We start from the raw sequence: 72089 nt of genomic DNA, 5'->3' as shown, positions 1-72089 counted from the left end.
AAACATTTTTGTAGGGAAAATTGGCATTTTTCTGAACAAAAACCCCTGTAATTTTTTCTAGTTCACTAGAGAATAATAAATAATAATATGCTAACTGCTAGAGTGCCAGATATAACATGGAACTTGTTTTGCAGGTAATACTAAAATCATACCTGGAAAGAGTTAATCTGTTTAAAATAATACTTATACTTTTTTTAGTGTTTCAGTAGCAAATGCTTTTAATTACCCAGGGAAAGGAGCCATAATAAGACAATCACTACTGGAAGCTTTCAAACAAGTACCTCACTCAAAGACGGATGCTATTCCAGTCAAACGTTCCAAGTTCGACTAATGTGATACCATTTCGCCTCCTTCTTGAAGTGAGACCATTTTGTAGACTGATTCTTCAGTAGTTCATTGTAGCACTTCAGATTTAAACCTGATCTAATGAACAGCCATAGATGCTATGGACTCTAAACATAAAGAATTGACATGTTAGCATATTAATGTACTCAGATGTCACATAAATCATTAGAAGACAAGTTTACTGAATGGCTCAGATATCTGGCAATACACATGCAAAGCCACTTTAGCTCTTAAATATAAAGCAACTTCCTTTTGGCAAAGTCCTGATGAGAACAACATTGATTGTAGTTATTTATAGCTCAAATGCTATTGCTGAAAATTTCTCAAATTGTAGATTCTGTATTATTAACTATAGTAAGGCTCTAAAAATCAGTCAGCAGAGGCCACTTCAATCTCCGCATGATAATAAAGGATTATTATGTGCAGTAACCTATTTATGAAAAGGAAACAGTGTGCTTCTTTCAGACCCCATCAATTGCTTTAATAAGGAATTGAAAAGCCTGGCCTACTTTATATGCAGATCACCATCCCAGTTGCATAAGGATTTACAATAGACAAAACAAAACTGGTTTTGTTGTAAATAAAGGCTGTTTGTTTAAATTGCACAATAATGTTTGCATCTAAAAATTATTTAGAAGCTAATAAGGCTTAATAAAGTTTGACTGTATGCTTGTTAATAAAAATGGTTTCAATATTCTCCAGGAAGGAAATGTAAATTGAAGGTGATAACGTAAAGCGTGAAGCAAAATGGGCCTGAGTTAATGGGAAAGGAGAAGACTCACTGCATTTGTTCACTGATGGTATTAAGAAAACCAATGCTGAGAATGGAATTCAGTTAACTTAGAACACCATATAAATTGAAGATACTGCACTTAATTTTTTTTTTCTAGTAGGTGAGAATTATTGCAATATTACTTTTACTTTAGAGGCTGAAAACTTGACATAGTTCAGACTACTGAATGTTAGTGTGATGCACGTACTGATTTCTGCTATCTTGATTTGAGGACTCCAGAGACCCAGGTTCAAATTTTACTTTTGGTATTGGTTCATTTGCCTGTATGTTAATAAATTTAATGAGGTGTGGGATGACCCCTGCTGGTGCCCCTGCTTATGAAAAAAATATGTATCTGGCAGAAAAAAGACATCTTAATTTCAGCCCCACAAAAATTACAAATATAAACTCAGTCATAAAATGTAGAAAAGTTCCTAATTCAGTGCATCAAATGAGTAATGTTATCTTAAGTATGAAAATAATCTTAAACCACTGAACATTACTGTGTTAGAGCTGCAATGCAATGTATTAAGAAGCGCATTAATCGTTCAGTTCACTATGACATTGTGTTAAACATCTTTTATTAATGAGCTATTACTCCCAGCTGAGGCATTTGATAACCTCTAGTCCATTGCTAAATCCTCTCAGTTGATTTCAGTGAATCACTCTAAACAAACCTAGAGGGAAAAAAAAAACAATAATTTACATTTAAGTCTGTAAGGTCCTAGAACTAGACTCATTTAAAGAAGGGCAGCTTTCCTATAAATCAAACTTTCTGATTTAATGCAGCTGACATATAGATCTATTTTACATTTTTTTTAATTTCAAAAATACAACACATTAAAATAGGTTCAATTTATCAAAGCTAAGAGCAACAATTAAGTAATAATGTACTTAAAGTGCAAAGGCACTTTAACACAAAAAAGTGACGCCCAGTGGCTATACTTGGTAATTGAAACAGCAGTACCGTATATTATTATTTACAAAAGAAAGTCATAGTCCAGGAAAAAAAAAAGATCTTTGGAGATCTTCTACATAATACATTAAATTTTCACTTTGAAATGAAAAAAAAACAAACAAAAAAACAAACCAAAAAAAACAAAGACCCCTTCCTCATTTCTTTCCAAAGCAAAAAGAATTATGCAAGATCTATTACAGAAACATACATTTGCAGTGACAGTTCCTACAGAAGGGTCAAAGGAGAGAGACATAGAAATAACTTAAAGGGAATGTTGCAAAAGCAACACCATATCCCTGCTATGCTGTAAGGGTTCCATTTCTGTCTTACTCCCTCTCCAATTTAAAAAGTGGAAATGTTGGGAATGCCACAGATGACACCAGCACTGAGTTCAGGCTCAGTGAAATGTGATGCTGAGTTCATTTAAAAATTTTCCTTTGTCTCCCACCTCCCCCCTCACAGCTGACTGATTGCAGTTTGTTTTTCCAGAACTTCGAGGTAGTCTGGTTCTGTTTGTAGCTTTCCTTGGAGTAAAGGATGCTCGGGTTTAGACTGTTCTGCAAAATATTTCCTGGGAGTTCCATACAAAACAGTTTTATTTATCCTGTCCTGGTTTTGGCGTCTTGATTCATAGGAAGGGGCAAACTGCCTTTTCGGTAAGGTGCAAAAGTTATAATGAACTAATCCCCCGGTGGGGAGTTCCTTGACCCTTTCTGCAATGTTTTGATACAGAAGCTCTGGTTCCCTTGGTGAGGACTGCTTTTCCAGCAATTCAGATGCACTGATTGTAAATGCAAGACTGGTGGGGTCTTCCTTTTTGTGGTCAAGATTGCTATAGCTGAACTCATGGAGATTCCTGTAATAGGCAACTGGATCCCCTTCCTTTTGCATGTAGATTGGGTTTTGGCACATCTGTCCAACAGGAGGGGGAATGTAGTTATAAACATGTCCTTCAGTTTTATCATGGGTCTCAGTGTTGTAAGACCCATACTGGAGCTGAAATGAGCTTATATCTAAGTTGTTTGCACTGCTGGGCATGCTTTGCACCCCTTTCCGGCGCTTAAGGACAAAGACAAACAGTCCTGCCCCAAAACAGACTGACAAAATGAACACAACCAGCAAGCCTAGAATTAAGACAGACAGTGGAACTTCGGTGTGTATTTCTGGGTAGGAACTGGGTGAGATACCAAGGAGATGAGGTGTATCTGTGTTCTGGTTCATGGAGAGGAGAGAAGAATCTGACAAATTGGGGTTCTCTGGGCAGATGGCTTCTTTGCTCAGGAATTTCAGATGCTCTCCAGAGTGCTTGGTAGGAGACTCACATATGACTTCATTGATAACTACAGGAGGATTTGACTGTTGGTTGTTCTGGTCAGTGACTTGCTCTATCCAGTTCCTCAGCCCCAAGATGTCACATGTGCAGTCCCAAGGGTTCTCCTGGAGGTCTATCTGAATCAGAGCTGAGAGCTGGTCCAAGACTCCTCTCACGGGCAGGTGTGAGAAATGGTTGTTTCTAAGGTTGAGTCTGGTGAGGGAAGTGCCACCAAAGACATTGTCAGGCAAGGATCTGAGCAGGTTATTATTGAGAAATAACAGATGAAGATTACTCAGAGCATCAAAGGTGCGTGGCAGGATCTCCTTAATGACGTTGTACTCTAGGTAGAGATATTGCAGGCTGTGCAGCCCGTCGAACATAGATGGGTACAGAATCTCAAGGTAGTTGCCATTAAGATAAAGTCTACGTAAACTTGTGAGGTTTGTAAAGGCACCTTCTTGTATCACTGCAATTCTGTTATTTCCTAGGTGTAACAAATCCAGAGAGCTGTATTCTACGAGATCGCTTTTATAAACGACTTGCAGATAGTTACTCGTAAGGTAAAGTTTCTTTGGACTGGTTGGCCTAGGGTGGAGATCAGAAATGTTGCTTATCTTTTTCTCCTGGCAGTTCACATTTAAGCCGTTGTCTGAGCTCTGTGAAGTACAGATGCAACCAGCTGGGCAGGTGATGGGCACAGGAGACTTTGTCTGGTAAACCATGATAGGTCCGAATATCTGTCTGTCTTTCGACACAGTGACACGGGGTGTGGGGCGGTTTCTCATTTTGGGTGGACGGCTGGCTTTTGGGGCTCTGGTGGGATTGATGGCAGAGTTGGCTGTGGGGGACAGCCTCGAAATGTGTGGGTCTGAGAGGACAGGATGTTTGTCCCTCTGGTTTGAATCACTGGAGCTTTTCCTAGGGCAGAGGTCTTGCCTTGTGAGCTGGGTCACATCTTTTCCATGAAGCCTGAAAGGAGTTTCACAGACTATCTCACCCACAAACACAGTGATGGTGTCTAGCCAGGCCTTGAGTGGCAGCAAGTCACAGGTGCAGTTCCAAGGGTTTTCCTCTAGCTGGATTTCCATGATGCCTCCAATGTGCTCCAGTACACCAGCAAAAGGCATCATCTTCAGCCGGTTCCCCCGCAGATCCAGGTGAGTGAGGAGTACGAAGCGGAAGACATTGCTGGGCAGGGACAGCAAGAGGTTGTCATTGAGAATCAGCACCTTGAGCTTGTTCAGCTTACTGAAGGCCCCCGCCTCAATGGCACTGATGTAATTGTAATCAGCCTGCAGGTACTCCAGACTTTCCAAGCCAAGGAATGTGTCCTCCTTCAGCACTTCCAGCTTGTTGTTATTGAGGTGCAGCCTTTTGAGGGTGCGGAGGCCACTGAAGGCCCCTGTGCGGATCTCCTGCATGTCGTTGTTGCCCAAGTGGAGGGTCACAGCGTTGGAGTAGTTAACGAACTCATTGGGGAACAGGCGTGTCAGCGCGTTCCCGTTGAGAAACAGCTGGTAGATCTTGGATGGTGGTGGCAGGAGGAGGCTGACAGTTGTAAATCCTTTGTTTTCACAATTAATGTTCAGCACGTTCTCCTTCTCCTCACAAGGGCAGCGGCTCTTGCTGCAGATGTCTTTGGCAGGTTTGCGACTCTCTGTCTGCGAGATCCCAGCCACTGTTAACAAACTGAGCAACCAAACACCCTTCAGCATCTTTATGCGCCGTCGATCCCTGCTTCGGTACCTACAGTCAAACCTTTTAAGACAGGTAAGGAGAGAAAGAAGAAATCCCCAGTGAAAACAGCCGGGGGCAGAGGCTGCAGGGGGAGGGCACAGCTGGGAAGTTGGGAGGATGAGGAGCGGGCAAGGCACAGGCTTGGCAAACTCCTGTGAAATCCCCCCTTCTCCACCTCTCCTTCTCTCGGGGAGCGCCCGCGGAGCCGCTGTGGGGGAAGCCCCGTCGGGAAGCGCTCCGAAATCCGGGGTCCCTAGAGCTGTCCACCCCGCCCGACCCCTCCGCCAGCCGCAGCCGCCGCCCCTACGTCGACGGCAGAATGGAGAGCGGCTCCGTCCCCTCCAGCCCGGCCCGGGGCAGTCCCGCTCCCGCTGCCCGGTCCCGTTCACCGCCGCGTTTCAAACCCATCAGTGATTTATCCCTCTCCCGGCAGCGGGGCGCTCCCGAACCGCTCTCCCCGAGCTTCCCCCCGCGCTCCTCCGCTCGTACCTGCTCTCGGGGCACCCGAGGGGGCAGCAGGGGCAGGGGCCGCCGTCGAGTGCCGCCGCGCCCCTGGAGACAGGCGCCCGGCGGCGAGAGGCATCGCCCACCGCGCGGCTCGGTTGGAGCGCAGCGAGGAGCCGCCGTCCCGTCCCGTCCCGTCCCGGCGTGAAGTTGGGCCGGGCGGGAACCGAAGAGCGGCGGCGGCGGCGCCGCTGCTGCGAAGCGCGGGCGGTTGTGCGCGGGGCGCGGCTGTGCGCGCCGCTTTTGCCGGCTGCCCCGCGCGGAGCCGCGCTGACGTCACACGGGGGCGGGAGGGGGGACCCGCGTTTTTCCCAGCCCGCCCCGTTTCCCCCGGTTCCCCCTCCCCGGTGTCTCCCGCAGCCGGCTCCGCTCCCGGCCCGGCCGCGCATCGTGGGAGCGCCCTGACAGCACCTGCGGCCGCGGCCAGGACAGCGCGGGGACTCGGAGCCGGGAGCGGAACAAGGTAAAGGGTGGATTTACCTGGGTCCGGAGGATTTTGGGGCCCGAGTCCCCAGTCCGTGCCCTCAAAATAGGCAGTAAGTCACGCAGCTTCCTCGGCACGAGCCCGCCGGCAAGCGCGCACGTACCGCGCGCGCACACCGCGCACCCGCACACTCGCACCACATGCAGCGCACACACGCACCATCTGGCTCTAGGAGCAGCGGTGCTGCGAAACCCGGATCTGGCGTTAGCATCTGCACCCCGCTCCAGCGGCAGCAGCTCCCTTCCCCGGGCTGCCGCGCCGGGCTCGTCCAGCGCACTGGTGGTTGCTGCACCTTCGGGGAAGTTGAACACCTTCCACCAGGCTGGGCAGGCGGGGGAGGGCGATCAGCCCTGTGCCCGGATCCCACACCCTCTAGGATGCTCATCCGAGCCCTGAGCCGCTACGACCACATCTAACGCGATCATCCGCACCGCCTAGACTTAGTCCCACTGCCAGCCTGCAATATTATGATAGAGCGTTTGGCTGCCTTTAAAAAGAACAAGCTGTTGGATGTGGGTTACTGTTAAGCACCATGCACTGGGCACAGATCTGTTTGGGGGGAAGGGATGGCTGCTCTTGATCTCTGTCTATCTGGAAGGTAAAACTTTGAGTTCAAACTGGGAAAAACAAAGACACTCCACAGTGAATTTTTAAAGTGCTAATATATACACACTTCACTTAGCCTATAAGCACAGAGGTTTGCTGCCAAGAGAGTGCTGGACTTGACAAAAGTGGTAGTGTTATCTTGTATTAGTCTCTAGCCATTAAGTATCAGAGCCCACATTTTAGGAGGAGCAGTCTAAGAGCATTGTCTATTTGTATGAGGCTCATGAGACAGGAAAAGGTGACATCCTGCAGCGGCCAGCACAGTTGCCTTCACAGTGCTGTTGAGCAGGAATAGTGCTGGAGTTTGCACTTGGGATTGAAGCAGCTGCAACTTCCCTATCTAAAATTTGGAGAGGTTGTGGAAAAAGCAGGAGCATCCCACACTGGAGCACGCTTTTGGTGTGGTGCTGCATGAATTTCAACAAGATGTGGCTTCTGAAATGCACTCAGAGCTGCTCAATTTCTAACTCTCTTTATCCAGCTAAATTCAGGAGCAAAAATTGCTAAGATCAGGAAAGATATGTGTAGCAGATCTGAGGTTTCACAACACTAATACACCACCAGCCAGGTTATTATTCTGTGAGATTTTTCACTTGTTTTCTGCTTTAAGCATCAGATGATGGTGTCTGGGGAGTGAAATTGGACTAGTTACAGAACATAGCAAATCTGTTTTTCAGACCTTTCTAACACAGTGTAGGGGCATGAGCCTAAAATGAGAAGATGCAAGTAGACCCAGATTAATGTTTTTTGGTTTTCTGAAGGGAGCATATTCATACACACACCTGCCCACACTGACACAGAGACACACACCTTTCTGTAACCTACCTTCAACTGGCTCACCTGAGTAGCCCTGCACGAGGTAGCCAGCACTCACAGGTCTCGCTCCAACACACAGTAGAAGCTAAAGGCAGAAGTAAATCCAGTGCATTTCTCATCATACAGCGTACGTTTGCTTCATGTCTGTGAGTTTCAGTGACATGCAGCTTTCTGGTGAGCAAGGATCATGTCCTGGAAGTGGCTCATGGGGCAACAGATACTGTCCCACTTGCCGGTGTTTACTAGTACGCAGGAGATGTGTTTGTGGTAACTGCTAATGCTGCCTTGGAAGGGAGAGTGTACGCATGGCATGCCTCAGCAGTAATTACCAGATTCATGTGGGATGGAAGGAACAGCATGTTAGGGGATTGCAACAGTAATAAGACACAGAGATGATACTGATTCTATTACACTGCAAATGCACGCATATAATAACTGCTGTTGGAGGAGGATGAGCAAGGATTTAAAAAAAAAATAGCTACAGCTTTTTATTTGGGAACAAAGTCATGATTTCTCAGCATGCCTGAAGTGCTTTATAATCCCTTCAATTAAAAACACAGAGTATAAAAGAACAGCTTTTTTCCCCCTGCTTGTTTTACTGCCTTTTTATTTTGCATGTTGAATACAGGAACATTTTCAGGCTATGACTATCTGGGAGTCTCCAGAAATGGAAGGCCAGGAGGCAGGTTGATGCAGCAGCCTATGAGGGTTTGGGAAAACTCAGTGTTAAGCCTGATGTGTAGGCATTGTGAAGGTTTAAATTTTTCCCTAATCACTTTGCAGTGTTCCCTCATCTTCCTTTTTGGAGCAAAGTTATGAAGTATAGATTCATAAACTTACAGATTCATAGACTATAAGGCTTAATAGAACCGTTGTGGCTTTGGGATCTTGCATAACCCAGGCAGTCAGCTAAATTGAATGAATTCCTGTTTAAACTGGTTCAAACTTCCTATGAAAAAAAAAAAAAACAAACCAACCCAAAACTGAAAACCTGGTAACATATCCAGGCCTATTTTAGCAGTTGCCTATGATGAAAATCTTCCATACTGTTTGCCAATAGCTTTCATCTCCCACAGGTTGAAAAAATGGTGCTTTCTCTACAACTCTGCATCTGGCTGCCTTCAGTTTGAAATTTTTGTCCTTGTATTATTCTTGTCATATATCCCTGCAATATTTTATGGCTTAAGAACCCTTAATTATTCCATACCTGTTTCCCATGGGGCACTCCCAGACTGCTGCAGTGCAAGTATGAACTAAATGCTTGTCTGATACCAACTTCAATAATCTGTGTTAGTCCTTTGCTGGTGCATACACCAGAGCAGCTCTTGGCTTCTGCATGGTCCTAAAGCCACCACTTTGTCTATCTGCTGGCAGGGGGGGCGGTGGGGGAAAAACGCCAGACCATGGCATGAAGCATAAGCACATCACATTTGGCACAGATCATTGCCCTTCCTGCCTGATGCACATCATGCTGTTGTCCTTCTGAGTGAGGAGCAGAGTAAGTCTAGAAATGTGGAGATGATTTTCTTTCTCCTTATTGTATCTGCAGGTGGGTGCTAAACACCACTTGCACATCTTATCACTTAGTCTGTTTCTGTTTCTCTGTATATAAATGAAGGAATAAACATATCCACCAAGTCTCACGGAATAAAGAATAAAAAAGCAGCAAGAAACTAAGCAAAAATCTCTGTGAGTTGGATGGAGAGCAGGATTTAAGTTTTACTGATAATTAGACACTACAAGGTAGCCTGGGTGCTGATGACGGGTAAGGAGGGATTTGTTCATGTAGTACAAATAGATGCCAGAATTTATTTTTGGGAACAAAACATATGTGGTGAAACAATGGGAATTCGTAAATTTAGGTGTTTGGTGATTTCATGTGTTCCTCATTTGTGATTCTGAGCTGCATAATATAAGATGCTTACACCATGTCAGCTTTCAAGGTTCTGAGAAAGTCATCACTACTATTCAACAAGTACCCTATATTCTTGCTTTCCCAGGGGATATTTCTCTGTGTGACTGTGTGTATGTATGTGTGCCTTTTTGTAGCTGGAGACGTTCTCACTTTGTGAAGATGTACATTTTTGAACGTTTCCGGTACTATGAGTGGGATATTTTTGTGCCTCACTTAAAAGTAATTATTAAGGAAATAAACAGTTTCCAGATTTAGCAGCGCGCAGTATGAAAAATAATTGTTACTTGTAATCCAAGGTTTTATCTCATCCAGCAGAACTGGAAAGTATGCTGAAAAGGAGAGGGTGAAAGAGAAGGCTCTGGCTTTCGCTTGCTTTCTTTGGGCAAGGGACAGGCAAGGGGTTAGTGAAGGAGCGTGAGCATAAAAGACAGGGAGGAAGGAATGGGCAGACTGCATCCTCCATGGCCACAACATCCATCCCTGCTCACCTGTGTCTCCCAGCAACAGCAAAAGGGTGCAGCACATGCACAGGAGAGGCAGAGGAGAGAAATGCTGGTGATGAAGGCTCTGTGGAAGGAGAGCCAATGGATGTGCCAATCTGTGGACAGAGGGGCACTCCTGAGTGACAGTGGCTTCTGAGGGTATGCTGTCTACTGGGTTGGTTTTTGCTGGCAGTCAGTAATTGCCATTGCTGTTACCTGTAATGAGTTTTATTGGTTTCCAGATGCAATTTGTAACCCCATTTTCCTCAACAATTCAAAGATAGGGAGAGCCATGGTCTACTTCATAATATTGCTTACTGGCACTTCATGACTACCTGCTGTATAAAGAGAAGAATTTAATGGACTACACCTTAAAATCAACATGCTTCGTAATTCTTCCCCTCAGTTGCTGCTTCCTGCAAGGACTCAGACTCTGGCCAAGGATACACATTTTTGAGGCCCATTACCTAATTACAACATAATTTTTTGTGAAGAGGCTTTGCCATGATTTGTTTCAGTATATCTGGGGCAATCCATTCTGTAACAGCACAGCATGATTTTACACTGGTGGTGCAAAATACAGTCATATAACTATCAGTTTCTAATGTTTTGTATCATTAATGTGGAATCCTAACTTTCTTAAAAATAGCAAGTGATTTTGAGAGTTATAATAGCAGTAATACTGGTTTCAGCAGGAAATGTGATAGAGAAACTGTCTGTCATAAAGTATCCTAGATAGCCTGTGCACTGAGGTTACTGACAGACTCACCACTATGTAACTAGGATTGCGCTTTATTTTAGCTTTGGCCCTTTTTTTCTTTCTTGCACAGAAAACCAAATCTCCCCTCCCTTTGTACATACACATCTTTTAGCACATGACCAAGCAAAGTACTGTAAGACAGTTGATATTTATGGATGTATTCATCCTGTTCAGCAAAGTAATGTGTCTGATCCAAAACCCTTTGGTGTCAGTGGAAGGACTTGATTTCAGTGGGATTTGGATCAGATCTTTGAACAAATGTTTTAACTTGTAAGCATGCACTTAGCTCTTATTGAGTGGGTTAAATATTTTCAGAAGTGCTTTGTTTCATCATGTCGATAGGTCTTTTTCTTTGATTGATAGAAACAGTGAGATGAATCTTCCTGATGGTAGATACTTTGTGATGACATTGCTGGACATCAGGAACAAAAACAAAAAAAAAAAAAAAAGGAGTTTTTTTCTGTCTTTAAAACAGCAATGGATTTATTGTTCCTTTCATTTCAGATGAGGAATGTCTACAGTAATATTTACTATTACCATTTATAAGTGCAGTTTTTCAGATTTCTTCAGAGTCATAATCTACGTGTTACATACTGTGAATGCTTTTAACTGGAAATGTCCCATCATGCAAGCACAAGTGCACACAAGTGTTTTTAGTAATTCAGAGAGTCTTGTTGAAATTATCTTGTCTTGCTTTACTGAATGGACATGCCTTAGTAATGGGGCTCATATTTGCATAATGCAGTTGCTGTATGGGTAGGATGAATGTTCACTGTTGAAAGTCTGGAGGGTTGATATGAGAGGTTTCTTCCCTCTGCCTATTAGTAGCAAAAGAAACATAATGAAATCTTCCCGTATCATTATTTTTATGGCAGTAAAGTTGAAAAAATTCAAATCCCACTGTGCTAATGACATATCTAGCAATATGTGAGGAACAGGAGGAATGGGTGAAATTCAGTCCTGGGCAGAGGGCCAGCCCAGGGTGATTCATCATGAAAGCCACCAATTAAGACCTCAAAATAGGGCTTAAGTGGGACTCCAGTACCCTATCCTTGAGTTGGCTTTCTGCAGTGGTGGGGGGGAAAATTCCTCAAAATGAATTATTCATTATAAATAATACATTCTATTAGTTTAGCCTCTTTTACCTGATTCCTTGAATTTATTTAATTGAAATTACTCACCAAATAATTTCTATGAATAATCATGGCCTGAGGATTATTTTTGAGCAGCTCACGGTGAGCATTTCATATTCCATATTCAGGATGAAAGCCATGTCATTGAGTTGTCATTATGCACAGAGGTCACATATTTCTGGTTTTGCTCCAGAAAAAAATGGGGTGAATGGAAAAAAACCTAGTACTTTTTCACAGTCCATGTCCCCCCCCCCCCCCAAATTCTTTCCATTAAGTTATTCCTAAGAGATATTTGTGAACAGTTGCTGACTGTGGAAAGATTTTGGCAGTCATTGGCTTTTGTGTTTTTCACCTGTTTTCACCTAACAGAAATGTAATTGTGCTGTTATGTGTCTGCACAGTATGTGAATATGTCTGGCTTTCAGACAAGGTCCCCTATCTTCACAAATATTTTGAACCAGATTTGATGAAACGTATTAAGTGGTAGAGATTTTTAGTTTCCCGCTTCTACAGCAGAAGTAAGTACTGGAAATTGCTTTCCTAGAGGAAAAGTTGCAGCCTAGCTTCACTGCATTGGGTCTGGATGAGATGGAGGTAATTTTCCCTGTAGCAGCCCTCATAGTGCGGTGATTTGTGTTGGTAGTTAGAAAGGTGTTGTTGACACACCAGAGGTTTGGCTGCTGCTGAGCAGTGCTCCACAGCATAAAGGCTGTCTCTCCAACATTCATCCATCACCAGTAGTCTGGGGGTAGGCTAGATCTTGGTAGGGGACACAGCCAGGACAGCTGATTCAAACTGACCAAAGGGATATTCTATACCATATGACATCTGCTCAGCAATAAAAGCTAAAAGAAAGGAGAAAGGGGGGCATTCATTATTATGACATTTGTCTTCAGGACCAGCTGATGTGTACCGAAGCCCTACTTCCCCGGAAATAGCTGGACATTGCCTGCTGATGGGAAGTAGAGAATAAATCTTTTGCTGTAGTTTGCTTCTATGTGTGGCCTTTGCTTTTGCTTTAATAAACTGCCTTTATCTTGACCCATGAGGTTTTTTTAATTCTTCCCCACCTGCCCTGTGCTGCTGAGGAGAGGAGTGATAGAGCAGCTTGCTGGGCACCTGGCATCCAGACAAGGTTAACCCACCACACTCATCCATTGTTATCTATCAGAAAAATCCACATCAGAATTTGGCTCAAAACTGGAAATTTTGATTTTTGGCTTCTCACCCCACTGCCTTTGTCAGGAGGTGGGAGTGGGACATGTTCTTAAGCATTTGCCTTGTTGTTTTGTAGGCTTCTACAGTATCGAATGAGAATGGATTGGAATAGCCCTACAGTTTGAAAACATTTTCCCTTCAGGTCAGTCACTCACCATTATTTGCAGGGCTGTTTCAAAGTCTTGTTGCAGCATAGACTCAATGTGAGTATTTCACCATGTAAAGTTATAGAGATGCAAAAGAGGTTGTGGGACTGATGGTGAGTTTTGGTGTCAGAGGTGAAGCTAGTTTATGGCAAGTTACTCAAGAAGTTACTCAAAAAGCCATCTTCAGTCAATAGGAAAGAAGAAATTACTCTGAAAAAAACAAGCAGTTTATCTCTGAAAAGGGGGTATAATAAGTGAGAATAAAATAAAAACAAATGAAGAACAGTGATGTAGCTTTTAGGAAGAAAGTTTCTTTCCTGGTTTTCCAAGGATAGGAAAGTTAAGCCTCTGAGAACTAAGGACTTACTTTGTTTGGTGGGGTTTTTTGACTAAAGAAAACTATTCCCTGCTGTCTCTGAGCAGTAATCATTTACCTGAAAAATACCCTGTAATATTTCTCTTCATGGAGGCCAGTCGGTTACAAATAATGACTTTGAAGTGTGATGTATAACTGAAAGTGGCATGAAAAGAAATTCATGAGACAATTAGAACTTATGAGAATGGTGGTTGCATTAATATGTTGGGGAGAATCGCTTAGAATAAAGAATTCTGAACTCCGGGGAAACATTAAAATTTATTTGACATCTGAAGTAGCTCCCTGAGTTGTTATTGCACAAAATGCGATACCAGCATACATAAAATCCTGACCTAGACTTCAGCTGTTGACAAATTTCCCTTTGACTTCATGGGGCCAGGAGTTCAGCTGACTTTTACTCTGGGGAGTTACATAGAAACACACAAAAACCTCAAGGACATTTTATGCTGAGATTTAGGTGCTTAGGTAGAAAATAGGCATACTCAGAATCTCCTCCCCTGTTGACAGTGATCAAATTTTGATGGTGCTTAAAATTGCTCAGTATCTCAATTTTAACGTTATAGTTTGCCTGGGATTGAAGTTATTTTCCTGGCCATCCTCAGAGCCATTTCTGTCTTGATAGACTCATTTCAAAGCAAAGCAGGGATGCAACAAACATCACTCATTAAGTGAAAGGACAACAGAAAGAGAAGTTGCAATACTGGTTGATATTGTGGTTCGGGATGCTGAAGATATTTAGTTATCTCTCTTCTAGCCTAAATGCCAGGGGATACCAGGGGACACCTGAATGTAGCGAATAGTCAGTGAATAATTACGTGTACTAACTGCCACACGTGGGGGAACCTTTATCCTTATGGGGTGTGTTAAATCCATTAGATTCCATGTAGAGCGGAACAGCTTTGGCAAGAGGGAGTAAACATTTGGCCTTGATCTAAAGTGTATGTATTCTGTAACACGGCGTTTCTTTCCATGACAAAGCATATAATTGATGAATAACTTTGTATGGCTTTGTTTGTTTGTTTGTTTGTTTGTTTTACTGTGAGTCTTTTTCCTGTCAAGCAATAAAATCCTTTGCACAGCAGGAGATTTTAATGTCCACTTCATGACTGAGCACCAAGTGAAGCTGGTAGAAGTGGGTGGCTCAGCCAGCTTTGGTAATCAACTGTGGCTTGGAATCTTGAAAACTGTGGGCAAACCCAGTTACTTCTGTACGTATTTTGTCAGAGTATTGCAACTACTACACAGGTTAGCATTTGAGCTTTCTGACTAAAAATCTTGTTGGTTTTACAGATAGAAGTATTTGGCTTTATTATTTCTAACTGGTGATACTGATGCAATTATATAGGGATATGGTCATATAGGTATTTGGCTATGAACTGGTCAGTGGTCCTGATCATCTTATTGCAATACTTTCTTTTTTAGAGCTGTTGTGGATTTCTGAAGCCCGTCTTTCCTTATAACAGCTGCTTGTTTACTTTTGATAATATTTTTCTTACTAATACAAATATCTCTTCTTTTGACAGAATACTTTAACATCAACAGCTAACAGGTATAATTTTGTAAATCACAACTTACACTGTATCTGTAGCAGGATTTTGCTCAAAAGCAGATGCATTGCACTTACAAATTTCTCCTCCCAGAAAATTTTTTTCCCGTTTTGTCATTAACTTTTGTATTCAGTAATATTAGTGTTGTGGTACCGCAAGAACATCTGATAACTTGAGTCATGGACCAAGTCCTTGTTGTTGTGTTATTAGCTGTTGTTTTGCTAATCTCTATTTCTGCTGTACAGTGCAAGTACACCTGTGAGAAAGTGGTCATATCATTTTTGTTCTACACATTAAAAGCTTTCATAATATGAAGTTTTAGATCTAGAATTAGAATTGTGTGGGATGCTGTATGCCCAAGAGAATGATAGAATGCCAGGTAGTTTACAATAATATACTGTGAATTTCACTATTTCTTAAACTGAATGTGAGATGATAGATACACCTATCTCTCAGAGATAGATGCAATTAGAGCTACAATTTGTATGTCAGACTTCTTGCTGGTGTCATTTAAAATAGCTGAAATGCAGAGTTGCCTCTCCCTTCTTCCATCCCCTGAAAGGAGGCTCATACTGGGAATTCTGACAAGACCCCTGTCTTCTGAGGTGGCACCATGCACAGCTTTAAATACTGGTTAAAATGTTAATGTGTTATCTGAAAGATATTTTTTCTACATGTAGGCAGCTCAGGATAGAGTCTCGGTAATAAGTTTAACAAGTTCAGGGGAAAGACACAGTATGCTTATGTGAGTATTATAATGATTGACATTTTTGCAAACAGCATATGATAAGTGGTGCAATTTTATTTTCAAAGTTTAATCAATAGAGAGCTCTTTGATATTGCCATGTACTTTGCAAATATATATTGCCTTGGGATGAGTGCAAAACAACTTCTCTATCATGGTGTGTTTGTGTTTAGGGTTTAATCAGTCTGCTTTAGTGATTGTCGTAAATTTTGATATTCCAAAAAATAAATAGAAGGTATAAAATAATTATGCTTCAGGGTGGCATCCCACTGCTGCTAGCCTGGGTCATCTGGCTTTACAAAGGGTTAAAAGGGTACAAAGTCAATCACTGTGTTGAGTACAGGAGCATGGGGTATGTACTGGTTTATTCTCATGTATTGAAACCCGTATCAGCTGTTGCATAGGAAATTGAGGTGGATCATCGAGGGCTTGAGAACTTTGTCAATGGCTTGTGTTAACTTTTGGGAGTGGATTTCCTCTCAAATAAGAGGAAATGGCATTTTCCCCCACTACTGAGAAGCTACAACATTACACTGCGGTCCCTTAAAGTAATTTTGACCCACATGGCTAGGCAGAAGTGGTGGAAGCTCTTTCTGTGTGAGAATGAACATCTACCTAGTCCAAAACCCCCAGGATGGTACCTTCAGTGAGCCCCAGCACCAGTAGTAGTGCTGTTCAGGGAGGCTGAGAGCAGAGATTCTCTGGCCCTTCACTGGGGCATTTCAAGCCAGCACAGAGGACTTTGGGGAGGTGTCTGCTGCTCTGGGCAAGCTTTGTGCTTGCTGAGCAGACTCTGATTGCCTGTGTCTCTTTTGTTCTTGAAAACAACAGCAGCAGTTGAAAACTGAACTTGGAAAGATCATTTCACAAGCATTTGAAGGCTAGCCATGTTCACAAAGAGCTGTGGTGCCAGCCCAGCTTGTCCTCTGTGTTGCAGCAGCCAGCACAGATTTGTGCTGGTCCCACAAAACCAGTCCCAGGGAAGCCTGCTTGGATCAGACAGCATTAACGATATATTGGACGTGGCAGCGAAAGGACACACACTATGAACTTGGAGATAACCTTTGGCAGGGAGCTCTCTCTGTCTCTCTCATTCTTTCTAATAAAAATATAGTAACTGGTAGGCATTTGGGATACAAGGAAGCTTGAGCATTTCAGGTGACTTGACCTGAATTTAACAGACTGCCACTAGCACTGATGCAAAACCTCCAGAGATGTCAGTAGGAGATCTGTGCCTGGCACCACTGCAAGGTATGACCTGGTTGGCATCGGGCTGGATCCTGATCTCTGCACAGAAGTTCCTCTAGAGGCATGAGGGGTTATGGCAGGCTGACATCAGCATAAGATCAAGGTTTCTGTGTGCTGTGCATACTAGATGAGTTGTTATAGACACCCATGAAAAAAAAGGTATTTGAAAATTTATCTATTTTTAACACTTTATACTTGCAGCAAGAAGATAACTGTTTCAACAGCCAGATACTGCAGCTTCAGCTGTAGTTCCGCTTATTTTCATACAGCCAAAAGATTCAAGAGAACGACCTAATGAGAGGAAAGGGGGGTTTCTCCTTTTTGCATAATTTTATTATGTGATATGTGTGTGTGTGAGAGTGCTTGGTAAATACATCCTCTGTAAATATATACATATATGTATGTACATCTGTTTGTTTAAATAATGTGTTTTCCTTTTCTGTCCCTCGCTAACATCAATTTCTGTGCTGGCTTTGTAAATATGCTGTAATGGCTGATTCTGTTGCATTCTTTGTGTCATCTTTGCTTATGCTGAATAGCAGCCGACACTTTAATTGGGATGACTGAGCTGAGTGCATTTGCCTTTGGAATTGGACACTTTTCAGTGTGAAGAGAGGGTACCACAAACTGACTCTTCTGACTTTATCCTCAATCAAAACTCCATTAAATCAGACCTGTAGCAAGGGACATTCTCCATTGCATTGAAATGCATAGGAAAGGCTAGAAACTTGCAGTTTTTAAGGTTAATTAGATCCTGAAAAGGAGAATTAACTGAAGTTGTTTTCCCTATCTTTTTTTCCTATTTTTAAGTGCCTTTTTAATTACCTTCATCTCTGTTGGCCTATTCATATACACTTTTCCCTTTATAAGAAAAATACTATGTGCTTTTGAGTTTATTAAAAACCTTTTTGATAGATTCTAATAATTCTTTTTTTAAACAAAAATGTACAGTGCTGGTACATTGTGTTAAAATTTATGCATCAGATATCCCTCTATATTAGTGTAAGCCATGCAGTTAATCTTTATTTATTTTTAACTGAATGCTAACATTACTCACTGCTTAAGCACTAAATGAGAATTTGGTTTTCTACCAGTTGGCTACCTGGTGTTTGGAAGGTAAAGGAGGGAATGGTTATGGGCATGACCACTCAAAAATTCTTTGGTGGGGATGGCGGTTTCAGCAACCAGAGCTTTTCTTCAGGCTCCTGTTACCTACCTGCTGTGGACCCTACTGCTGATTCAGACAAGTGAATGATCTTCTTTTCAACTCTGCGTGGAAGGTTGCCTTTGGCTGCATGAAATTATGCTTCTTATATCAATAGAGTTGACAATTAAGTGACCTGCCCGTGTGCCAGTAGAAAAATCACTTCTATGCCCCCCAAACAGCTTTCAAAGCCTGTTTAATACTGCCAGCAGAAGTCTCTTGTAGGAGACCATGCAAGGTTTGAGGCAATAGAAAGCCGTTGGCTGGAGTCTGTCTTATAACTTCTTTTGCATATATCTCCAAACTTCTTTCTTTCATATATATCCGCAAACTTCTTTCATCTTTGTGTGGCTGAAAATAGAGCTATTTTTTCATGCTTACCCTTCTAATGTCAGTATACTTGAAGAATGGAATGTAATGTAGGAGGGAGACATCATCTTGTTCTTGTACTCAGTTTTAGTTGAATTGATTTTGCAGAGGAGGAAAGTTGCGTGCGTAGTCCTCCTCCCCATTCCAGGTTTCTTTGTGATACATTGATTTCCAGCCCTTTCCCCCACATCCCTTTGAAAAGTACTGTGTATTTAGTTCTCTAAACCCTTAGCAATAATGCAGGTATATGAGGTAGCTTGAGTAAATTTGAGAAAGGCTCTATAATTTCAACAGTCATGTAGCTCCTCATTGTAATGAAGTTCCTTGCTCCATGTTCAGGCAGCTTTCTGTGTCTTTACTGTTGCTGTACAACGCACTTCAGTCATGAAAAAGAAATGTTCTCTATGGATTGCAGAATTTTCTTCTTGATCCTTCCTTTTTTTTTTTTTTTTTATGTTCCTGTGATCTCTTTCTTCTCATCTTAGTTCTAGGTTTGAGATCTGTTTTACTTAATGTAAAATGCCTGGCAAGAGCAGACTGAACAGAAACTGACAAGACAGACTTCTGATCAATCATGTTACAAAAAGAAGAGTAATCAGACTAGAAGAGGAGCAGAGGAAGGACTGCTGTGGGAATGCAAAAGAAAAATGGGGTGAAGTCCATTTGAAGAACCTAGTTTGAAGATCCTGTAGTTATCAGAAATAATCAAATGCTAGAACTGGAAGCCATGTCAGTATGAACAGTGCTAAAGCTAGTTGTCCTGGTGCGATGCTCAGATCAGCTGATATCTCCATGGTGTTTATGAGCTACTGCATGCAACTGGCACTTTGCTTTGTTTCTTGGAATAGATTGAGGATCTCTGCAGCATATGGCAGAAGGGTGGTCACAGCATTGTTTTCTCTTTTGTGTATATTGAGCTGTTGAAAACCAGAAGATGCCAATGCCTCTCTTGTTGCTGCCACTACCATTCTAGCTTATGTTTTGCAAGCACAGAAAGAGGCAGACCAAAAGACTATTCTGTACATGTAAGACTACAGTCCCCTGTACTGTGTTGTGATCAGCTTCGCTTTGGATCCTTAGAGTCAAATGCTAAGTAGCTACAACTTGCAAACAGTGTCAGTGCATGGTTCTGCTGCAGTGTTTCTTTCAAACAAAAGCATTTCACACCTGTTGTCATCTAAATGTTCTTCAACACGCCCTCATTTGATGCACCCTCAGGCATCCAGGAACATCAGGAAAGATACTGATTACATCTGACTTACAGTGCACTCTCAAATCTTGGCATTCTTGTTTACATAGCTTTGGGGTTCTGCCATGTCAAAGCAGGCAGGCATCAGCTGACACAGATACAGATTCACTAGAGGTGCAAAGCAGTGAGGTAGGGGTATTCACAATTAACTAGTGGCTTTTAATGGAAGCTGAGCCATGGATTCCCCCTGTGGGTTTGAAACTGCCAACAAAACAAAGTGCCAGGCTTATGTGACACTTAATGCAGTACTACAGTGCAGTGCCCAGTAACCTTTGCTGTGGCTCAGATGCCCTTGCTCTAGATACTGGAAAACAGAGAAGATCATCATTGCCCCAAGTGTAACTATCAGTCAGATGAAACAGAGATTCCTTGATGTCATCAATATCAGAGCAGCCTCCGAAGAGCACAAAGACAATCTCCTTTGAAGTATATACTTGTTTTTGCTGATGTTGGAAAACAAGTTGTTTGGTTTCCGTACAAGGGAGTGTCTGATCATGAGTCACTTTTATACAGAGAAAATCAAGATGCTCTATGAAATTGCTCAGTGTCAGAAGAAAGCCATTTTAGCAGAGCTTTCCCAGTTACAGACCTAAACCCATCCTTTTCAGGCACCTCCTGAAAGTAGTATATTACCTTGCTAACAGGCAAAATGTCATCCAAGGAGATGAGCTGCAATAGGCAGCCAAGCTACCATGGCCAGGACCATGAAATGCGTTTGTTGAGGCCAAAGCTCCTGGAAGGAAGAATAACAGAAGTGCTATATCCCGATTTTCTGAGGCTACCACTTGCTGATTGGATAGACTGGATCTGCCTTAGCCCTTATCAGAGTTAATGTCAAGATCAAAAGTTAGCTCAATGAAGATAAAATTTGCAGCATGAGAGAATTCATTATGTAATTAAGTTACTGAAGTACAGAATAAGCAAAGCATTGATACTATGTAGGTGTGGGTAAGAGTGTTGTGAGGTAAGATCCCGAGGCACTCACTGAATCTGAACAGTTTGCCATACAGTTTAAAGAAAACTAAAGGTCCTAATTTCTGTTTGAAGCTATAGGCTATTCCCAATACATTAAAATTCCTCCCTCAAATTCTCTAGAAATAGTTCCACATCCCTAGAACGTACCACAGGACTTTGATTGCTGCGTGATCTTTTCAGAGATCCTGAGGGAACTAGCATATCTCCATAAAAGCATGTAAAGGCTGTTCCTATACTGAGGCAGAACTGGCTCTGCCTGCCATCTTCTGTGATATAGAGGATTCTGGCTGCAACAAAATCAAAGAAATTCCTACCACAGAGGTGTGAATGGGGAAGCATGGTATTGGGGTATTACTATTCCCCAGTAACCTCCAACCTTGTCTTTTATCCCCAGTTAAAATGTACTGTCTCGCAGCTGTGTATCTGCATTCTGAAGGCCTCCTTCACTCGAGGAGTGAAACATGTATGTTATTACAGTATTTTCTTTCTCTTTTACAGTGGCTAGCAAAGTTTTTCCAATTCCCTTTCTATTCAGACATATGGGGATATATGGCAGGTGAAGGCTTTTGAAGTAGAGTACTATCTACCCTGGAAACATGGGGGAACTTTTACACGTGTATGCACACACACCTCCTACACCTACAGCCTTGTTTGTGCCCGTATGAAAAGAAATGCTTTCTTGTGGTCAGTGTGTCCTGTTCGCATACATCACACATTCACGGCATCAAACTGTGATCAGCAGGATAAGGCTGGAAAGGCCAGAAACCTGCTTTCTGCTGCAGAACATTGTGGTGGGATGCAAGACAACAAAAAAACTCTCTTGGAGACTGCTGAAGAGATGTATGCTGTATAGGTAGTGCTCACCATCCTCTGAGGGGCAACAGAATGCTAATGCAGTGGATAAAAGCCACCTTTTAAGGTAGATAGAGCTAAGCTAGGATCTACCAGGAGCCTTTTGTGCTGTATTTCTGCGTTCTGCTACTTCATTAGCAGTACTTGGTGTAACTTACGTAAGTGCTGTGACCCTTTATGGCCTGTGAGCATGAGGCTTCTTCCAGTTTTTTGCCTTGTCTGCTTCTTCTTGATTAAGCGACCTGTAGCAGACACCCACTACAATGTCACCCACCATGAGCTACCCTCTAATTCTGACCCATAAACTGCCAGCTGACCCATTATCTGTCCCAAGGCACAGCTCCATGCACCTCAGTTGCTCTCTCTCCTTGATGTCCTGGCCCATCCTTCATCAAGAGCTGGGTCCATCCATGGCAGCTGACACCCTGCCCCAGGCTAGTGCACCTTGTTGCTGTGATCCCAGCCCAGGACCTCTAACACCCACGCTGCGTGCCATAGCATACAGGCACTTACTGAGAACCGTTATGGACCACTGTGAACCACCAGCATTAAGGCATTAGATCCTGCCCAAGATCTCTGCCCTAGCAGCAGAGCAGGTGCAATGGAAGCCTACCAACCCCATAAAGACTTCTTTCCTTGCACAGCACTTTCCAGTCCTAACAAACCACTTGTCATCAAGGGGTAGATACCTCACCAATGGCTCAGAGGCACCTGACCCAGCACCTCAGTTACAAAATGCTATACTCAGACGGGTATTTGAGCTGAGCTGTGTTTTGGTGGTGTGTTTCCCAGGTGTACCAAGAGCACAGAATTTGGCAAAACCATGACCTGAGCTCTGTATAGCACTCATTAGCAGCGGGCTCAGCCTTTGGTGCTGTGTGGTGCATACTAACAGCTTGTTTTCCTTGTTTCAGGGCATGAGAACTGCATCCACGCACGCTGGCATCCTTGTCCTTTTCTCATGTGGCGTTTGGAGCCTGCACCACAGCACCTTTGCCAGGCACACTGGCTGTCAGTGCTTGGGGCTCTGGGGCAGCCCACAAATGACCTGAAGAGGTTTTGGTAGGTTACAGGTGATCAGATTTACAAGGGGAGGAAAAAAAGAAGAAGCTATCAGTCGTTCAGAAGACTGGTACAGGATTGGTGATAACCAAGATTTCGCTTTTCTTATTGTGCAGATACCTTTTCCATAACTTCTCTTTTGCCTTGAGGTGAGACAGGCTGCCCACTATGCTGGCAATATGATGTTGTGGAGCTGGCAGCCTTTCTTTTTCACAGTCCCACGCTAAATGCAAGGTAAGCGGGGGGGGAAATCTGAAAAAGGAGAAAGTTGTGCTATTCTGTTTTCCTTCCCCCATTTTCTGCCTGCTGTCTTCCTTGGCATGGCAAAGTACATGCAGGTAAAACCCTCTGAGTCTCAACTAGCAAAATCAAGAGAGCCGCAGGCTCAGTCAGTACCTATCAGCTCTAATTTCTCTTTTATCTTTCCCCCTAATCCAGACAAGTCTTACATGTTTTCTGCTCCATTCTTTGGGTCAAGAATACACTGGTTAATAGCCAATTATTTCATACCCTAAGGAAGTTTTGGGAAAGAAGTTCCTGGGGAGACTCAACTTGTTTTAGGAAATCAGGCTAATATTCAGTAGGTGAGACATTTCCGTTTGCTTTCCTTCTTAATACTGTCCCATCCCAGCACAAGGCTGAATTTATTGCTATAATAGGTATTGTTCAGATAGAGCATAATAGTTTCCCTGATTTTATTTTTCTTCTTCTCAAAACGTGAAAGTTTAGCCAGGGCATTGCAGCAAAATTCCAGTTAGGTAATTAAATTCTGCTTACTGAAAATACCCCTTTTAGAATCTGTCCCAGAATAGAGTCTGCTTTTCCTGTGAGCACTTTAAAAGGACTGATTCATTTTAACTTCACAGCTATCCAAATTCTGAAGCCTGCTGAAATTAGCTGTGACTGCCTAAATCACAATGTGCAGTTCCACTTGAGGTATCAAAAGGTACATTTTTGCATGCTTCATTGTTGTATGAATTCTTGTTTAGATATAATTCACATAGACACAACCTATGTAACAAATCAGTCAGATTCTGCTGACTGGCAGAAGTAAATTATTTGTACAGGAAAAGCAAACACTATTTAAAACTTTATTTTTATTAACATGTAGAGTAGGCCATGAACAAATTCAATTTGTGCATCGGGGCCATTTTGCATGTTCAAAAATACGATAGTGAAAAAAAATAAAGGCTGAAAGATAGTCTGAGGTGTGCAGTCTGGAAATGCAATCCAGAACAGATGTTCCACAGTATAAATTACTGCATTTTTTTTTTTTTAATTTACTTGTGCTACTTTAATTTATTATTTTTATTCACTTGATAGATGGCATTTAATTTCACTATGAGAGCTTCAGGATGAGTGTTTGATGCTGATGGCTCGAATTTATACCTGGGCAGAAAGCCAATGTGCCACAGCCATGTTCCACTTATGCCCTCCAAGCTACATTTAAGTGGCCTTCTGTTGCCCTTGGGGTATGTTTTACACAGGAAGCTTAAAGCCTTATGCAGGCCTGCAGCTTACTCACTAGAGCGAGTGAAAGATAGCTTTTCCTCTCTTCTGATCTCTTCAGGAAGAAAATCAAATAATTGGATTACTGGCCCTTTGATTGTGCTCAGTACAGATGGTTCAAAATCCCATTGTATTGGACCTCTGAGATGAAACGTAAATTGATAAAGAAAACAAATGTTTTAAATTGGTCTAATATGTCAATAGTATGTTATTACCTGATTAAGGAATGGCTATGACTGGTCTTCTGAATAGCTAAATATATGTAAGACACCTGCTGCTAGACTGGCACATGAACAAAACAAATAAAATAAGAAGGGTCCACCCACAGGAGCCTACTAGAGGCATAAATTACTGCAGATTATCCTCTCTTGCTTATTTTTATCTCTGAAATAGGAAATCAAAGCAAACAGATCAATCCATTGCAGGGTTAAAATTAGAATTACTGAAGAATCTATGCATCATCATATGAAATATTTGGGCTGATAGAGTAGAACCTGAATGTTTTGTTCTACTTATGTTTTCATGTGTATTGACTTGAACTTCGAGTTTCCCAGTTCCTGTTGTTTTTTGTTACTTGCACATATGTTTGTTTTATGTATTTATTTAGGACTAAATTTATTTGTTACACTGCGGTTTTAAAACATAATATCAGCTAAGCCTGGGAGAAGCATCCTAACAGATTTTAGACTACTTTATTGATGTCACTATTCTGTATATTCACACATGCATGCAATGATCCAAAATATTTTGAGGCAAATCATTCCATTGTGCAAAATAAATAGGTCTGTGTGAAAGCATAACTGGGGTAAATCCCTATTCTTTACACAGTGGAGAAAACTATGAAGAAAATAGCCAAAGGTTTGATTCTTACATTTTATGTTAGACTGGTTTCTCTACAATGTTTCTTGTTAAAATCATTATCTTACTGTCCTTTTGTATTTATGTGTCTACAGAGCAAGAAATAGGTACTAAAATGAGCCTGTCATCATGACTGTGTGTGCATTTATTTCACTCCACAATTTTGATGAATACAGTCTGTACTGGGAGCAGAGGGTTGTAACTTTAGGTGATGTTAGTGAGTAGCTCTGGTGTTCGGGGGAATTTTTTGCTGGCCAGGTATCTGAGTGGAAATTCCAGTGACTTGGGTTTAGAATAGAGCCTCAAAACTGACTAATAGAATTCACATTAAATTAGAACTAAGATATATTTTTGTAGCTTGTTGAGATTCTAGCACATATTTGTATTAATAAGATAATAAATGCATAATGGATGTGACACTTTTACCCACCTGAACATTTTCGAGTTAAAAAGATTGATAGACAACGCATTCCATTAGTTCTCCCTTTTACAACTAATAAACTTCCAGTTCATTAAGTTATTACATGTCATTCCTCATCTCACAAATAGAACCCATAATTCAGTTTTTCCCAGAGCTGCACATTTTTTAAGTCTACGGGCTAAATTAACAGAGCACATTTTGTCAATAAAGCTTCTGTTTGGTGGGGGAAGGAGGGGACAGTTAAGCAAAGCAATATGAAATGCAAGCTATTTTTTGTGTCAGAGGTCATTTGTTCGCTTCAATATTGCTTTTATTCTATTTATACATTCACTAAATGATAATTATTATGGAAAGCCCATGGTTAATCACTGCATTATGTTTAAAATGTTTTATATTTTGTTGCAGACTCTTACACTTGCAAATCTTTAGAGTTATCTTGAACAGTAAACTGTCCTTTTGCAATGAATCCTGGACAATCTATTAGTTCAGCTGTGCATTTACTGAAAGATAAAGGCTTTCTTCTGTGAGCAGTGGGAAAGCCACAGAAGCAAACAAAAATCATCCATATTCTGTAGTCCTGCACCAAAAGATGTGTCACTTCCTGAGCCAGAATTGCCCATTGCAGATGCAGGCAGTGAAACCTTCTGCATGGGAAGTTATATAAGACTAAGTTGTGCCCTATACCAAGTTCCTAACACTGCCTTTCTCACCATGACTTGAAGTGGGATTACTGTGCTCTTTGTTGGGTATAATATATGCATCTATTTGTAAAAAATACAACCTAGTGATAAGATGCTTGCCTAGAGAGTGGGATAGTGCAGTCCAGGGTCTTAGCAGCTTGCTGTGATTTAAAACCATTTCTGCTGTCCAGAAAAACAGGCAATTGTGATGGGGAGAAAAATGCAGTCTACCCTTTGCTCTCCCAGCCCCAGCAGTTAGGTGGATGCTCAGATAAGGGTCCCAATGGGTTGTAACTAACCTCCCCCATGAGACAGCAGTCTGTGAGGAGGGAGTGAGGGTGAGCGCCGGAAGAGGAAGCGGGACAAAGAGGGGCCATATTGCAGCATGTTTAGCTCTATTTTGGGGTTGAGGAGGCAGACCCTGCAAAGCTTTGCAGTGCCTTCCTTGTGGGGGAGTTGTTATAACCCTGGGGAGACTCAGAGCCTGCCTTGTTCCCTCATCTCCTGCTCTTCTGATTGAAACCTACCTGCTTTTTTGCTCTCAGTGGGAATTAGCAGCTGTGAGCAGTCATAATTTTCAACAGAGGGAGAAAAAGTCATTCCCTGCCCCAGACTGTCCCGGTGGGGTATGTGGTTCAATTTGCTGCAAGCATGCTAGCAATTAGAATCACCTACATAGAAAAATGGATGCTAAGTCAGTGTTAGTCTGAATATGGAGAGGAATGAAAATGATTAGCACTGAACAGGAATATTCAAGCCTGAACACTACTGGGAAGGATGTGAATAAAATTTCAACTGGTCTGGATCTGTCCAGAGCAGTATCACATTGTAATATGGTACTTTAATAACAGCTAGTTCCTCTTCTCATTAAATTTGTAGTTAACAAATGTACAGGTGATTGTTTTCAACTAAAGAAATAATGTTGTCATTGGAAAACACTTTTTTAAAATGGGGAGTTGTAAATGACAACAATATAATGGTGTTACAGTTTACAACAATTACAGACTGTGAATGAGAGAACAATGGAAAATGAAGTGGAGAAATGGGCCTTTTAAGAAATGGAAAAAGTAACATATGAAAGGGGAGCAAAAAGTTTTTAATAAATCCTTTTCCCAGAGATCACTCAGAACAAGTCTCCTGCAGAAAAAACAGTCTTTGGTGGAGAAACAATTAGTGTATGTTCAGTCTCTGCAACAGTCTTGCAAAGCTACAGTGGAGTATACATCTGTAGATCCAGTTGTTGCTCTCTCTTGGGCTTATATCCATTCAGACTTGAAATCCCGCTTAGAATACATCCTGACTGCACCGTATGAGAATCATGCTGCCTAGACTATGTTATTGCCTTAAGTTAACCTCTGAAACTGTGGCTGTCTAGACCATCATGGAAGTGAGTTGATAATGCTTTTGCTTTATCAATGCATTTATAGAATCAGATTTATCTAGATAGCTAGATAGTGAAATATTCTAACAAACAGAGTTTCTTAATCCACTGTCACTCTGTACTGTGATTGTAGCGTGTGTAATTTGATTAGTCATTTATAACTTTAGTACATCATATATAAAAATAACCAGTGAGCTGAAAATACTGGAAATGTTCAGAAAAACTGGCAATGCAGGCTGAGAGATGTGGGTCTTCTTTGCACAGAAATTAGTAACTGCTAACAGCTGGAGTCTAGCCTCCAAACTTCTAGCAAGGAGTGACTTAATTTACGAGCTGACACCTCCTAAAAAGCCCTTACACTGAATTTATCTAGTACTTCTGAGCTCTTGCTTGATGTGAAAGAAAAAAAGCTATTATCTTTAAGCTTGTTGCTTTTTTATCAGGGAAGATTGTAATGAAAAAGCTTAACTAATCAATGTTTTCTACTAATTAGGTGAAAGTGGTTTTTTCCTCAGCCAGTAGTTTCTGTTATGTGTCACTCCTGAACTAGTAGGTAGCATCCATGACTAGTGCTATCCTGCCTTAAGTCTTTTTTCTTTTTTTTTTTTTTTTTCCCAAAATCTAAGAGGATATTGACTGCTAAAGCATTTATATTCTGTGGGCAGCATTGAAACAGACACTTGAGAGCTCCATGTTGTTTCTGTAGTTCCAGAACTGGAATAGATATGCTCAGCCTTCCTGCTATAATAAATGCTTTTTCAGTAGCAAGACAACTTATGATTTAAACCAATACATTTGACAACGTGAGTGGTCTAGGGTGCATCCAGTAACTTGTGTTCTTGCTTATTTATTAAGAAAATCCCAAAGCTAGTTAAAAGATCAACATTTGTTCCTGGTGTACTGGCTATTTTTACATGCTGGCTGTTTTTACTTTATAGGCCTATCGTGACCTGGTAAGGCAGTTACTTACTTTTTTTCCTACTGAGTTAATAAGTTACAAGTCCTGGAGTAGTGCTCAGTACACTGTAATTCCTGGCTGTAAGACCTATGAGATATGTTTAAACTGAATGATCATCTACTTGGAGGAATGATGGCTTATTTTATAGCCCTCTTGTTCTTGTTGACAATAAACCACTGATACACACTATGAAGACAAGGGCATGTTCACCGTATTCTGAGCCTTGCATGCACTTTTTGTCTGTGCTGTGGGACTCTTCACACCTCACGAGTTCAGGACCAGCTAGTTCCTGTCATTAGTAGAGGATTTTTTTCCTCCAGTCTATATTTTGAATATTAAAACTCTGTCAATTTCTAGTTATGTTTGTGCCTCTCTTTAAAACACATATAAATATTTCATTCTCAAATAAATTTTTAAAGATGTTATTGTTCCTCCTAATAGTTCTTTCTCTATCTGCCCAGAAAATGTTTTTCTTTTTTCAGACAGACTCTGCTCTTCCTACCTCCTATTTCCTCAGTCACCTTGTAAATGTAGAGCATTACTGTGCAGAGAAAGCACAGCTTTTACACTATGTGACTTCAACAGTTGCACTTATTGTAATTTCTCTTCTCTCCTGTCCATCTTGAAAGATCCAACAATATTATTTTATCCATTATGTGACCTTCTTACTTGGCATTCTTTTGTACTTGCTCTAAGTACATTCCATGAAGAATGGAACAAGGCTGGGATGTATGGGAAAGGAAAGGCCAAGAGGCTAAGATTGTTCCACATAAATCACAAAGCAGATGTGTCTGAAAAGTTCTGGTCTGTAACACTGCATTAAAGACAACTGCATTGCATGTCTGTCTAAGTGCCAAAGAATAACACACATGCTTATGACTTCTGCATATGTTAAACTATCATTCATAAAAAGCAAGGTGGCACATAACATTCTTTATACTCATGCTGGATATTATGATCGAACAAAAAAACCACCCTCATTACCACTAAGTCCTGCCCTAGACTTTACTGGGTTTCTACTAGTGAGTAGTGTGCTTTATAATTTTGTGTAAGAAACTGTTTTCAGGGATGTAAGTATCACAGTATGCTAGAGATTGGAAGGGACCTCAAAAGATCATCTAGTCCAATCCCCCTGCCGGAGCAGGAACACCTAGATAAGGTTACACAGGAATGTGTCCAGGCGGGTTTTGAATGTCTCCAGGGAAGGAGACTCCACAACCTCCCTGGGCAGCCTGTTCCAGTGTTCCGTCACCCTCACTGAGAAGAAGTTTCTTCTCAAGTTGAAGTGGAACCTCTTGTGTTCCAGTTTGCACCCATTACCCCTTGTCCTGTCATTGTTTGCCACTGAGTAGAGCCTGGCTCCATCCTCGTGACACTCCCCCTTTATATATTTATAGACACTAATAAGGTCACCCCTCAGTCTCCTCTTCTCCAAACTATAGAGACCCAGCTCCCTCAGTCTTTCCTCATAAGGGAGATGCTCCACTCCCTTAATCATCTTAGTTGCCCTGCGCTGCACTCTCTCCAGCAGCTCCCTGTCCTTCTTGAACTGAGGGGCCCAGAACTGGACACAGTATTCCAGATGCGGTCTCACCAGGGCAGAGTAGAGGGGAGGGAGGACCTCTCTCGACCTACTAACCACCGCCCTTCTAATACACCCCAGGATGCCATTGGCCTTCTTGGCCACAAGGGCACAGTGCTGGCTCATGGTCATCCTGTTGTCCACTAGGACCCCCAGGTCCCTCTCCCCTACACTGCTCTCTAACAGGTCGTTTCCCAACCTATACTGGAACCTGGGGTTGTTCCTGCCCAGATGCAGGACTCTACACTTTCCCTTGTTATATTTCATCAAGTTATTCCCTGCCCAACTCTCCAGCCTGTCCAGGTCTCGCTGGATGGCAGCACAGCCTTCTGGCGTGTCAGCCACTCCTCCCAGCTTAGTGTCATCAGCAAACTTGCTGATAGTACACTCAATTCCCTCATCTAAATCGTTGATGAATATATTAAATAATACCGGTCCCAGTACTGACCCTTGAGGCACTCCACTAGTTACAGGCCTCCAACTAGACTCAGCCCCCAAGTACATTGTCTAGGTGCTGATTTTATTTTCCTGTTGAATTTATTCTCCAGATTCTCTGGCCTTCAGTCAATGAACTGGCTGATTAAATTATTATCCCAATAATGAGATTTGACACAATCTATGCTATTTACCTATGTGACCTGCTAAGTAGGTTAATTGGGAACCCTGAGTAATTATCAGCCACCTCATCTTGCTGACTGAGTTCCAAAATACATTAAATATAAAGATGCTGAAAAAAACATACAGGTTTTCATTTTAACTTCTGGATTGTTTCAAACGACCTTTTTAACTAGTAGCTTATTAATAAAAGGCATCAAATCTTGTGAACATTTTGGTTGTATAAAAATGTAGATGTTTCCTCTTGTGCATCATCATGGCTTCCTAGGGGAAAAGGAATTCTGTGGCATGTTAGATATAGGGGTCCCTCTATTCTGCAAATTGCTTGTATAAGTGAATTGTTGCATCCTAAGAGAGCAAGCTTAGAAGCAAGGAAAATTCAAGAAGTCAAAGTGATATTGGTTGTGACATTATAAAAATCATATTTTAATGCTTTTCTGTGAAAAGTTGGGAACTAGAAATTAACTTTATTGTTCCATGAAAGCTGTGATTCTTCTATTCCCCTTTCTCAGGAACCAGAGTCAAGAAAAATAAATATTATGGTACATGGTGACACTGACATTTACTTTTTATCTATCTAATCTTTTCTACCTTGTTCATTTCTGAAAAGCCACAATTATATTTCTTTCTGTCCTAGAAAATAGGAGATTGGAACTTAGAGAGGAAGCAGAATGGCCTCTTAGAGATGAAAAGATGGGGAAAAATATGTAAGATTTAAACTCAGTCTTTTCACAAGCTAATTGGCCCAAATTAGTGGTTCATAACTATGGACTTAGTCAGACTTCTCCCAAAGTCATTCCTATGCTCTGGCGAGAAATCCCACCAAAACTTAAGGTAGAAAGAACAGTCAAAGAATCCATTTCTTGTTACCAGCAATTAATGACTGCAACATAAAGTATCATCACAGGGACACTTTGGAGAGCCCCACTTGTGCTCTTGGGATGAGAGGGGGAGCTGCTCTGCCTTGTCCTCCACATGCTTGTGGCACAGCTGTCTGCCCTCAGCCCATCCTTCTCCACTGTGGCAGCTGCAGCCCACGAGCACTGGCACCACTAACTGAACCACGCAAAGAATTATTAAGTGTATAGTAAATTTGGCCAAGTTAAATCTGATTATCATATCACCTTTCACAAAGTATTTACACAGTCTTTCAGAAATTAAAAGCTTGCAGATTCCTGATGTCACATCCCCTCTGGCTGCCGTTGTCATTCCTCTCCCTTCAGCCCTCAGTGTGTGCAAAAATACGTTTCCATTTCTAAGCACATGCCATAATGGAAAGCAGAGCACCCACTTCTCTATGTCCAGAAAAATGGTTCTCTGAATAGATACCCATTTCAAAGCCATTTGACCTTTCAGTCAGTTGGCTTAAGGCTTTAGCATGGGGAAGTATAATTCAAGAGAAGAATCCAGCCATGATGAAATCATGTAAACCTGATCCTGAGCAAAGCTCAGATTTTGAGACAGCGACTCACATGTTAAAACCAAACACATGCTCAAGTGCTTTTCTGGATCATAGCCGTATTGAACTATAATGACCTAAATGGATTTATTCCCCAGACAAATTTACTCTTCCCTTTCCTCCTACCCACAAATACACTTGCACCTCAACCAATCACTTCTCTGTTTTGTTGAAAACTTTATGGCTTGTTTAATGTCTTCTAAGCCTGGCTTTATTTTCTCTCTTGATTTTCTCCATGCTCCATCAGAAAGGCTCTTTTACCCCTACCCAAATGATTTAAATTTCACTGTACAAAATTAATCAAAGCAAAATGGTTAAGGCTTATTAACAAAATTCTGATGTGTATTTGTGCTCATTCATCTTTGCCCCCCGTTCCAATGAAAAGAGGAAGAAGGTGCTGAGGATGCACATCAGGTGAAACTGCTGTCTACAAATGGTAAAAATAATATCTTTCAGCTCTCTGCCTATGGATTTTTTTGCTAGTATATGGTCCTGATGTGTAAAACTATAGGCATTTAGATGTCAGTAGCAGGAGAGAAAAAAATAAAAAGGTGTTACAGTAAAATATCAAAGAACTAACATCTTGGTGATAGTTATAAGGTCTTTTGTTCCTTAAAAATATCACAGTTTTATAAATGTATCATACCTGATAGAAAACTAAGGGCTTCTTGATATTTTGCAACTCATTACTCATTGCTTGTTGGTTACATAAGTGTTTTTGAATGAAGGAGCACTGTAAGGTCCTGTGAGAAGCTAAGCTGACATGACTTCTGTCTTCCCTTTTTATTACGATAGTCAATAGCTCAGTTGTAAGCAAGAGAATTGCTCTTTGTGACTGTATTAGACATTCTTTTCGGAGAGCTAGCTAAAATTTGAGAGCAGAAAAGCACTTCTGAAAAAAAAAAAACCAACCCAAAACAAACAAAAAAAAAAACAACAACCCAGCATGCCAGATGAATCAATAATAAGTGGACAAAGTTGAATCTGAGTCTTTTGAGTGTTTTTAGAACCTAAATCAAGACAGTATTGACTCTGTAAAGACTATATTTTTAAGGGTGGCTATATCAAAATCAGTACTGCCTTCTTGCTTGATTTGAAACCATCCATGCATTTGTGCAAGCAAATCCATTCTACAGTTATATTTCTTTTTTTTAGCTAAAGTCTTCCATTTGGTATGTGTGATCTGTGTATTATGACTCTATGTAAATTAACAAAAGGTGGATTGTATGTGATTATCTCTCACCAGTGTTCTCTACTAATGACATTTACGAAGCAAATGAAATATCTGTGCAAATTCTTCAGTGCATAAATTATGTACAGCTCGTATCTGTTAGTTCTCTACAAGCTGCTCACCATTACCTCAGAAATAATTAAAATAAGCATACATTGATCATCAGAATGTGAAAACATAAACTATAGGCATTAATGATCTAATGCTTTGCATTTGTGCAGTTTCCCATCCAAGATTTTCTTACTGTATCCAGTATATCCAATATTACATTATTTTAACACACCACACCTTTGTGAAAGGTAGATGTTTGTAGGGCTCTGGGTGAGGCATTAATCTTGTGATCATGCACTTGGGCTGATCCTGACTCAGTATGGCTTCATAGCTTAGGCATAGTTGTACGGTTTCTGTTCAGAACTAGTTGTGTTGGCCATTTCAGAGTATGCCTAGTGAAAGCCTTTCTCTTTGTGCACCTGCCTCTATAGACTTGTCTTAAAAAAATTCGAAACTAAACTTCTGTAACTTTAAACGTTTTGAGTGGAGCTGATGCAGTGTTGGTTTGTTGTAAAGCTGCTTGAAAACCTGAATCTAGTCTCCAAAATTAAACAATCAAGCACACCGTCCCTAAGTCCCTTTCTCTTGCAGGTTTTAGAATGAAAAAGCATTGCTGATATTTTGATTAACTGTTTTGTAGGGCAAAGCCACTGCATTCCCAGTATGCTAGAAAAAGGCATCACAGGTAACATTTCCTAGCTCCTAATGCCTCTCATTTTCTCTTGTGCTACCAGTCTTATCTATCTCATATGTACTCTGTGTGTGGTATTTAAGAGATGATATCCAGGTATGATGTTTAATCTCTTAGCAGGAAAGAAAAAACACAATGCGCTTACTCAGCAATTTCTTCTGTATAGTGCTTTGACGATCTAATTTTCCATTCCCTGACATGACCAAATTATTACTTCAGCAGTAAGTAATAGTAGTAAGTAGCCTGCAGTGCCAACATGCACACAGCTGAAGTGATAATAATAGTTTGATTTACTCATGCATACGTATGCACATCCTCCAAATTACATTCTTAAGAACAAAGGTTAGAAAACCTCTTTGGTAACGTGGGCGTGAAAGGGTGTTTTTGTACAGTCAATAAACACTGTTTAATGCTTAATACTGATTGCATCTGCTTCTACAGGAGATAATGTATATTTAAGCATATAAAATAACTATATTAAATACTAGCCCTGTGTTTCCAATAAAATAGAAATTAGTGAGTGTTTTGGCCCATTTTAATGTCTCAGAGTTAACATCAAAGTTCTGCCTGAGTCAGAAGAAATAAATTCACTCATCTGGGTAAAACATTCTCTATAGAACTGGTGAAATTCAATATTTAAATTGGCATACATTGTAAAATATGGTTCACTGCAGCATGATAAAATGTTTAACAAAAGTTATGTGGAATACATAAATGCTTGAGGTACTGGAGATTACCTCAGTAATGTGTGCTTTGTAATTACACTTTAGGGAAGTTATAAAGGTAGAAAAAAGAAGTGGCTTACAGATACATAATAATGAGGTTTAATAACAAAGCATTCATTGCAGGTAGAGTAGGTCAGAAATGTAATGCCCACATCTTTTCCTGGTGGACCGCTGAGAGTATGCCATATCACAGGATGTTTCCACCAGAGTACTGGTGCAGAAACTCACTTCATAAAGAAAAACTGCACAGCCAGTCATGCTGTTTTCTCCACATCTTGCCTCTAAAACTAAAATCTGTTTGAGGAAAACTTCAGTGGGAAGGCAGATTTGGTGTCTTCAGTCCTACAGAGGAATGGGCTGTTCAGAAAGAGCTCTTCAGCTTCCCACAGCTTCCTCTGCCCCACACTGGATACCAGTTATTGCCCCTGTGCTGTCTCTACATTCTGTGGGGCCACTTTCATAAGGCAGATCAATGGATTGATCCTTGTTAAGAGTGAACAGTCAGAAAGATCAGTTAACACACTGAAAGTAAGTATTTTCATAAATTGATTTGCACCACCAAAGTAACTATTAAAATCTGATGGGCAATCTCACAGTTTGGGCTTGAAAAAAATAGACCTTAAGAGATCTGATACTGAACAGCAGTGATTAAATAACAGTAAACAATTGCTGTATTTGTTTGCAGCTGAGGAATCCCTTTGGTTCCTGAAAATACAAAACAAGCCCCATAACTAGCAAAGTACCTTTGCTGTGCTTTACATATACATAAACAATCTGGACTGAATAGGACATTGTTTAGCTTTATATAACAGCCATCAAGAATAGAAAATAGGTGTAATCCTAGTGAATACATTTTGACTACAATCAATTTCTTCATGTGAAATCTGCCTGACAGATGAAGATCAAATTATGGGTACACATAACAACCTGAGAAGCAAATAGTTCCATTAAAATATTTTGCCAATGTTCATAAATTAATGCTTCCCAGAACTCCATCCCTGTCAAGTAAATAACTTTTTGTTTCCTGTTAAATACAGAGAGTACAGGTTACTATGGTGATCGATGGAACACAGAATAAACTCTGAGTCATGATAACTGCCACATACCAGAGGAAAAAAATGTCTGAACATTTCATGCAATTTCAAGCTGGATCTGTGAAAAACATTTTGAGAATATAAAATGATTTGATAATGTCCAAATAACACTATGTAAAGTACCACAAAAATGAAAACCTTGGAGCAGTGTGCCCCTTCAAATGAAAGTATTTCAGGCCCAAAACATTTTAAAACTCATGATCATAAATCTTACTTTTTTTGCCTTTTTATCCTAATGAATGACACAGAACTGTGACCACTTCAAAGAACTATAGAGAAATACTGTAGGCTGCATTGTCATGCACTATACATCTTCATCTAGGTCATAGACACCCTTGCCTTTGCCTGTCAGTGCCCAGTTGTTTTCAATCCCATTTACTCTCTATTTTATGTTCAAAAGGCTGAATGGTTGACATTGGGTAGCCACCAAGCAAGGACTGCTTTGATACCAGAGTTGTGGAAGTTTCAGTCTATTGATAAGAAGGACACCTACACTTTTACTTGCGCTTACTGTTGACTTTGCTTTACAAAGGCTTAAGAAAATAACAAAGAAGCATTTACATCTGCTTTCTCAGTAATCTACTTTAATATAAGTAATTAGCACACCAGTTTTTCAAATACATTTCACACCACAAAATTAAATGCAATGTTATTACTAGTCATTTCCAGGATTAGTCTCTAGTCATGAAACACAACTTTAATTAACAGTACAAGTCACGCCTTCCTGACTGTCTTCACAGTGTCATTGTTTCCAAGCAAGCAAGGCAGTGCTAGAGGTAACACAACTGGGTGGACCTACAGAAAAAGCCATTTGTTGTTGCATGGCTTTAAATTGTATGCTGCTGTTTTTAAATATTTCAGTTTCCTTTAGCCTCAGTACTACATCAGAGCTACAAAATATCCATGAAATGAATTAAAATGAATTAAAGCAAAAAGATTACAGTGTAGTTTGTATACTGACCTTCAGAATTCAACTCTGCCAAGTCACCAGAATCTCTGGTTGGGTGCCTGGCTTCAAAAATGTGTAGTTTTTTCCTCAGGAGAATTAAAAGCAGGAGGTTTATAGGCTAGTAAAGTCCAGAGCCCACAGCCTTCTCACTTGATGGTGTTACAGAGGGTGTTTTCTTCCCAGCTGAATCTTGTTTATCACTAGCATGCAAGTTCTCAGCTGGGGCAGTTCCACAGAGTGTTGCAGATTCCCTCTGACGTTGTGTCTCTTCCATATATCTAAGACTGGGGGGAGACAAAGAGACAGATGGAAAGCGATAATATCTTTCACATTTTATATTACTGGCAGCCTTTCTTGAATTTCCTATGGGCTTCAGGGCAATGTAAGAATAAAATCAGGATTTTTCGCCTTAGAAGACATGGTGTAATTCAAACAAAAATGAATTCAGGAAAACCCTCTGATTTATGCATTAGATCAGACCTTGTAATATAGCTGTATAATCTGTGAACCCAGTAATTCAGAAGTAACAAATATCCTTGTTATTTTTCACATGTCATTACATTCTGCACATGTCCATTACAAAATAGCTCTTACTTCATAACCTTTAACAAATTGGTGTCACTCTGGTGTCATTCTCTTAACCCATCATTTCTCCCTACCATGGGTGCCTTTTGTCTTTAAAATGCCATATTAAATATCATCAGCATTTGCAATCTTCTGAACAGAATGTTTAAAATCGAAATAGTTGTGGACACTAAAATGGAACTTGTTCAATGAAAATCTATATGAGTGAACAATTACTGCAGTACCAGCTCTTCTTTAACCCAAATGTCATTCTACATTATGGCCTGGCTGATATGGCTGCATCACAACTGAGCTATAACCTCTAAAAGCACCAGCCATTTCAGTTGTTAAAAAGAATACATATTTCCAATGAACTTCCCAAAACTTAGTTGCCCATTAGCAGCCTTTAATAAAGGGCTCTGTGTTTTATGTGTGACTAATATCTGTGTATGACTAATAACTTTTGTGGCAACAGTATAATCATTCCTGCTAACTGTGGTTTTTGAATTAAAGAAACACCTGGATAATGGGGACCTGAAGAACTGCTGAGGCTAAATCTCATGGCTCACAAGCATCAGCCTTTTATGGGATGCATATGCCCCAGACTTGTGTAGATATAAATGCCTGTGTAATGCTCTGGCGGTGCCTCCCTAAACTCTATTCTGGATAAATATTTATGCCTTGCTACTTTTACCTGACATGATTGTGGAAAGCAAATGTAGTAAGAATATGAACATGCCCACAAATGACTCAGTTCTCATCTCAGAAAGCAATCTAGTAATTTTTCCCATGTTACTCCAACGTTAGTAAAAGTTCAGGCAGCAACTGTCACTTGTACCAAACTGTAGACAGAATATATACTTAGACCTTGGATTAAATTTTAAATCCAGGTCTTAGTTTTGCTACTAAGTTTTGTTCTCTGTTCTTCTAGCTCTGCTGCTTTAAACAAATGAAAGATTCCCCATCTGTACAAGCAGCAGAGACCACACACATAAAGGACAGGAAAGCAATCAGGCACAATGGTAAGTCAGATGCTAGGGCCATTAACAAAAATCTGGATCAGTTTGACCATAGTATCTTCAGGGGCTGCTGTTATTAATCTTTCTTCTGAATTATGTTAACCTGTATAAATTATAGGGGAATAAAATTGTAAAAAATAGTCATAAAGAACATTTGATGAGTCAAGTTGGTGCCCTAGTGAGAGATTTCAATAGGAGTGATTTCTTACCAGGGATAAGCTTCAAAGAAAAGGCTGTTCACACTGTTCCAGGTGGAGAAACTGATACCTTTTGGAAAGAACAAAAAATCTACCAGCTGCTGAGACTGAAGCTCAAGGTGGGTTTGCTATGAATGGAGATAAAGGAGACAGACTGAAGTTTTTAAGCAGACCCGCTCAGCCTTTGTAGCTGTCCATGACAAAGCAGGCACCGACACAGGTCCAGGATGAAAACGTTTTAACAGTGACTTTCCATGCAGGAACTTCAGCTTTAAAGTCACACACACTCCCAGATAACTGTAAGGATAAAACACAGATGCTGGTGCATCAGACTATGGCATTTAGCTGTTCTACCCGGCACACTGCGTGTGTTGAGCATCACTCTTCCCTTGGCTGAAGTACCTGCCTCTTGCAGCCCTCCGGCTCTGCAGGACAGCAGCCTGAGTGTTTACTGCTCCTGCCACATTGCCAGCCTTTCTGTCCAGTCCCCTCCCTACTCCTAGCTCAAAGATCACAGGCTGCAATTCTGTCAGTACCTCACTGGCTCAGGAAAGCCTGTAGCGCCAAGACAAAAGGAATAGATTTTTGTTTCCCCAGTTGTTCAGTGTTGCTTCCTTGATGCACTTGGAGTGGGTTTTATTCTAAAAGGCAACTTTGCTGTCTGGCTGTGCACTGCTGGGTCTTCAGGAATCAGATAGTGACAGCTGTTTCACTAGTGTTAGTCTGCTGAGGAGACGCATTTTTAATTTGAGTGTTAAGAATGAATGTCTTTCTTGCTCTGCCTTGTTTGTAAGTCCCTGGAGACTTTTCTCACACATTTTTTTCCTTATTTCCAACATGAGCTCTCCTTCAACAAGTACTTAAACTGTTGCCTACATTATGAATCCAAAATCATGCCCCAAGTTATTGTTGAGGCTCAGTATGGCCTGAAGCAGGGTGTATCTCAATCAGCATTGGCAGTATCTCGAATCTTGTAGCTTAGGTAAATCACAACAACCATTCCCCTCCTTATATCTATACTTCCTTTTGTCTGTGATTGTTCTGTTCCAAAACTTTCTTAGGTAGCAAAGGAGTATTTTTTTCTTTCACCATTCCTAAGGTGCTTGACGCTCTATTCATCAGGAAGTTAACAGATTCTACACTGCATATAGATATTAAAGCCACCAATTTCCTAGAGACCAATAGACCTGAAGCAGAGATGATTCAGGAATGTCTGCCCAAGTCCACTCTTCTTACTTATTAGCACCCATGCATAAATATTACAAAGTGTCTTTCCTAACATACAGAGTGGCTGACATAGCACACTTGCTACTGTGGAGCCAATGTCCCAGAGTAAACCCAGAGTTCGCTTGTCTTTCATGCCTTCCTCACTGCGTAAGTACCACAGAGAGCATGAAAGGGGCGTCTTCATGGAGCAATTGATGTGCTTTAACCTTTCTTCTTAGCAACTCCTTAGCACTGTGGTGGAATGAATGCACTGAGGCCAGTTTTCTTTGGAGTGTCCTGAACCCTTATTTTTTTGCCTTGCGAATGTATTAGCAAAAAATCAGTGTTTAGCCAAGTAAAGCAGAAAAGTGGCCAGTTTGATTTTTCTTTGGAGCAACTCTCCTAACACCAAAAATCACCCTTAGTAAACTATCTCAAAATACCTAGGTGCTTTGAAACTAACCCTTTCTACCCACTATTGACATTTGCAAAAAAAAAATTTCATTTTCTTTCTGACACACACAAATAATGACACACAAATATTCTTGTCTTGATCAAGAATAAATGTTAACTCTCTAAGGTGTAACTTAAATACTATTAGAAAAATGCTATTAAAAATGACAGAAGTTCCAATTTATAATATCAATTTTAGAATGCTTAAATAAAAATATGCAAGTGCAAAAACTGTACCCAAATAAATGAAATTTTAACAGTGAAACTAGTAATATTTCCATTTAGTTTTTAACATTAATTGACTAAAGATTAATTTCACCATGAGTGAAGCATTCTTCAATTATGATGTTTTCTATTAAACTCCAGTGGATACAGTCTTCCTTCTTTGCGGCAACTGATGTGGATGCAGGAGGAAAAAAAAGAAACAGCTTCTGGAGTGATCTGTCTATATGGAGAGCTGTATTTAATTAATTGGAAGCTCATTTATTACTAGCTCCTATAACACTTGTGATAGGATTAGAGGGGAACATTCAGATAACCACCCTTTTATGCTTGAAGCAGGAAATAATTAGCCTTCAGTTTGCTTCATTTTGACCAAAATAAAGAACAGCAGTGCTGGTAGAAGGAGAATCTGAATTTCTACTTTAAAACACTATTATATGCTCAGCAAAAACTGGAAATAATAAAAAAGGTGGGTGGGCTCAGAACTTGAGACGTCAAACTGTGCATGAACAGACTTGTAGCTGATTCATTGCAACTTCTTAACCACATGATCTAAAGAGGGTGTCTAGAGCTCAGCTGTCTATGCTTACAGGGTGCTATGCAGCTCCTGTATGGTCCTGAATAGATGGACCTTATTGCTGGAGCAATAAGGTAAGCAGCCATTCCAACCTTCTTTTGTGTCTCAGCTGGCGTGGACACTCAGTTTTCCATGGCAAATAACACAGATACCATCACTGAGCAGGGATGCACCCAGAAAAGTGCCAGTTCTGTTGTCTCCTGCTAGGTACTGAAGGCAAGCCTCAGACTGACAGTCTCAGACTAGTCCCAGTCTTGCTTTGCTTCTCAGGCAAGACAGTAGAATAATATGCAGGATTATTTTTAACAAAGACTCTGCAGAAGAGGATTCATCCACCATAAAGTGTATGATTTTTGTGATATCGAGGAAAGTAATCTACATGACGATGTCCATTTTATATTCCCTTGTCACATATCTGTCGTTTATTTACGCAGGACATGTAAGACAGACAAAGGCTTACATAAAAGTATAGAGCCGTGCAAAAGTAGAGATCATCAATAACTGCCTTTAATCAGAAAAATGCTAATATTTGGATTTGCTACTTACTTCTTTTCTAGTTTCAACATATTATCTATTTAGTAAAGAAGAAGTTAAAAAAGAAGAGCCCCGTGTTTATTTCCTAAGAGTAACTTTCCTTCAGTACCTGTCATGGTTTTATTATGCGTTATATCATTTCAGGACAGCTAGATTGTAGCAGAGCAATTCCACAGCCTGTTGCTGGATCAGCCCAATGTGTGTCACATACTTGGCTGTAGCTCATTGCTGTGTTCTGCTGCAGCCCCGCAGGATTTCGTACTTGGAGAGCCCTGTCAGAGAAGGGATATTTATGCCCAAAGGAGAGGGAAGGTTGTAGATGAAAAGGTTTCTAATGCATGGCTTTCACTCACAACCCCAATCTGGTTGTATTTAATGTCACTGGGTAAAAATGTCCCAGTGAAGGCACCTTCTTTCACCTGATGGCAAATGAATGTGTTATAACAATGATGGAATTATTCTGAGCAGCCAGGAGGTCAGGAGGGTGGTCTTCATTTCAGAAAGGGAAATATGATTATACTCCTCCATTGGGTGACTCCTGTGGGAGGTCCCCCGATGCCAGGAGGCCTTAGTCTCAGTAATGTCATTTAAATGACAAGACAACTTGGAAGCAGCAATTGCTCCTTTGACCTGAGCATTCAGCCACACACTCAGGGTTTTGCAGGCTGTTCTGCTTAGAAGAAATGCACATAAGGAAGGTGAGTGGCTGTTTGAAGCAGAACTACGATTTCCTTTTTTCAGAGAACCCAGACCTTTTTCCCTGAATGCTGGAGGAATCAAAACAAAAAGCAGCAGCATCTTTGCTCACAGCTTCTGCCTTTGTATGCTTGCTCTGTTGGGCTGAAAAGTTATTACAGGAACTGCCCTGGGCCACCAGTTGCAAACCCGTCAAAAGTAAATCCCCAAACTGTGGAATTGGGGAGGTTCAGTCTTCTTGAGCGTAACATGCATGTATATTTTGCAGGCTGACCATTTCCTTCAACTGGAAGGATTTTCTACAAAGACATTCAGTTTCTTCCAACAGTTATTTTTATTTGTTAACATCTAAACATTCACCAGCACTTTATTGTACCTGGAAAAGCCAGCTGCATCATATCCCTCACATTGAATCCCTTTATCACTTTTGAATAGCAGAATGTGAAATAAAGTGTGTTTTGTTTTGTCTTTAGTGAAAAACTAATAGGTTCTGCACATTCTGATGTGACTTTGGTAGGGCAATGAAGGTAAATGCCTACTGTTCATGGCAGGGCATGGGCAGGTTTGTTAGAAAGAAAGACTATGTACACTTGCCATTTCTCAGCTGTTACACAGAAGTCTGAATCTGTTATACAAAAATCCCCTCAATGCTACTTTCTAACTTACCTAAATTTTTATATGCAGCTGTGGTATAAATGGGTTCTTTTTGGTGAAGGAGAAACAGGAGGAGCGTATTTATATCACTGCTGCCCTCTCAGCAGATTGTACCGGGACAGCTATTCTCTGAGGAAAACATTGAAAGAATCTGTAAATTCTAGTGGTAATCTCAGCTAATCTGCTTTCTTAGTTTTCTCTAAGGCAGCCTGCTTTCCTAGCTTTCTCTAAGGCAGTGGAGTTCTAGTGGGATCACAGCTCCAGGTCTACCTCCTGTGTAAATTGGATTTCAAGACACTGTTTGTTAAAGTATAACTCAGCACCCCCAGGCACACTTTTAACCTAACACTGAATAGACAAGACAGAATCCCTATTTGAAGGAGGAAATGTTGAGGTTTTGTTCAAGTGTTTAATCAAGAAGTCTGTGATTTGGCAATAAATCTGCTAACTATTCTATACTCCACAAACACTTCAACTAAATTTAATCACTCTGATACGAGACTATTCTGAGTACTCTTTGCATGATTGGTACCACAGAAGGAATTGATATCCCATCAGTTGGTAGTTAAGATTTTGTTTTTCATCAAGAAATCTCAGTTTTGTAGTGGCGTGCCTCTTCTCAGACTGGACAAGTGCTGGGCATACTCAAAAGCAGCCTGGCTTTGTCCTAAGAGATCTATTGGACTCCCATCCAATGAGACATCAGCAGAAACTGAACAGTAGCACCAAGAGGTGACTGTAAATAGCCACAGAAACTTTTACACCTGGCAGAGGCACTTGGTTGGAAATGCCACCTTCCAATTTTTTTCCAGTTCTCACTTAATTTCCCCTGAAAACTCAGTGCAGATGTACTTAACCTAGTTCATAGTGCCCAGATTGTAAAATTCATGAGAATTCTTGCATTCTGGATAACAAAAAGTTGTGAATTAAAAACTCTCACACTAAACAATTCCCCTATAATTTCCCACCCCAGGAATTTCCAGGCATCTTACCACAGCTACAGGTCTGCAGCTTCTCTTCCTCAAGCTTGGTCTTGTCCAGTGCTCCTCTGAGAGGGCTGGTCTGTGTTTTGGTCTTTCCAGCTTGGGGCAGTGCTCCCTCTGCCCTTCCTCTGTTCTTCCAGAGAGGGAGTTATAGTAGTGACAGCCATTTCTTCCATAGTTGATCCCTATATGGGAAAAACAGGGAGCCAGATGACAGGGTTTCCATGTGATTTAGATGTATGTGAAAGGAAGATTTTTCTTTATAGCATTACCACTGGCAGAATGGAAGAGTGAGGTGGGATTAGTATTCTTACCTGCACGTGAGTAGAGATGGAATAATTCTTCATAAAATGTAAGGGATGGGATTTAGTGAACGGTTGAGGGTATATCTTAATTGATCTCTCTTCCAATTTAAAAATTAAACTTTTAATTAAGATGACCCCAAAGCAATTATTCAGACTTGTATATTTACATTAATTGGACTACCAAAGCATTAAGAGTAAGATCATGACTTTGCAGAAGGCACAAAGTCCATTTTCCATGTTGAAGTACCTCACTACCTGATTTGTAATGAGGAGGGAGGTCACAGTACTTATGCCATTTCCACACCATTTATTCTGTTCATCAGGACTTCAGGTCTAAAATAGAAATGGAGGCTGTGTTGAAGTGATGGGGATGATGGGGAGGATTGATGTAGAATTATTTATTTGCCATATGAAATGGAAGCCCTCCTCCAGAAGACAATTACTTCTTTTCACTCCCACTTTAGCATTCACCAAACTAACAATAGTCAAGTATGGTATCACTGCTGATGTTTAGCGTATACATTTGTGTTTTTTCTTTTCTACAGCAATATTAATTTACTCATAAACCACTTAATTACCTTTGTAATTAAATACCTTGGTAATTAAGTAGTGGATGTTAACACCATAAATACCATTTAAATAAAACCACAATGGCCCATGGGCCATGGTCTAGCAAGATATTTAGGCACATGCTCTCAGCAGAACAGCGTGGGTGATTCAAGAAAGGCTCAGGACATCGGCTTCTCACAGCAGGGAATTTGTTGAACTAAGGTCTCAACACCCCTCAATTGACAAAGTAAGGTTTCAAACACAAATGCTTGATTTGGTTCCCTTAAAGAACCACTATCAAAGCAGTTTTTATTGAAACATGTTGTAAAAGTGCGGCTTAAACTTCAGTGGCAAGGTTCACTCTTTTGCTGTACCACACAGACACCTGATGCAGAAGTACCAAAGCAGAGTTAAACTTACCAAGACAAAGATCAAAGTTACTACAATAAAAGGTTATGCACACTATCTGTTACCATGTATCTGCCACTGGTGAAAGGTCTGTGCCTTGAGGAGCAACCTTGAGAGGTGTCCCAGCTTAAAGGGAGATCACCACCATGCAGCCATGCTGCTTAGCAGGGGGAGCTCAAAAAAAGCTTATTTAGGCATCATAGTTATGGAAATAAAGTGGTTGGCTTGTAGTCAAATTCCATGCACTGGGAAAGGTATGCATGAGATTCCTTGTACCCACAACTTTCTTTGATCCTTGATAAATGAGTCTTGGAAAAGCCACCTGCTATGCATGAGTTAATTGCATGATGGGTATTCCAAGTTATTTTTGTTAAGGGGTTGAGTGCATCTGTCACAGTCCCAGTGCTCATAAGCAAAAATAATCAGGACCAGGTATTTCCATATCAGTCTTAATCAGTCATTTAAAAAAAAATTATGCTACTTTTTTGTGGATGAGCATTTCTAAACTGTCAAATTCCTTGAAAACTTTTCAGAGTGTTTGGAGTTGGTATTTATAATTGCTAACAACACTGTGTGATGCAGGAGAGGCAAACTGTATTCTTTTAAAATGTTTTGCCCATCAAATTTGTATTTTACCTGCTGTAATGCTCTCAGTATTTTGCAGAAAGTCAAAACAATCTGTATCTGAGCTATTGAGGAAATGAAAAAATATTGTAGATGATAAAAAATTATCTTCTACAGAACCACCTGAGACAATATCATTTGTCATCTAAACAATTTTAAAGAATATGTTATTGCCACTGAAAAAGAATAGTATGAAGTTCAGGAAGGACCTTGAGCTCTGGATATGTCCATTGGCATTTTTGCACTCAGGAATGCCCAGCTAATATCCAGGGGAGAGATAGGGAAGGAACCATACAGATATTTCTCCTTTAAGAAGTGGAAGCTACTTTAGCTGGAGGCTCAACTCAAATACCAATCTGCCTTTGCTTCACACACATCTTAAAGTCTCTGCTATTTAACTTTTGTTCCATGAAATTTCAACAGCCTATAAAAACCATGCCCACTTTTCATCTTCCAGTCACTCTAAGCACTAACATTCATTCTCTTTGCTGTTTATCCTATGTCTTGGCCTAAAATGGAGGTATAAAATAAGGTAAAATAAAAGTAAGTGGAGATTGTAGCAGCCTTAGTGTTTGATCTCTGCGTGATTCACTATAATGTGTTCTGAAAAACAGAATCTAAATCTGTTCGCATTTAAAATGTCAGAATTGGACTATGTTCAAGATATTATTAGACTATCAACAGCAGAGCAGGAAGAGAAGGTACTATTTTTGCTGGCGAATGCCTGGAAGGATATGGGCTATAGTATCTCTTTTGACCCAGCTAGCAGAATCAATATTTAATGGTTTAGGGTGTATTCTGGTTGAGCAGCAAAAAATTATTAAACTGTTGCATTTCTGTTTATAAAAAAATGTGAGGCTCGTTTTTAGGTTGACATCTCCAAACTTTGTTCACTTTCCATGTTACCTCAAGAGCATATTTCTCTAGTCTGTTGTTCAGGTCAAACCCAGGTGTTGCTCAGACTGTGCAAAAACATCTGCCTCACTCTTCCGTGTGTCGTCTGCACAGACACATTCACACATACCCTTTCCCAGAACAGCACAATACTCAGAAGAAATCCTGAGGCACAGAACATTGACATTTTTGTGATCTGCTTCACTTGCTTTTGGCTGTGGAAAGGACCATGTATCTCCTACAAATGTCTTAAAAAAAATTAAATCCACTCATTCTGAAAAAGTTTTAATTCAGCTTGTAAACAAAGAACAAGAACAAGACGGAGGAGATTTCCCCTGCAAGACAGTAAGTTACTTGCCAAAAGCAAAGCCAGAATTAAATTTTCTTCTAAAGAGTTAGATTGTCAAAGTTGGATCCCAGATTCAGTCACTGAAGTGTGAAGAAAAGGGATTTTAGTAATACGCTAACTGTACATTTCAACCAACCATCTTTAACTGTGCATCACTTCTGACATCCCCATAATGTGTGAGAATGTGTATAAGTGTATATACAAACTAGATTTCTTACTGAGTCTAGACAGTGGAAAAAAATTGTGTGCAGGCATGAAATGCTCAATGGCATAACAGAACATTCCACAAACAGCTGGGATTTGCTTTTCAAAAATATCACAGTCTATTCAAAGACACTTCAGTTTTCAAAGAATTTTTTTCAGTTTTCTTATTTCGCACTTTCCAAAGATACATGAACCTCTGGGTTTTTCCCTCCTCCCTCTTATTTTAGAGTTCTGGTAGCACATTCAGCTTCCTACCTTCTTTTCCTAGAGATGATGCTTCCACCCTGAACATCCGTGAGTAATGCCATACAGAGAATTATCAAGGTTGCATAATATAAGGACAAGTTATTTCACAGTTTAATAGATCTAAGCTGTCCAAGCTAGAATATAGTAGAAGTCATGGCCATGATGTGACTGGGTTGCTCCTTGAGGGAAGAAACCCATCTTTATCCAAAGGTGAATCAAAATACAGCAGAATACAATTGCATATATAGTCTTCTCATGAAAATTCTACTCCTAGTCATGAAGGGGAGGGGAGAAGAAATGTTTTTTCTGGATCATAGATCATTTGATCTACTATGGTGATCTTCCAAGAAAGAAATGAAAAATCAGATTTACAGTAATTCACTATGGAAAATATTTCCTTTATCCCATTGTCAGTTTACTTCCCAAAGTTAATGCACAGGCACTCTAATTTTATAATGTGGAATACCTCAGATCACATTGGTGTCTAGTATGATTTGCGAGTATTTTTCTTTCAGTCTGGATACAAAGTCTGTTGAGGGCCATATGAAAAAATGAGATTAGAACACTATTCTGTACAGAAAACCATGTGGCTGTATAACAAGAGTGCAAAACCTGTTCACTAGATTTTCTTTCTAGTAAATTAATGGAAGTCTTTGGTTTTAATTCAGTTGCATTTCAATAGATCAGATGAATATGTCTAGGTATGGTAAAGAGGTCCAGGAGTGGTAACTCAGCCTCTGGAGGGGCTGTTACCCATACATTAGCATCCAGAGACAGGGGACTGAAAGCAAGTCAAGGGTCAGACGAAAGGCTTGGCACAACAGTCAGAGACTTCAGTGTTAAGCTAGTAAGCCATTACGGACGTTGTCTTGGATAGAGCTAGTTGCCTTAAACAAGAGTTCTTTGTGCAAAGATAAGGCAACCACATGCTTGGCACCGCAGCCCCCCACAAAGAATTTGTTTAGTGACGGCTGAGATGCTCCCAGACCCAGGAGCCCTGACATGTTCTGTACAAACACAGTGACAATGGCGTCTAACCCAAGTGACTTACTTTCTGAGATGACTTCTCATATTGCGGTATCTTCAGCTTCAAAGGAAAACACAAAGAAGGAAACATGGGACAGCCTCCTGCTCCCCTCCCACCCCCTGTAATGTCATGAGTATTTTCAACAAGCAAAATTGACCTGCACATTCCACTCATAGCTAATCATCATAAGAGAAACTACAGTGAATTCATCATTTTCCTGGAAGTTTGCAGCACATAAGTATCACTTGTATCTATGCTCTTTCATATACCAGCTCTCAAACAACCACTCACCACTGAGATATTCCATTAGTGTCATGCTGGGAATGGAATGTTTCTAGATTTTATAACTTGACTTTGAAACAGAGCTTCATAGCAGTCTTACTCTCAAGATTACAGTTCATCTCACAGTCAGAAGGAAGAGTGGATGTGATGCATTCCAGCATTTCCCCTGCCTATGCGGTTAAGCTAGCTGCTGGGTGACACCAGGCTGCCTTGATCCTGAGTGTACAGTGAAATAGTCAATACAGTCAGAGCAGGGTACAAATTATGGCTCAGTCAGTGTTTCTTCCTCTGCTCATTGCTTGCATAAGTAGCAAGTAACTTCACACTTGCTTGTTAAATAGCTTACTTCCTTATAATGGACACAAGGAAGGAATTTTCCAACTTTTTCATCCTTTGACCTCTCTCCTATCTGAGCTTGTCTATGTCAGATGGGCTCAGTGACAGTATGCCTAAGAAAGGCAATTTCTCTCCAATAAACACCTCTTTGTTCTGCCAAATGGGTTATAAGAACGCACTCCAAAATGAATAATAAGTGGCTATAATAATTATTTGAATGTTTACCTATTCTTATTTGAGGGGGTAAAGATACTCTTTTTAAAATTCTGAATGCACAGAAGGGCAATATTGATAACCGTTTCCTCTCTGAAGTGCCGTACTTCCTTTTTAGAGCTCAATTTCAGATTTCAGTGAAGCATAGGACTACTAATCTCTGATCAAAAGGGTGAGAGTCAAATCAGAATCTGGATTTCAGTCTTATTTCTTCATTTTTACATGTGGAAGATGATGCATTGTTGTTCATCGCTTTGTGGTCAGTCTTAAAGGGGAATGGTGACCTTACATCATTTGATTAATGCTCCAGTTATTACGGGTTTACAGATCAGCATTTGTCTCCATTCCCTGTGACCACTGAGTCAGACACCTTATATTTTTTGAACTTTGTACCTTTTTTTTTTTTCATTTTCAGTAGAATCTTCTGTCAGGAGTGGGGTTAATTAACTTCAAAGGGACTGACTGTGGAGAGCAGTGATTGACTGGGGGGGGGGGGATGTAGTTGGTATGGAGACAGGGAGAGCAGCAGGGCTATGGGGCTGTAATATGATGTAGGCAGAAAGGATGAACTGACTGCTGAACAAGAAGGAGAGGCTAACGCTCACTGAACTACTAAGTAAATCTGTGCTGAGGACCAGGGTAAGATGAATAAAGAGCAATGCCTTTATCAACATTTTCCTTTTTTAAACATGCACCCATTTGCTCTTATTCACACAACGGTATAATGGATCACAGTGCCAGCACTGAAAGGAAAAGCAGTAGCAGTGCAGGCTATCATTAGTTGCCATTGTTTCCAAAGACTTTTGTATATTCTGGTAAGAAACAGAGTGAGCTGCCTGCCCTCAGAAATGGCTTCTTGAGACAACTCAGAAATCAGTTATATCAGATAACACTCTGCAATGAGTTTCATTGAATTTATGTGAGAGCAAGGTCGCATTTAAGATGGTTAATGTTAGCAGAGTGTTGTCCATGGTAAATAGAAGGTGGTCTATTCTTATTAATAATGAGGAGTAAAGTTGTGTAGGGTTTGTGTCTCATGACAGATCTAGCAGTGAGGGTAAGTCATGTTACAATACAGCATTCCTTTCATGTTACTACAGAGGAGCTCCTCTTGGTTGCCACTGAGACTTACCTCCCATCCCCTTCACTTGTTCTATACATGCTTAACAAAGTGGAGACAAAAAGCTATGAAATCCAAAATGCAGTACTATGTATCCTTTTTTTGTTATTGTAAATCATTATACAGAATAAGAGCAAGGTTGAGTTGGGTCCACATTAACGCAGAAAACATTGTCAAAACGTATTCTGCGTAATAAGGACAGAGAAAGAAAAAAGGACTTTTCGTTAGTTCCCATTTATTTAATGATGGTATAAAGTCTGAGCTAGCTATTTTGTGCTTCAGAAAGTAATCGTGCATGACCAATTTTTGCTCTTGGAAGAATTTTACCTTGTGGCTACATTCGGTTTGAGATGATTTCAAGGAATACTTTTATCACCTACAGGCTTTTCAATGATTCAAAGGGGTTATTGAACAAGCAGGGGAAAAGAAACAAGATACTTCTGTTAATATAGAAAGTTACCTTCCAGGAAAGTCAGGCTACATATAGGACATTTAAAGGCTATAAAGGCCTTTTCAGTGAGTATGATGGCATCCTATGTTTTGCAGTAATCTGCTGAAGAGCTCCCAAACTCCTTAAAGGTACTTCTGCTCACAAACACTTCAATTATTAGTTTTCAAATCGACTCATGCAGCTAAATGAAGGTACAGCCTGCTATCTTGTACATATACCAGAGAAGGGACTGGAATGTCCTAGCCCATGTTACAAGGACTATCATGAAAAGCATGAAAACGCTAGGCTTAAGGCAGTTCTTTGGAATCATTCTCAACACAAACTGTAAGACCAAATAACCCTATATTTAAGGTGGTTTCTAGCGGTTCTTGCTGAACTAGTACTTTCATTTTTATGTATCTGTTGCACATTTTAATCGCTCCTTTTGTTCTGCAAAAATTGTTATATTTGCTTTGCACTGTGCTAATCACTGAAGTTCATAAGACTCAAAGTATGTACAACCAAACACTTGCTGAAGTTTTGCAAGTTTAGATTACACCTAATCACACAGCTTTTCAGGCCCAAATCACAGAAGTGAGGTGCTAGTCTATTTCCAACAGCAGACTTTTTCTAGGGTAGAATTACACAACTGATGTAGGTTTTTTAGCATACAGAAGACTCTGCTTTTATTAATCATCAGTGTAAAAATTTATATATAATACTCAATGTAAGAAATGGAATTAACTGTGGTTCCCAGTAATATCAACATTCATATAAATATCTTGAAAACTAACCTAGGTTTCCCACAATGGCCAAATCTGTAACAGAGGGGAAACCAATGGCATGCATTTGCTATTTTATGTTTACTAGTTCCTGTACTGTACACTTGATTCAGTAGATAATTGACATTTCAGAACTGAAGTCTCTGTAAAGCAGGAAACAAAATAATAGCACCTAAAACCATGTGTCACATGGATTACATTTCACAAAATTAAAAGATCTGTCAGTAATCTTATGTATTTCTTCTTTATCTGCACAGACCAAATCAAGGCAGAGTGGGAATCTGTAATGCATTATTTGTGGAGCATTGAAGCCCAGGGTGTTGCTTTAAAAATGTATTTGTAAGATACAATTTGCTAATGAACAACTTTTGCATGATACATTTTAGTAGCACACAGATAATAGAATGTGCTACCTTTTGGGCTTTGCAGCACTGTCTAATACTTAGAAACATGTGAAAACCATGTCAGAGAGAAAACCGTGCTGATCAAAGTTACAGAAGGATGACCCAGGATTTTAGATAATACAGCAAGTAGCTAGCAGCCTTGCAATTACTGAAGACAATTACCAGGCTAGTTCTAAGGAAATACTTTCAGCTCAAGATTGATAACAGTAAGGTAACTTTACTTTTCACTCCTGCCACTCAAAAAATACACTAATATTTGAAATGTCTCTGGATAAAAAAATAAATGTAGTATTTCAGCTGCATTGTACTGATTTGGTGTTTTTTTTGATATTTAGATAAAAACAAACAAACAAAAAAAACCAGGAAAAAACAGGTCCAGGTACTACCAGTCTATGCTGTATACTATTACTACTATGGTATTAACACATATAGCCAAAGAGTTGGTTGAGATTCTTTATATTTAGGCATTGAGAAAGATCATTTGGAAGCTCAACCTCTTACTAAAACTGAAGTTTCATTGAAAACTATTTGAAAATAAGCCTTTAAAATGCATATAATTCCCTACCTTGCTCCCATTACTTTTCCAGAGATAAATTGGAAGAGACAAGGAGCAGACCTATACAAGGAAAGGTGATAAAATGGAAAATAAATGAAAAACATAAATTTCTATTTTCACCAAAATATTGTATATATTTTGCCAACCACTTATAAAGGCTAAAAGAAAAAAAAAGGAGGTCACATGAAAATGTAAGAAAGCAATAACATTTTTTATAATAGGTCCTACTTTTTTTTTGTAATTTTAAGTGGGGAACAAAAGAACTGAGGGATGATAAAGGGAGGAAGGGATGCTGTGGGTTTTCATGAGTCCTGCTGCTAGGTGTAGCACTAATTCTTGCCTTTGCCTTTTCTCTGTCCCTATCTCCATGAGCTTTGAGGACTCTGCAAGCTGACATTTGTTTTTTATAAAGCAGAGCTAACCAGAATTTCTATTTCAGCTCACCTTCAGCCTCTACCAAGGGAACGAAAACAGGAATAGAACAAACCCTGTCAAATTTTTTATTTATATATATATGGAACTATAAACATCTCAAAATCTTTGTTCTGTCAACACATTCACATCTCTTGTACTGACTGACATCACCTCTGACAAAAGCCAGTTAGTAGAAAAGGCTTCAGAAAACCTTCTGAATAATATTGCTCACAAAACTTGAGCAAGATGGTGCAAAATATAATAGACCAGAGTTCAGGTGAACAGGGCACATACCTCAGTATAATTTTTTCCATGTGGGTATAGGAATTCTGTGGACTCTAGACATTGAGGGACACTTCTTTCAGCAATTTGGAACATTTCACAGAGGAAATATCATTCTGCCTTTTTTTCCCCCACTATGAGACCCAAGAAATTGCTCTGAGGTATTCCCTTTCCCACAGGCAAAGGGAAAGTTAACGTTTTATATGAAGATGAACACAGTCCTCTGATAGAGCTTAATGTATTTTTTACAATTTAAATGTCATTGTATTACCAGCAATGGGTCAAAGTTGCCTAGGGGGAATTGATAGTGACAGAGTGGTAGGAGGGATGGGACAGGCTAAGGGCAAAGTAAATACATTGAACAAATGGGTACTAAGGGAATGGGTTCTCCGGAGGAAGTAAACGCATCTCAGAGCCTCCTTTAATATTTTAGTGTTTAATCTGGGTAAGCAAATCAGCTATGAATTGTATGACACATTTCATTTGGGGACAATGACAAACAAAGTTTAAAGAATCTGAGCCTTGCTGACTAAACAATCAACCCTCTTTCACAGTCTCACCCATGCCTGCCAATATAGTCAGCTGCATTTCTTTTCTCTTTTATACTTGCAGCCAGTTCAATCCAGGGGTAGCAAGTGAATGAGAAGCAACCAGGCAAGTGCACAGGGAAAAACAAAAATACAAGGAAAGACAAAATAGTCTTTTCTTTCTTCCAGAATAAACTTTCAAAAATCCCTAGGGCTTTCTGGATCTAAGTAGATGCATGTAGATGGTGACAAGGAGTTGAAGCCAAAGATGCCATGGAAAATGGGGGTGAATTCTTGGCCCTTTTTTTATGCTTAAGTTCTGGTAGAGATGGGAAAGGCTCAGATCAGCCAGTTTGGGCCTCATTGTTTCAATGTTTCAGATGATTCTAGACCTATATATCCAAGAGGCGTGAGGGACAAACCTTAGGTATAGTTCAGGCTGGCTGAATCTGGACATAACTCTTCTTCAGTATCTAAACCCCATCATTATCTTTTGCTGTTAAGACACAGCTTTTGCCTTTGCTGCTGCTGCAGCAAATTGTTGAGTGAGGTCTTCAACCTCACTCAACAGACCAGGGATGCACAGTTTCCAGGTGAGAAAGAGGTGAAAGAAGTAGCTGCTATTTCCTGTGCTTGATTATTAGAGGATAACATATGTGCTGGGGTGCTGGATTTTAAACTGCCTTCTGATACGTGTTGTCAGTCAGCCAAGGAGAATGCAAAGTAAATGTAAAATACTATCTCACTGAGCTGGGAGAGGGTAACTGTATATTCATACACTTTGCTGAACGTATGTGAATACACTCAGGTGCTAAGCAACCACAAATTCTTCCCAAAATCTTTAATCTATAAATATAGGGTATTTATGGTATATAGAAGGCAAATTAAATTTGGATAGAGCCTGCAATTCACAACCTCCTCAAATTCTGACTTCTGTTTCACAGATCCTTTTCAACCTATCCCCTATGAGAGGATAGTGCCATATTTTGACTTTAAAGACTGGCATTTTCTGTAGGGCTATGTGTCTTAAATAAGAACTTTTTTCTTGTCAGGGAATGCAGTGATTTGGTAGCCATTACAAAAAAAGTGTAGGAATTGTTTCTGGCCTGAAAGGAGATTAATTTAAAACAATCACTGCTCCTTTTTCCTCAGAATGTAATTGTATAAATGTGGATTTGTAGAAACATACAGCTGTGGTATGGAGGTGGAAAAGAGTATGTTCTTGCCTAGGGGAATAGATGTGGTATAAACATTATTCTCATGAATACACCTATTCCTGTACCACTGTGTCATATTTATCCTTTTAAATCTATGCATTCTTTGGAAATTGAAGTAAATGGTGTACCTCAATTACCTGAGGGAAATATTAACTCCTTAGTATTCTATTCTTATAATGAAGTCTGGAAATAAGAGGGTGCTCTATTAGTACACTGGTGTTAAAAAACATTTTACGACCAGCTGTTGATTCAATCTGAGCAATAATAATGCTGCATGCTAGTGATTGAATTTTCTTCACAAAACGAAGTCAAAGTTTTTATTTCAATTTTATAATTTATAGTTAGCTGGAGGTGCAGGCAGGAGGCAAGAATAAAATTTCTCAGCTGGACAATGGATTTCTGAAGAGCCCTGGACATCTGTGGTCAAGGCCAGTTCAGTGAATTGTTGCAAATGCTGATGGCTTCATGATGGGCATGTTCCTACTCCCATGACCTTGTGAGTGGTATTGGTCTAGCAGTTATATGGTGGGGTAAGCATCCAGCCTCTCCCCATAAACTGCCCAAATAATGAGGATAAGACATTCTGCCTAAATCAGTTCTTCCTCTATGAAAGTGGGAATAAGGCTGCTCAGTCACAGAGGAGCTGTGAGGCTGGAGGGGTACTTGGGGGATTGTCTATGTACTTAGGTGAATGAATAGTCAGTGGAGCATGGGAAAATGGCTGTCACATTTATCTTCTTCACCTTAGCAACTGGGAGTCGTTATGAGGATCCTAATGGCCCAAAGGATACTTTGAACAGAGATGATCCTCATTTATTTGTCTATGTATACTGAAAGTGTTACTTTGTAGCATAAGTTTCTGGCACAGAAGGAAGAGTTTGGGCTTAAATTATTTTATCGACTATTTAAGTGCAAGAAATTAAAGCTGATTTGTTCGTTTCCAGTATCCTCTTTCTCATTTTACCATAGGGAACCTGTTTTTGTGAGCCAATCATAATTTTTCTTAAACATATAGAGAAATTATAAAGGATAATTATATCTCAGGGGCACCTTAATTGTCCCAATTACTTGGCCAGTTTTGACAGTCAGATCTGATGAAAAGAGGGAGGAAGGGAAATCTGTAGATCTGAGACAACGTTTCATGTGGAACTTGGTTAATACCCGTGGCACATCTATAATAATCAATGTATCTGTGTTTAAAAGTATACTCTATGAAATACAAAACTGGAAGAGAAAAAGAGCTTTAGTGAATTTTAAGAAATCCTTTACCCAGGCAGCTTTCTGCATGAGATATACAGCATTAGCACTTAATCAATGATAATTAAGCTGCAAGTAACCAAAATTGGCAAATTCAATTTCCTCCACATTTCATTATAACTTAGCTGCTATAATGACAGATTGAATTAAGTCACCTTACACAATACCTTCCAGGGATAGTCATTACAAAATATAATTTTACTTTTCACTTTTCTAGATGAAAATTAAACAATACAGAATTGTCCTAGATCATTGATGAGGTTACTTGTTCTGGTAGAGTAGGCGCTATAAAACCCCTACCGTCATACTTGGGTGCACAGATGTTAAAGTGCAATCTCAGGGATTTTTTAGGCATAGTGGAGGATTTTTTTTGTGTCCAAAGATGAAAACCAACTACTGAAACTCACAGTGCTAATGCTAGTGTGAATTAAAAAAAACATTTTTGAAAGTGCAGAAACCTTAACTCCTTGCAACTTCTAAAAGTGAAGTAATTATTCCATTGGAAGGATTTGGTGCTACCATGATTTCAAGAACATGGTTAATGTTGAGCACAACCTTATATTCTGTCTTGTAGAGGTGATATTTTTGAACTGAAGTCATGGTTAAGTGTCTAAATATAAATAGAGGCCTCCCACTTTTTCTGTCTGAAATGCTGTTACACCTGTAACAAAGTTTTAGCATCTTGCTCAAATCAGTAAAATATTTTTCTAATCATTAAACTAGCAGTTGCATTAAAGTAATTGGATCAGATATAAAATTGATGCTCTTTCAAAGGGTTATACTTTGGGGTAATCAGGGAGGAGGCAACCATAAATTAAAGTAAAGCTTCAGTCAAATTCCCTAGTCCCTAAACCTCCAAATCAGTTATTTAAAAAATTCATCTTTTTACAAGGGAGGTAGGTGAGGAGCTCGTAAAAACATCTGTGTAAATCGCACGTATTTTGAGTAGCTCTGTAAGATGGAAGTATCCAGCTTCTTCAGCCCAGACTTCTCAGTAAAAAGTAACCAGAAAACAGAAAGAAAAAGGTTACATTTGATAAAAATAAGGAGCAGTATTCAGTGTCTGAGATGATAAAGGACATATTTATGGCTGCATTGAAACACAGCACAAAACACATCTCCATGATGAGCTACTAGTACTAAGCATAATCTATTCCTAATAAAAATTTATTAATCATGTTAAATAAATGTAGTGAAAGGCTTGATACTGAGCCATCCTTGCCAGTGCACATATCTGTCACACTGAGACCCACTGGCAGATTAGCTCTTGAAGAAAAGATCATCTTCATGCAAACACTTACATTATTATAAGCCACTCTAGGCAAACAGTGGGGTGCCTGTCCAATCCTTTTCTAAAAGATTGGTTTTACTGGAAAACAAAAATTATTAAAAGCAAGGAGCATAACAATCAGAGTCAAAGTCCAGCTCCCAGCTCACCTCTGTTTTCTGCTCCGACTACAGAGATTAGACTCTTTATTTTCTACAGAGAGATTAGGAAAGCTAAATTATATTTTCATTGGATAAATAATTTACAAGCAGTTTAGGTCTTTGGTCTTAAAACTTCTGGGTGACTGAGCAGAACTCCCATTTCAAGGGCATTCAGGTGAAATCTATGTGTAAGCTGGTCCAGTCACCTAGAAATTCTAATCCATTGGAAACTATCACAGTCAGATGTAAAAGCAATTATCAGCCAAAGAATTGTGTATCACAATTCTTAGGGAGGATGGCGTATCTTACAGTTTCTTTCTGAGTCAGTCTTTTCTTTACAGAGTCTTTCTAGCCTCAGGCTATATAGCTACTACATGAGGGACTGCATCACAAAAATTACAGGGCCAAATTACTTAGTTAATGCATAGACGTCCAGCAATCTTGGTGCTGCCAGACTGCATGCTTGATGTAGCTAAAACTTCCTGGATATATATCACATACCTGAAGGATAAGTGAACTCCTGGAAAATTCAGAAGCAATGTTTGAGGGTCACAATTCATCTATTTGTGAGCCAGATGTGCTCCAAGAACCACAAGTTAGCAATTATACTGCAAATAAAAAAAAAATCAGAGCCACATATCTACTATAGTTGAGAACCTTTCACAGTTTTTGCTAACCTAGCCTTAGTATCAGGGCTGTTATTACTTAGAAATGCAAACACAGCATTCTGTCCAAAATACCTTTATAATCACTTAGCAGCACTGATCTTACTTCTTATGGGTCATTAGGATTCATGTTCTCACAGTCTTGGTGCAGGACAAGGGATCAAAGGGATATGCACTGGTATCAGGACACATATCCATCCATTTTAATTTTTTTCCCAAAGACTGAAACCTGCACTATTTAAATCCTGTAGATGTCAGCCAAGCATAGATCTTCTAGAGGATGAAATAGTAGTGCCCAGATACTAATTCTGCTCTCGTAGTTGCTCAGTTTGCTTCCTTCTTGGCATTTTACAATCTCAAAGTGCAACATTTTTTCCAGCATACAGAAAATCATTCAAACAAATATAAATAACAAGTGCCCATGGACTCCACTACAGCTATGAAAGTAGTAGGAAATACCTAGGCTCCTGCTTTTTTGTTCATGCCCCATTTCACAGACACACAAGTCTTTGCACTCTTAGAGCTCACTCCATCAGAAGTGATTTATTGTACTCCACAGAACGAACTCTGGTACCTAACTGGGTAATACAACTGAAAGCATGCTTGGATGATACTGATATTCAAACCATGGATACTTGCTGCAGAAAGCCTATTGGAAATGGACAGTTCATGCTAATAAGCTCTTTTCTGCTGTGTCTTAAGGAAACTTTACCTCTGATTTAAGTGTGCTGTACATTCCACAGTAGAATAAATATCACATGTCCTAACCTCAAGTGCTCAGCCACCTTTGGCCATTGGTTTTCTAATCCACATTATTTAGCACATAATGCCAATAACAGTGATTTTTTAACTACTGATTAACATACAAACAGAGTATTTAATTTTCTGTGGTAGCCAGGATGTCTCAGAGAGTAGGTGGTAGAATTATTACTCTTACCAAATTGATGAAAATGCTGCTGCTTTCGTAGATATGTAGTAGAGTACAATTGATCTGGTACCCTTATTACCTTCTGCTAACAGGATTGGAAGTCCCAAAGATAATTTCACTGTAATGCTTGCCTTGCATTGGCAAAGTACACATGTAAATTTTCTAACCTTGTTGATTTTTAATCATTACAAGCAAAATTCATCCATCTTCAGGGAACCTAACAAAAATATATTGTCCAGCCAAGTTAAAAAAGGACTTAAAGAGGGCTGATCAATAAGGTTGAATTTCACCCCAGCTTGCTGTGGTTTCTTGGACATCTGTAGAAGTCAAATAAGCCATGTAAATGTTAAGCTGTTAGTTTTTAGTATATATTTTAGCATGTGCTGTGGGTGTTTCTGAATAGATTCTTGCAGATCCCTGGAAGCAAAGGTAGTGTTCAATTCAGCAAAAAAGTAATTATAAAATAAGACCAGCTTATTAAGGAAAACTAAAGCACTGTGATTGTTAAATATGGTTGTTACATCTCTATTAATATGATCCAATTCATGTATTAACTGTATTTTAACTGAACTTTTCTTACCCCTTCCTATGAATTTCTTTTTCCTGCCCAACATTTCCCATATATAGCAATAAAGATAAGCTATACTTTTTACTCAAGATTAGATGTGGAATTAGTGCACATGTACTGATGATACTGTAATATTAGAGTAACCCAAGCTCACAGTCTCTGCTTTACAGCCTCCTACTTTCCTGTTGTGTCTGTATGCCTGTGAGCAACAACTGATGACACACACTTGCAAGGACTATGAGGAAAAGTTGTTTGCTCTACCACATTTTTTGTCTTCATCCAGTTCGTATGTATATTTCTGAAAGAGGAGGGAGAAGGTGGCCTCCAATTGCCCTGATGCAGGTTATATTCACATAATACACAAGGAGAAGGAGCAGTGTTGCAAGACAACCAGGGAAGTGCATGGAGGGCAGGCTAGTAAAGAAAATTGCCCAGGAAAGCTTCTGAAAAGACCAGTGTGTCCTCCCAGACTGGGAACTGTAGGAACAATACAAGCTGTTTCCTCTCTTCTGTGAATTAGAAGAATGAAGACTTTCTCCTATTTCTAAGGTCCTCCAAAAATAAAATTTTATAATTTTTCTTAATAAGACTTTAGAACTAATTACTTAGGTTTATATTCAGTAGAACCTGTATTAAATACACAGGGATATACAAGACAGCAAATACGGCAGGTAAAACTAGTTATTTACAAAAATCTGACAAATAGATGTAGTCATTTTGGGAAAATCTACCTTTTAAACATCAACTTTATCACTGCTACCACCATTAATTTGCTTGCTGAAAACTGGTAGGGTTACTGGGCACTTGGTGTTAGATACTGGATGAACACATACCAAAATAAGTTAGTTTCAGACTTTATCGTATAAGATGAGAGACAGTAGATACAGTGCAGAAAGCAGAAAAATATACAAAGGGCAGGCTAAGAATGATCTGCCAGAAATACCCTCAAAAGAAAATCAAGTTTTCTAAGAACTATCTTTTTTTTACATTAAGGGTACATTTTAATTAGAAAACTACTGAATTTGAAATTGAAATAAAAAGAGGTCAGAAGCAGCCTTAGCTACAACTTCCACTAAGCATCAGCTGAAAGTAAACAAAACCTACCTTATTTTTGTCAATCTTTTGATAGCTTTGCTACAGTGGTATTCCTAAAGATGGATTAGAAAAAAAAACCCCTGTGTTGTAGCTGTAAGGTTTTATGACTCATTTCCCTGCTTATGAGGCAACTCATGCAAATATTGCTGTATGAAAACTGACCAACTTACATCATCGACTAAAGAATGCTGCAAAACTGACTGATTTTTAGCAATGAGCAGCTCAGAGAATCACAGGATGGCCTGAGAAGACACTTCTGGAGACCATCCAGCCCTGCTCAGATCAGGACCTAGCAGAACAGGCTGCCCAAGGACATGACCAGTTGGGTTTTGAATATCCCCAAGAATGAAGGCTCCACAGCTTCTCTGTGAATCCTATTCCAGTGTGTTCCTCAGTATCCTGTGTATCTCTGTGAGAAATTGTCCTGTTTAAGTGGCATTTCCTGTATTTCAGTTTATTCCCATTGCCTCCTGTCCTCTCACTGAGCCACGCTGAAGAGTCTGGCTCCATCTTGTTTTCTCCCTCCATCACATATTTATATAGATGGAGAAGACCTCTGTGTGCCTCCTCTTTTCCAGGCTGAGCAGTTCCACCTCTCTTGGCCTCTCCTTCTTTCACAGATGTTCCAATCCCTTAATTGTCTTAATGGATGTTTGCTACGCTGTGGCATCCACTATTAAATTCAAAACCAATCAATTTTGTCTGTTGTGTTTATCTTGTTTTTATTGTTCAATTGTTCCCAAGGGTGAACTAAGGCGGTCCCTATCAGCAGTTTCTATCCTCACTGCCATCATCTACTCTTTTGGCTCCTTTTAATCACAGGTTCCCCATTGCACTGTTTTGATTGCATCAGGTTTCATGGTTTCAGTGTCACTGATGAACAAGGCTGAAAACTGTTTCAGCTGCCTACAGAAATAATGGAGGAAGGACATTTCTTTCCTTTTTTTTCTTTCTTTTTAATAGTAATCAAACTTAGACTGCACCCTTGTAATACCTTGCAGAGATTAAATGTGACTGAACTGCTATCTTAGAGTGATTGCTCATGGTGCATTTGATCACATGAAGATATTGTCTTTTACTTTTTTAAGTCAACAGTCTCAGAACATGAAGCATAACATTGGACTGTGCAGGCTGAAAAATATGCAATCAATTAAGATAAAATATTGAAGGAAACTCATTCATTAATAAATCTCTTGAGATTTAATGCCCATATGAACCTGTAGACTTCTTTCAGAATAAAAACTTTGATGAGCTGGCCATGTCTGTTCTTTATTTTAATACCTTTATATTTAATCTTATCATTGAAATTCAATTGCTTTCTCCTAGGTTTGCAGGAGTTCTGATACCCTGTGAATTACACAGTCCACTGGGAACTTCCTTTACATATTCTTTTGCATATGGGTAGCTTGTGGGAGATTGTCTTCCCTTCTAAGTCATTGCCTTAAGTTTTGAAATCTATTCATTCAGCTAGGTGTACCTTTTGGTCTCTCCCTCAGGAGTAACTCAAATTCTGTCTCATTAGACAGAATACAGAAAGATGAAATGAAATGAACTGCACTGCAGGTTGCAAAACGGAAACAAGGAAAAGAAACAATAGAAAAGCCATTATATGCAAACTAAATGTAAATTTTCAGGCACATTAGATCCCCCTTTTATTGCCAGTCACTGTTCTGCTTTCTTGCAGATTAGGAAAAATATATGCCAGTGCATTAAGGGTCAGCCTTTTTCCAATCAAATGTAGACATTCATTTTTAAAGTACATAGTTTCTGGTTGTCTGTTTATCCTGTTCTATGCAGGGAATATGCTATTGTCTCTTTCTTCTATCTCTTTTTCTCTTGCCTTGAAATGAGAATGGCATCTCCATTGTTGCAGAGATATGAAAGTCAACAAAACCTGATACAAAATGCTTACAGTAATGAAAAAACAGGTAACATTTCAGTCTAACATTTTAGTGACATTTACTAGCATTTTAGCTTAAAAATGTGTTGGATGAAGACTTTTTCAGACTTGGGCCCAAATCCAAGCTTATTTATACTGGATTTAATGAAGTATAACTTTTCTAAGTTTCTGGAGTTAGTGACCAGAGCTGAGTTTCTAGACAATGTTTCTCAGACTGTGGCTTACAGCCCTTTAGTGGTCATAAACAAGTCACAGAAATCACACTAGCTTAGATTGCTGAGCACAGCTCTGTCTTCCTACAACTGGCCTCAGTAATTTTAACTAGTACTCCTCCCTCTGCCCTAGATGAGCAGTGCTGCTCCCAGGAATAATAGATGCAGGTGCTGCAGGAGTTTTGAAAGCAGGAAAGAGGGAAAGGAGAGCTATGAGGAGAGACTGGAGCCCATAAATGGATCATGCTCACGGCAGTTCAAGAAATACTGTTACAGAGCAAAGAAAACGCTTTGCTGCATTATTGCAAACATTAATGGAAAGGCTTTCATTTAGAGGATCTGTACCACAAGAAAAAACAATAATACTAGAACCTGAGACCAGAAATTATACAAAACAACATTTTGCATCACCCTCCATTCATATAGCTGTTGCAGTGCACTATCGTGGAACAAACCTGTGTGACATATTTTACCTCTACAGAAATTCTGCTGTCATGGTTTAACTCCAGCCAGCAACAAAGCCATACACAGCCACTTGCTACCCATCCCCCCGCAGTGGGGTGAGGGAGATAATTGGAAGGATAAAAGCAAGAAAATTCAGGGGTTGAGATGAGAACAGTTAATAATAATAATAAGAATCATCATCATCATCATCATAATAATGGGAAAAAAAAGAGAAATAAAAACCCAAGAGAAACAAGTGATGTAAATGAAAAACAATTGCTCGCCACCAACCAAATAATGCCCAAACTTTTCCAGACCAGTAATCCCCAGCCAGTTTTCCCCTAGCTCATAAGCTGAGCACCATGCCATATAGTATGGGATATCCCTTGGGTCAGCCGGGGTCAGCTGTCCTGGCTGTTTTCCTTCACATACTCACAATGCATGAAAAGCTCTTGTCTTAACATAAGCACTGTTCACAAATAAAACATCGATGTGTTATCAATATTATTCTCATCCTAAATCCAAAACACAGCACTGTACCAGCTAATAGGAAGAAAATTAACTCTATCCCAGCCAAAACCAGGACAACTGCCCAATGTCATACTTTCTAAGTAGGCAGTGGCACTAAAGAAAGTTTTGATACAAGCTCAGGAAAGTGCTGAAGATAACTATAAAGAGAATACATGAATAATCTTTTATAGTTAGATGTATTTTTATTTTCCTTCCCACTCTATCTCAAAACTGACTCTCTGTAGACTCCAGATAGCAGAAGCCTGCAGAGAAAGCAAAGTTAGGAAGGGGTCTCAAGTTCCTAACTGCTGTTCACAGCTACTGAAAGCATTCTGAGGTATACTGCTAACTGTAGAAAGAAGCATTTACCTGCTAGAATGGCCATTTCCAAACTACAAATCATTCCCTTTTGCACATCCTCTGTAAAACAGCAAGATTACTGAAAGTTTCCACCAGAGGGTGTTCATGCCTGGTAGGGCCTCTCAAGATTCCTCCCGAATTAACTAGATAGGTGCAAGCCCTGCTCCACGCACTCTGTTGATGTTACAGAATTCCCAGTCCCACCTCACAGTTACAGCTTAAGTTTGTTCCTTTTGTAGAACACAGAAATTCGCTAATTTGCCATTTCTCAGACATAATTGCAACATGCATGAAACGGTAGAGCAAATTTGTCAGGGTTATTAAAGTAGTAAGATAAGACATCCTTAGACTACTTTTCTTGCTCAGGTGTATAAATATTACACAAGAGGTTGGAAAGGACCTTTGAAGGTCATCTTGTGAAACACCCTTTTTACAGCAGGTACAAATAACTGTTGTATTTACAGGAAACAGATTCTTTCTATGCTCTAAGTTGCTATGAAAGTTTATAATTTTCAGATTTATATTCAGGAGACAAAGAAGTATTTTTTTATAATCTAAGCACAGAACCTGGGTCTTCTGAGACTCAATTTAAAGTTCCTAATTAGCTCTTTTACCTATATATCCACTTTCTGCATATTACCATGAAATAGAAATTGGCCATGAGGGAGAAGGCTGCTGATAAAGAACAGAAAGTTCAAAGATACATGCTGAGATACCAACTGGCAACTAGGGAAAAGGTGAAAATCATCATCTAGAAGAAGGCAGGGAAGGGCAAAGAGGAACATGGGCTAGCAGTTGTGCATGAAGCAATACATGAGGCATGCATAGTGCAGACTATAAAGACCGGTATGAGCGGCTGTTTCTAAAAAGTGGAATTCTTGTATAAGTAGCCCTTAAACATGTGTTGATTTGCACATATGCAGTTGGTCACTGACCCATGGCTTCTCATCTGATATCAGACCTCGGCTGATTGTTTTCACTTCCTTTTTGACAGCCTTTGTGTTTGCTTTTAAGTAAGTATTTTTTGCTGCCCAGCGAGACAGAAGCAAGCAGAGAAGGTTGTTAATAGGCTATCTGCACTACCATGGCAATCTCCTTGGGAGACAGCATGAAGGTTCAGCCAGCATGGCTTTGTCTTGCAGCCAAGTCACTTTTCAAATAGCTTGTCCAGACCCAGAGGCTTTTCCAGCAGCCTGCATGCTGCAGGAGGCCACATGATTATTCTGCTAGAGAGCGGGGAACCTGCTGAGCCAGAACTCTGTCACTTTATTAAGTACGAGGTTTTGAGGAAGCAGTGTGAATTAATCAGGGAGTCAGACAGCGGAAGAGGAAGAGTCCTGCAGTAGTAACGAGTTGTTGTGTCCCCTGCTCTAGGGGAAAAGGAGCACACATGTCAGGAGCTATGCTGACTGTATAAAATGACCTGGACAAATAACTTCAGAATTTTTTTGCAGAACAAGGAAAATAAGGGCACATATCTCTGTCCCCGCAGCAGTGCTGGATGTTTATTTTCTCCTCAGCTGAAAATCCAAGGATAAACCCAGGATATTTCAATTGCTTCTGTCTGTTACACAGACAGCAACGGAATTAGGCAAAAAGGAAATACTCTCTTTTAAAAATCACTGCTCTGATAGAGAAATCTGATTTGCAACTGTGAAAAGTTCAGCTGTTCTGTTCTGCAAGTGGCAGGCTTGTGCGGCCAGTGGAGACTGCACAAAGCCTGCCTGGAGTCTCCAGCGTGCAACTGGGCTAATAGTAAAATGGATGTACTCAAGCTTGAGTACTTGACAGTTATTAATGGAGATTCTATGTTATGGGAGGTTGATTATCAACATGTGCCATATTCTTGCATTATATATCCATAACAACAACTCACCCAACACCCTAACATGCAGGAAGGCCACAATTAGATACGTGAAAGTGTAAGATTCACAAAAGCACCCAAGGAGGCTTTATAAAAAGAGACAGCAGCAGAAATAATTGGGAAATTTGTGTCAAAACCTTTAGATCACTTAACATTTGTAAATACAAGTATTCTCATTTTTAGGTACCTAAGTACTTGGTTTAAGATAATTATCACTGTGCAGATTACCCGGATGGCAAAGTTGGGAGGGGGAGGGATGAGATAAGGATTATCACACTCAATAACCAAGCCTCCCCACCTTTCACTTAGACTGAGGCTGCATCTGTCAGTGCTGTGAAACATGAGGTGCACTACTAGAGATGTCAACACTTCATGGCGGTGAAAAAACAGGGGAAAAATTATATGACCTGTAGTAAAATGAGAAGGCTCACTTTGCAAAATATATATATACAAACTGATAAAAGTCAATCATATTCCAATCTACCACTTTTGAATATTCACAAGGAAGAAGCTTTTGTAAGATTTATCCCTAAAATAAACAGTATACAGATTGCAGTCCCCCACACAAACATCTAAATCTGCATTTGTTGAGAACAAAATACCCTGGGGAAGAAAATACCTATTTTAAAAGATACTCAAAAGTATTTGCTTCTTCATTGTTCCACAGAATCTCAGATTTATCTTTAATTATCACACAACTACCAGTGGCTCTAAGGGTGAATCACTGTCTCTATAAAACCTAGGAAATTTAAGAATACTGCTGCATTCTCTATTCATCAGATATGGGGAGCTATAGCTTTAACTTACAGAAAGTTCAGGGAGAACTGAAGCTCTATTTCTGTTATTGATGTTGCCACATAAGCAACTCTAGAGGAGAACTTTCCAGTAATCTTCCTAAGAGAATTAGAAGGTTATGAAAACTGTAATCTTACGCTTCTTTATAAGTGATAACGCTGAGTATTTAGGGTTTTGTTACTGGGTTTGTTGGGTTTTTTTAAGAAAACTTTGCACATCAGATACGCCTTCCTTGTTTGTCTGATCTGCAATATGTTCCTCATAACATATCTGAGTATATTCCTGTGAAAGCCATGGGGTTAACCCTATCTGGCAAACATGGCATTGACACACAGTGGCAATTGCCTGTGTTTCATAGCAGCTGTCCAGAATGCTTTATGTGATGAGAGTTACAAAGAGAGCCTCTGGCAGGGAGTGGGGCTGGCCCATTTTCCTTCTTTATAAAACTCCCAAGTGGGGGGCATGAGACCAGGCAGACACCTGGGAAAACATAAAGCGATTCCAGTGACTATTTCTACAAGAAAAAGATCATTACTATTAGTTAGACTAATTTAACCCCTCTGGCTGTTTCAAGACCCTGCTCCACAAAGTATGCAGTTGTATTCCCAAGACAGTCTGTATTTCACATCGAATGTAGTAGCATGTTAGTTCAAGCTGAATTAGGTCCTGCTACACTAATGCGTTAACTTCCCTAAAATCTTATTCTGTCTTAGCTGACTCATTGCAGCATACATTTTAAGTTAAAGGACATAGGTAATCTAAATTATAGTTAAAATAACATCGTGATCCTAATTTCTGTGTGGTAGCAGTTCTCTCCCTTAACGTAGGTGATAAACTGCTGCTTGAGGAATGTGGTAGCCTTTAACACTTACCTACCTTCCTACACTTCCAGCACAATTTCAAGACAGAAACAACAATAACTCATAATTAATCACTTTTTCCCACTGAAATCTCTTCCCTCAGAACATATCAAATGAAAAGGCAAAAAAAAAAAGGGGGGGGAAGGTGCCCTGAACTCTCATTAGGGGGTTATTGTCTGTACTTGAGGATGTAAAGAGGAAAATACAAGCCCCTATTGCTAGGCTAATAAAAGTATTCCCTTCCTGAGTGTATAAATGTTAACTGGATAAAATAAAAGGCAGCGCTAATGGCTGATTTAAACCCAAAGGCCCAGAGACATATACATTCAGTGCCTTCATCCAAGTAAGCTTCTTTACTGAAATAAGGTAGGTGATGCAGTTTTCAGCAACAAATACGATGCCTAAGATCAAGTACACAAGTCAAGTACATAAAGTGACTTGCTTTCCTGATTTTTACTAGCTCTTTAATTTTACATAATGATACTTAATCTTCCTTTGAATAGTTGTGGTTTCTACAGCAGAGATGTAGCAACGCACAGGGAGCTCTCTCTTTAGAATCAGTCTGACCTGAATGTGAGAGAGCTTACCATTCCGCCAGGCTGCTCAAGGGCTGTGGGTCTTGTGCAAGGGCAGAGAACTCCCTTCATTCCCTATTTGCACCCAGCTGAGGCAGCATTAAGAGCCATCGGGCTTCTGGCTGATCACCCCATCAGGGTGTTGCAACTACCACACCTCATTAATCCCATCACAACACCTCACAACCCTAGATCTCACTCCTGCAGCATGCTACCTTGATAGATGGTGTATTTCTTCATTACTGCTCTATGTATAACCTCCAAAAGATAAAGGTATGAAATACCCTGAGTAATGGAAAAACAGATTTTCTGGGCAGACAGTGATTGAGAAGTGTCAAATTTTCCTTACAGCTGGCTTGCAGACAGACCATGTTAGGTTTATCTGACAGTCCATCTATGCGAAGTTCTTTCACATCGTTTGCCATTGAGAATTTTAACCAAGAAAAGTGTATTGACTGGAGAATTTTTTAAGAGCTTTTCTTTGTCTTGTCTATGCTACTGCCACATCTTCAACTTCATTGAAAGCAATAGGCAGTATAGCAAAACCAATTACTATCAGTTACCTTTGTTTCCATGTATTCTGAGCCACAACTTCCCAGACCACACCGAAGGTCATGCACAATGTGCAAAAAAAAATTCCTGGTTTGAAGCATTGTATTAACTTAGGCATTACGGTGAGAAGAATTTTGTTTATAGCACTCCTAATTTGATTTCTCATGTTTAAGCATCCATTAGTGAACAAAACTTGGAAGTCGCTGCTCAAGATTTTCTAAAGCACAACTCCTTTATTTTAAAATTACCAATTCTTTTTTCTGTTAAAAGGTAAAATTATTGGGAAAGTTTGAACAAAACACCCTCAAGGTTTCTGATTTATGAAAGAATGTAAAAAAATACATATTCTGATGTTCATTTCAATAAATTACTGCCTCTTGCTATTTAGGAACCAGCGTTATCATAACAGTGCTCCTCAGGATTACAAAGATAAAAATCCCTGTCCAATAGTGTTAGTCAGAAGGCTGATGGATCCTGGGGTCAGGTTTTAAAGCTAAGGAGTCCTTCCTGTGAATATTTATGAGAAGAATGAGATAGAATTGATATTGGGAAGGACTCCAGTAGTGTGCAAGCTGTGTGAGTTAAAGTGATACTTTCCAGACGTGTTCTTTTGCACAGACTACTCACCTTTTAATCAAAATTTACAACATTAATGGTACACTTTATTGAAATATAGAAAACAAAAGAAAAGAACACACATGCTTAAGTGTGTAACTGGGGAAAGAAGAATTGCAGCAACAAGGGAAGCAGTTTTTACATTGCATTATAATTTTATCAGAAATGTTTTAATCCTTGTCTAATCCTCATCCCAGGTGGTGAACTGCATGCTGAGAGTGTAAATCTAGAAGGATTATCACTGCACAAATGTTTTTGGTAATTGCTCCATCTTGGAGCAACTAAACTTTAAAATTGTGACAGTGTGGTGGAAAATTTTAAACTGAAAATCCACCATCAAACCTGAGATGCCCCTTCAATCACAGGTATTCCTTTAAAGGAGCTCTTGGCTTAGTCAAGTCAGACAAGATCAAACAGGACACTGAAAATACAAAAATCCAAAAACTGGTCTAGGAACTGCTATTTGTTTCCTTGCATATTAGAAAGAACCATTTTTGCTCTTACACCCCTCCAAGGTTCCAGCTTAGCTTGCTAACTTACCACTCCCATTGCTCCTCTCTCTAGCTATCATGAAAGAATTGCATGAAACCAGCATGAAACCAGCATGAAGTTGCATGAAACCAAGAAAAGCATGAAACCAGCCCAGCTTGTTCCTCCTCACAGCACCTGTCAAGAGGAGTGCTTTGACTTTGCAGGAGAGAAAATGGATTTCTTAGATGCACCACTGATATCCCTCAGCATTCTGCAGCCCAGCTCATACAGCCTGGGGAAGTCTTACAGATCCTCCACAAAGCACTGACTCAAGGGATGGAGAATAACAGCTGAATTTCTATACAAAGCTGATACTGATGATAGTGCGCATGCTGTGTGGAGAAGTTATATTATCCTTTTAGCTGACATAGGCGCTCCAAATGCTTTTATGTCATCTCTGAATACTGAGTTTGAATAACCTGGGTCCAACGACCAGGAGTTTTTTCTCTGTGAGATTAAATATGTAATATTTTATAACCCGGTTTAAACATGTCCCAAGCAAAATTCAGGATTGGTTTTCAGTTTGTAATTTTCTTTTAATTTTTAAACAAGTTCTTGCAATGATGTTAATTTTATTATCCGTATCGATTGAATGATGAAGAAATAAAAATACAAAAATCTACAGATAAATTGATATTTAATCATTAATCTATTCTTGCCAATGAAATTTTAACCAATCATAAATTTAGATGTAATCAGAACTAAATCTGTCACTATATAATTAGATTGCTGAGTTGTGAAATAATAGAAATCCATTATCTTTACATAAACTTCTAGTTTCCAAGGCAATTTAGTCTCTAATCTCTTAAGAGCTGGCAGTTAAGTAAGTGTGTTTTTTCTCTCAAGCCTAATGTAGAGAAAACTAAAATTCAAAATGAAGGAAAAAAAGAAAATTATGGAACAGTAACAAAATTAAATTAATTTAAATTAATTTTTTATTATAACATAAATTCTGAGGATAAAAATAAAATAAATTAAAAAAAAAGAAAAGAATTTTTGGAACAAATCTTGACTATTATCAGGACACTCCACTGATGTAAGAGTCTTAATCAGTGCTTCTTATCATTAATGAATGGACTCCATTAATGGAGCCTCTAGATAGTTTATTTCACTTTTTGCAAGTCTACTTACAGGAAGGTTTAGAAATAATGCAAACAGCAGCTTACAAGAAAAAGAAATTAAAATAATAACTGATTTGGGAGGAAGGGAAATAGACAACCCTCATTTGCTCTTAAAGGAAATCTATTCCATTGATCTAGCTTTTAGAGCCAAACAAAAAGTAAAAATATATAGATCATAGTTCTGTAAATGGAGGATTCATTTTGAGCTACATTGATTCTCAATTTATGGAACAGGTTGTGATTAAAAATAAATAAACAACATTCCAGCTCCCCAGATTATGTATTACTTTAATGTACCGAGGTTTTTTCCTCCATGTTAAAGAGAGAAAAAAAACAACAAACGAAACCAACCAACCAAAAAGCCCCAACAAACAAATGAACCCAAATAAAATCCCCCCCAGACCAACAAAGGTAGAAGTGGTTGTATCTTTGCAACAAAGGTAAAGATCCCACTTTCCTCATTCATATGCAAACTACCATCTACTTACTGTTACTCTTTCACTGTATTTTTCC

The 72089-nt window shown here is 39.7% G+C and overlaps 1 protein-coding gene and 1 long non-coding RNA gene across 4 annotated transcripts; one reads left to right on the top strand and one right to left on the bottom strand.

The window, feature by feature from the left end:
- Positions 1–1681: 1681 nt before the first annotated feature.
- Positions 1682–7797, bottom strand: SLITRK2 (SLIT and NTRK like family member 2). Of its 2 annotated transcripts, none has more exons than XM_062640483.1 (2): positions 7562–7797; positions 1682–5148 (listed from the first exon to the last, which is right to left on the bottom strand). In XM_062640483.1, exons 1-2 carry the CDS (start codon positions 7657–7659, stop codon positions 2532–2534), a joined length of 2715 nt encoding a protein of 904 aa, XP_062496467.1. In that variant the 5' UTR covers positions 7660–7797; the 3' UTR covers positions 1682–2531. The 2 variants fall into 2 exon arrangements, with proteins under 2 accessions (XP_062496467.1, XP_062496466.1); XM_062640482.1 differs by lacking the exon at positions 7562–7797 and adding an exon at positions 5617–5839.
- A 15356-nt stretch (positions 7798–23153) lies between these two features.
- Positions 23154–50569, top strand: LOC134175048 (uncharacterized). 2 transcript variants are annotated; one of them, XR_009968876.1, is made up of 3 exons: positions 23154–23402; positions 42536–42688; positions 48794–50569. It is a non-coding gene; the product is annotated as an uncharacterized LOC134175048 (long non-coding RNA). The 2 variants fall into 2 exon arrangements; XR_009968877.1 differs by lacking the exon at positions 48794–50569 and adding an exon at positions 44118–44173.
- Positions 50570–72089: the final 21520 nt, after the last annotated feature.

Source organism: Pezoporus occidentalis, unplaced genomic scaffold, assembly GCF_034315485.1.
Source record: "Pezoporus occidentalis ecotype Australia unplaced genomic scaffold, CSIRO_AGI_Poc_V1 ctg65, whole genome shotgun sequence".
In the NCBI taxonomy this organism is placed as follows: domain Eukaryota; kingdom Metazoa; phylum Chordata; class Aves; order Psittaciformes; family Psittacidae; genus Pezoporus; species Pezoporus occidentalis.
The sequence above is the reverse complement of the archived record's forward strand: the minus strand, read 5'-3'. Positions and strand labels throughout refer to the sequence as shown.

Excerpts from the sequence above, each read along its gene's own strand:
- SLITRK2 (XM_062640483.1), bottom strand. The coding sequence starts at position 7,659 with ATGATGAGAAATGCACTGGATTTACTTCTGCCTTTAGCTTCTACTGTG. Across the intron at positions 5,149-7,561 it reads CCTCGTGCAGGGCTACTCAG|GTTTGACTGTAGGTACCGAA; the intron begins GTGAGCCAGTTG and ends CTGTCTTAAAAG.